The following is a 72089-nucleotide window of genomic DNA, read 5'->3' as shown; positions in this document are numbered from 1 at the left end:
GAGTACATTACACGCTAAAGATTCCAAAGTTATCTGCTTTTTTGCCTACACCAAGGACGTAAGACCAAGGTGCACTTCATAGATGATCCGGAACCTTTCTTCAACAGCTACTGTTTCCAAGAGACATCAACGTACAACACCGTCGTAGTCACGTGACCAACCCAGGAAGACAGCGTCGCAGAAGCGTGGAAGCCGGAGCCGGCAGGGCTAGGAGCGGTGCCATTCAGGGTAGAGAGGCGAGTCCCAGGTCGGCAAAGGGAGACACACGGCGCATTACTCTCACGAGCGGTGTGACCGTGGTGTCCCGGCCCCCGACCTCAGTGCACGCTGTGGCGTTGTATGTCAGAGGTGGCGTGACATATCGGGCACCCTCCGACATTGATGCCAAGTAGCTACACGCACTGTAGAGAACTAGCCTCTCCCCATCAAGGCCACACCATACTCCCTGACCCCAGGGACATCATTCCGGGCACCGTAATTCATCAACCATCACCATTTTTTCTTTATTAGCGGGACGCCGCAGATTGTTCTGTTTTGATTATGCAGTGACATTGGACAGGAACTATTTAACAATTAGATTTCCGATTTACCACTCATCCTACATGATTGAAAGATACAGAGACCATCTTATATTTGTGCACCAGTTTTAACTATCCTTGGTTTAGTGAATAAATATTTTTGTGATACTTTGATACATACGTGTACTGGTTACCATTTTGTTACATTGTACATTCCTACCTAATGGGATTTTCATACTAATGAGATATCATTATCTTATCTTTTCATTGACTATAACTTGGTACATGGTACTCAATTTACACCATCAGAATCTATTTGTTTCAATTTAATGATAATTAGTAATTCATTTGACAATTAGCCATTCATATATTATTGAACGGAACGAGAAGGTTGAGCGCTACAACACACTTTTTTATTCATGTTTAATATATATAGGTGGGGATACCTATAAGTTGTTAGCAGCTTACCTCCTTTAAAGAGCTCAGTGCGCAGGATCATTTTGTTTCTCTAGTTAAATAATTTAACACTAGTCTGTGTTGCACCAGCTTCTTCTTGTACGGTTGCAATTCCCTACCTGTATACCTGAAGGTGTCATCATACATCTCAGTGATATTATCTATCAAATTAGCAAGATCTTGGATATATCTAAAATTTAGTGTACCCCGAGCGATCCTGGTGGGATCCAATGCTACTAAAACTTGAAAGCCAGTTGTCTCACTAATTAACTGAGTGGTTTTATGTATATCACCAGGTATCATATTTCTTTTGCCTCTGTGTTCATACTGCATGTGAAGATATGGTGATGGTGTGTTTTTATGGATGCTAAGCATTTCAACATGTGTGAGGGTTATAACTTCTGGGACTACTCTTCCCAGGTAACACAAACCTTCGGAACTCGGGGAGAGCCACTTATACGCTTTCCTTCCACAAATAAAATATACATCATCGGGGAGAACATAAGGAATAGTATGCATCATTATAATTAAACACATTTCCCTTGCAAAGAATCCTATCTCAGGTTCTTCCATCTGGTACATGCAAGTTTCTGGTTGTATTATCTTAGCACAATATCCGTCTGGTACCTTACCAATCATTTCTTTGGTGGAACTTAGTGTATACCGGTACCTAAAGTGTCTCCCATTAGATCTAATTGAGCATAGCAGATCATGATTCATAGGCTCATTATCAGCTCTCAGTGAGAAGGTCATCGTCTGATTATTCCCCGTCACTTCCCAACTCCCTGGTTTATTGGGGTTGGTTATGTTTAAACACAAAAGTGATCTATCTACTTGGAATTGATGGAGTTTGAAATGAGGTGGTTTGGATGAGAGGAATTTTCCATCCAACGTTTTCCCTTTTTGTAATTCTAAAATTTCCATAATATTCAGCGGAAATGGTACCAACCCTACATTATGCTGTCCCTGTGGCACGTGTGAGCACACCCAACAATCAGTCTGATTTAAAACCTTGCCTAACATGCTATGATAATCCTCTAAAGGATACCCACCCCAGTACGGGTTATATTTAGGCTGGCACCATTGGATACATTTCTCATCAACTAGGGACCCAAAAAGTTCACAAATACAGGAATCTTCAGACAATAAACCTCCACATTGTCCCCGAGTATCCGGAATAGCAGATCTCTTAACAGTTACAGTACTAAGATTGGTCAGACACTCCCCTGATTGGCAAAGCACTCCTCCTCTTGACCCCACTCCATCAGCACTGCCATCAGCTCCCATCTCCTCTATCGGTCTCCCATCACAGAAACCAGATATCCCCGAACAAACCAGGATGATGGAAACTCTGGAAGAGAATATGAAAATGAACACAGCAGACCAGTCCATCACCGCAGCAAGGACCTGCAAATTTCTTTAGCTCAGGTATCTCACTACAACCTTTTAATTCTCCTGAAACAAGCTTGCGATCGACAGGTCCACATTATCAGCCTTGTCCCCGCCTTGTTTCTCCACTAGTTGGTCGACCTTTTTGCAGTGAGTGGAATGGACCCAGGTATCTCTCTCGGCCACCTTCAAAGATGTGGTACTCGTCAGTAACACCTGATATGGACCCTCGCAATGATCAGTCAAACAACCTGAATGTAAGAAATTTTGGATCATAACATATTCTCCATGTTCAACATCATGACAGTTAGTTTCAGGCATTTCATGTGACAACAATTTAAATTTCTGCTGTTGCTGTTTTAACTGTTTACTCATTGATATAAGATACCTTACAGTTACCTCGTTGTTACCCTTCAAGTCTTCCTGTGGAATCAAATTAGGTTGTCTACCAAACAGTGTTTCAAAGGGGGACAGATTCAGAGGGGGTCTGGGAGTGGTCCTTATGCTATGTAGGACCAACGGTAATGCTTCTGGCCATCCTAGTCCAGTCTCTGTCATGATTTTACTTAGTTTATTCTTAATAGTCCCGTTCATCCTCTCTACCTTGGCACTGGCTTGTGGTCAGTAGGGGGTGTGAAGGTCCGTCAGTCGGTGGAATGTGGAATGGTTCGGTAGGGATCGTTTTCCCAATGTTTCTCCTCAAGCAGGTCAGACAGAACATTGCACTCTTTTCCGCTTGAGAAGAAAACCCCGGTGTGCACCAGTATGCTCTCACCAATTTGCACATACCTTGCTGTCCCAAATGAGTCAGACCGTGCGCTGCCTCAGCCAGACTGGGGTAATATGCCTTGGGAGCCACTGGCTTACCTTGTCCGTCCCTCCAGAGTCCAGAGGACTCTTGCCCACATCCTTTGGACTTCCAGACTGATTTTTCCTGGATAGAACACAAATTTTGCATCTCAATTAATTTCAGCATATCAACTGTTTGAAAAGACATAATTTGTTCCGTTGGTAAAAACATTTTTAACCCTGCAGCTTCATCTGCTCTGTTGTTGCCCAGTGACACCGGATCATCCTCACATGTATGGGCTTTACACTTAATTACTGCCACCGTTTTGGGCAGTTGAATTGATTTCAGTAATTGTTTTATATGTCTGGAATGTGCAACTGGTGTGCCTGCTGCTGTCATAAAATTTCTCAGACGCCATAGAGCTCCAAAATCGTGTACCACTCCGAACGCATACCTAGAGTCAGTGTAAATGTTAGCAGATTTGCCTGCTGCCAATTCACACGCTCTTTTTAGTGCTACTAACTCTGCCACATGGGCTGAGTGAGGAGGACCAAGGGGTTCAGCTTCTATGATGTCAGTGTCATTTCCAACAGCATAACCTGTACATAATTCACCTGTGTCTGTTTGTCTGTGACAACTCCCATCCATGTAAAATGTCACATCCACATTCTCTAAAGGTGTGTAACATATGTTAGGTCTTGCAGTAAAGGTCTGGTTCAGATATTCCATACAATCTTGTGCATCACTATGTCCGCTGAGCTCACTTCCCGCCAGCAACATCATGTTGTACATATGGTAAATATGTTGCTGGGTTCAGCGTATTGCATCGTTTAACAGTGATGTTTGCAGGTTCTATTAGAGCTAGTTCCCATTTGATAAACCTAGCCGAAGAGATGTGTCTGGTTTGGGCAGAGTTCAGCAGAGCAGATACAGCATGGGGAGTATGGACAATCATATGATGGCCCAATACTATGTCTTCACTTTTACTCACCAATAGAGCTGTTGCTGCTACACTTCTTAAACACGTTGGGAGTGATCTTTCCACAGTGTCCAATTGGGCACTGTAGTATGCTACAGGCCTACTGGCATCACCATGTTTTTGTGTGAGGACACCTGCAGCGCAACTATCAGCTTCCGTACAATACAAATCAAAAGGTTTTCATAATCAGGTATTCCCAATGCAGTTGCTTTTATCAGACTATCCTTAAGATTAAGGAAAGCCTGCTCTGATTCCTCTGTGTGTACGATACGGTCGGGCTTTGAGGAAGAGACTAAGGGCCTGATTCAGACCCACTCGCGAGCGGCTGTCCGCTCGCAAGTGGGTCGATGTTCTGCACTGAGCATGCGCACGATGGAGGGAGCTCCGTCGTGCACATGCGCCAGACGCGACGAGCGAAGGACTTTCCTTCGCTCGTTGTGTCTGATCAAAGGGGGCGTGCTGTCGATGTTGATTGACAGCACGCCCCCTTTGGTGGGCATGCCGTGGGCGTGCCTCCCTGATGGGGGCGTTCCCAAGGGAACACCTACTGTCAGAAGCCGGCCCACTGACATCACTAGTGATGTCAGTGGGAGTGATTTTGGCTCTGATAGAGCCAAAATCACTCCGGGCCTTGCGGTTGAAAACCTCAACCGCAGGCTCCGGCACGCAGTTTCGATGGTTGCGATGGTCAAGACCATCGCGGCCATCAAACTGCACGCTTGTATAGGCTGTGGGTGGTGACCCACAGCTATACGAGCGTCCAGGAGGATGCTCCATAGTTATGGAGGACGGCCCTCATTCAGAGCGTGCGCTCTGCTCAGAGCGTACGGCTCTGAATGAGGGCCTAAGTCCTGTAATGGCAAGGCCAAAATAGAAAAACCTGGGATCCACAATCTACAGTATCCACACATTCCCAAGAAGGTACGAATTTGCTGTTGGTTCTGCGGCAGTGTAATGTTCTGTATGCAAAGAAAAAAGGATCTCAGACTGCACATTCTGGACATATATATATATAATTGGAGGTGCTACCTGTGGAGACCATTAATATATACACAAAGAAGAAATACAGGTGCACAACTCCAAATTAACTGATTATATATAAATAAATACATTTTGCAGTAAATACAATAGAGGTATTTGGCATAATCTTGGCCAAGCTTATGGGCCTGCCCACCATACCCGGGTAACCTCTTGTCGGGCAGGTCCCTAACATACTAAGGCTCAAATCCAGAGCGCAGGACACCCCCAAACTAGCCCAGCCAATCCACCCCAAAGCACCGCTCTAATAAGAAAAGTGAAGTGTTAAGAGCAGCCGCTGGCCGCATATAAAGCATAAAATTAAAAAAGTGAAATACATATATATAAAGGAAACAGACAGTGAAGTATTAAAATGTGTTAAAGGAAAATGTGTTATACTGCGGTGCCCTGAAGCAGATCAGCAAAGCAATCTAGGGGGACCCACACCTCAAAAATGAACCAAAGCTGCACTACACAGTCTAAATATTAGCAGGACTTACCTATTATCTCAGACTGCACATTCTGGACATATATATATAATTGGAGGTGCTACCTGTGGAGACCATTAATATATACACAAAGAAGAAATACAGGTGCACAACTCCAAATTAACTGATTATATATAAATAAATACATTTTGCAGTAAATACAATAGAGGTATTTGGCATAATCTTGGCCAAGCTTATGTTAGGGACCTGCCCGACAAGAGGTTACCCGGATATGGTGGGCAGGCCCATAAGCTTGGCCAAGATTATGCCAAATGCCTCTATTGTATTTACTGCAAAATGTATTTATTTTTATATATATTATATATATATTATATATATATATATATATATATATTAATTTATATAATATTTAGACTGTGTAGTGCAGCTTTGGTTCATTTTTGAGGTGTGGGTCCCCCTAGATTGCTTTGCTGATCTGCTTCAGGGCACCGCAGTATAACACATTTTCCTTTAACACATTTTAATACTTCACTGTCTGTTTCCTTTATGTATATGTATTTCACTTTTTTATTTTTATGCTTTATATGCGGCCAGCGGCTGCTCTTAACACTTCACTTTTCTTATTAGAGCGGTGCTTTGGGGTGGATTGGCTGGGCTAGTTTGGGGGTGTCCTGCGCTCTGGATTTGAGCCTTAGTATGTTAGGGACCTGCCCGACAAGAGGTTACCCGGATATGGTGGGCAGGCCCATAAGCTTGGCCAAGATTATGCCAAATACCTCTATTGTATTTACTGCAAAATTTATTTATTTATATATAATCAGTTAATTTGGAGTTGTGCACCTGTATTTCTTCTTTGTGTATATATTAATGGTCTCCACAGGTAGCACCTCCAATTATATATATATGTCCAGAATGTGCAGTCTGAGATCCTTTTTTCTTTGTAAACTAATTAGTGCATTGATTTGCACACCTGGGAAGCCTGAGCCACTTCCCACTCAGACTAGCACTTCTACTACATTGGTTACAGCATGGAGTCTGGCAATGTAATATGCACACCAGTCAGAGGCACAATAATAGGTAAGTCCTGCTAATATTTAGACTGTGTAGTGCAGCTTTGGTTCATTTTTGAGGTGTGGGTCCCCCTAGATTGCTTTGCTGATCTGCTTCAGGGCACCGCAGTATAACACATTTTCGTTTAACACATTTTAATACTTCACTGTCTGTTTCCTTTACATATATGTATTTCACTTTTTTATTTTTATGCTTTATATGCGGCCAGCGGCTGCTCTTAACACTTCACTTTTCTTATTAGAGCGGTGCTTTGGGGTGGATTGGCTGGGCTAGTTTGGGGGTGTCCTGCACTCTGGATTTGAGCCTTAGTATGTTAGGGACCTGCCCGACAAGAGGTTACCCGGATATGGTGGGCAGGCCCATAAGCTTGGCCAAGATTATGCCAAATACCTCTATTGTATTTACTGCAAAATGTATTTATTTATATATAATCAGTTAATTTGGAGTTGTGCACCTGTATTTCTTCTTAATGTTCTGTATGGCCTGGATTCGATCAGTAGTTAGATGTCATAACCCCTGGGTTAGGCAATGTCCCAAGTATTTTACTCTGGATTGGCATGGCTGTAGTTTGTCCTTAGCAACCTTGTGTCCTGTTTGTGAGAGATGAAGCAACAAAAGTTTAGTATCAGTTAAACATGACATAAATGAATCAGAACATAGCAATAAATCGTCTACATATTGTATTAAAACAGACCCATTGGCAGGTTGGAAAGATTGTAAACAGTCGTGCAAGGCCTGGGAAAAGATACTGGGGCTGTCTATGAAACCTTGGGGCAATCGTATCCATGTGTACTGTACACCCCTGTATGTGAAAGCGAATAGGTGCTGACAGTCAGGATGGAGAGGCACAGAGAAGAAAGCAGAACAGAGGTCAATGACAGTGAAATGGGTTGAATTTGGTGGGATCTGCATGAGACTGACAGCTGGATTTGGCACTATGGGAAATTGGCTCTCTACCACCTTATTAACACCTCTAAGGTCTTGTACCAGCCTATAACCCCTCCCACCACTCTTCTTTACCGGAAAGATGGGACTGTTGGCTACACTAGCTGTACAAACTAAAATTCCCTGTTGTAACAATACCTCAATTATGGGATATACCCCTAATTCTACCTCCTGTTTTAATGGGTACTGGGGAATTTTTGGAGCTTGCTTACCGCCTTTTAAATTTACCATTACGGGGCTTACGTTTGCCATTAATCCAGTGTCCTGTCCATCCTTGGTCCAAAGTGAATCTGGAATTTGGGATAACCTTTGATCTACCTGAGATGGATTTACACTTAAACTGGTAGAGTGATACATTATCCTTTGGGGAGTGTCCAACATATTCCTCACCTCATGCGCAACTCTCTCTGGGATATCTAAAAATACACCATCAGGGGTACAATATATGACACATCCCATCTTACATAACAAATCCCTTCCCAGTAGGTTAGTAGGATCTGCTGCTGCCAGGTGGAAAGAATGCCTGGTATGCGGCCCGATAGTAACCTCTGCGGATTTGGTTAAAGAATAATGTTGCACTTTACCCGTTATGCCCATTGCTGGTACTGTCTCGTTGGTTACCTGCAAATTAATGGGAGATTTTATCACCGACCTGGTCGCCCCTGTATCTACAAGAAAAGGATATTTAGTACCAGCTACATCAACCATCATTACCGGTTCTTCCCTAGTACTTCCCGTTAACCTGACTATCTGCAGACTACAGGTATGACCTGACCCCTAGCGTTGGCTCCCACTCTCCAATAAACGGACACAATTGGAGCTGGTGCCTGTTGGACATTTGCTGGTCTCTGTGTATATCCTTTATGAGGATATCTAGGTACTCCCTGGTTAGGGGGTCCTACCCTTTTTACCGTACAGTTCTTACTTAGATGTCCTGGCTGGTCGCAATTAAAACACTTTCGTGGGTTGGATGAATGAAAGGATTGTTGTGTGGGTTGAGCAGGAGAGAAAGGTGGTGGGTATGGGTAAGGATATTGAGGGAGAGGATACTGTGGGAGATATGGGGTTTGTGGATAGTATGGGAATTGTGGCTGTATGTGATAAGTGCGGTAGGGCTGCATTTGCGGTGGTGTGGGGTTAGTGAGGATGTGTAACTGTTCAGATGTGGGTGCAGGTGTGGGTGTAGGTGCAGGTGTGGGTGCAGGTGTGTCTGCTGGCTGTGATGTTACCGTCATTCCTTCTAGAGCTTGAATACTGACAGCCATTAGTTTCTCACTCTGGGTTTCTCTCTTTTTAGAGATGTTCTTGTCATGTTCAATTGCGGATTCTATGAGGGTGTCTATTTTGACTCCCCTCCAGCCAGGCTGTGAGGTCTGAACCCGGGTCTTTAGGTTCTCTTTGAGACCATCCATGACAATCATTCCCCTGTGGGGAGTGCTATCTTTAATATCTTCTAACCCAGTGTACTGGGTGATAGCCTGCAGAACCCGGTCACAATAATCTTCTGCAGATTCACTCTCTGTTTGTTTTATGGTGAAGATTTTGTTCCAGTTAACTACTACTGGAAAATATACACCCAATTGGGTTACAATGCGAGAAATGTTACCTTGATTAATTTAGTCTGTTAAGGGAACATCTCCATCCAATACACAATCCGTGATAAATTTTGTCACGTCGATATTGCGTGGTAGACAGGCCCTTAACACCACTCGCCAATCTTTGTTGGTAGGCTCATGAGAACTACCCAAATTTCTCAAAAATCTTTGAAATTTGGCTAATTCCTTTTTGGGATCGGGGAAATCATTCATTATGGAATTTAGCTCCGCTCTTGTCCAAGGACAATGCATTACTACTTCCCTTGTGGGCACTACTCCGTTCGCATCCGCATTCCCATTCGGAACAGTTATTGTCTGGATGGGATGCAGACCGGCCGCACTGCTACTTTTGACCTTATTACCTGGCTGGTCTGTTACTGCAACGTATAGGGTTAACAACTTCCTCTACGGGTGCAGTGGATGTTAACACTTCCCGTACTATCACTGATGGAGATGGCTGCCCCACTTGTGATTGTCGTGGTGGAGCATCTAACATATGTACAGCATGGGAAATGGCAGACATAACAATAGGCTCATCATCCACATCATAAACATTTTCGTTATGGTTACTTAAGAGAGGGTACAAATTACTTGTTAAATTTTTATGGGTTTTTTCAATAACTGTACCTGCACCACCATCAACATAGGGCAGCGGTGGTGCGAGTGAACCACTGGCAATACCTTCCACAATGCTACATTGCTGCACGTGCGTGCCATTTCGCGGCTCGCACGCATTGCAGTTTAGCGCTGCGGGTGTACTTTCTGGTAATGCGTTCGCAACGCTAGTTGGCGTCGCTTGCACACTTTTAAGCCACACATCCCCTTCATGCTGCCACAAGTTTAAACATTCGTTATATTTTACCTTTTTCCCTCGAGAACGCACCAGGCTGATGTGATCTCGGACATTGTTCAAAACATCCTTATCAAAACTACCAATTCTGGGAAACGGCCTTACACTCTTCATCGTCATCTTAAACCATGTATTACAGTACCTAATTGCATAAGCACTATACTTAGTATGCATAATACGACGGGCCGATCTAAGCGGCGCTTCCATTAGCAGCACATCATTGTCTAACATCTCTACTGTTTGCGTGGCTCCCATCCTGGGACATATCCTACGTTTTTCAATAAAGATTTAAATTGGTGAAAGATAGTCAAGATACTTTCACTTACCTGCGGATGCCTTGGAAAAAGGGTGTATCCACGAACCCTATGGAAGACCTCTAGACGCCTCCACTCACCTATGGAAGAAAAGCTGCTCCCACGCAGAAATCCCTTTTTGACTACGTTTCAACTGCTAGGGGGCAATAAATACTCTTTGTTTTCCAGTTGATTTCGTCCACCCTCTCACCAGTTCACAATCACAGTTTAGCCGAAAACTATGTGGTTCAATTATAGTGCTCAAATAAGCCTAACCGATTACTGAATACTATAATCACACTGGGAGCCGAACCCTAACAAAAATAACAACCCATACACCTGCCTTGTGTAAAGTAAACGGTAAGCTGCTACCGTGTCACTAGGCCGCTCCTTACGCCTGGCACTTATGATACCCTTAACATTTAGGTCCCGTGTTACACCCTAAACAAATACTCACAGTTACACACTTTTTTCCTGTGCAGAAAAATACCCGTTAACCCAGTTATTGGCAACAATTGATAATGTAATCTCAACGGCTTTGTTTAAAATATGTGGCAGTAAGACCGGAAATACGTATACGCTATTGTGCGACTAGTCGCATACACAATAATGCGACTACTACACAACCGTATAATGACTTAAGTTATATTACAACTTAGCTGTGTACGCAAAAATGCGACTTCGCTACGTATGCAATAATACAACTCAGCTGCGTACGCAAGAATGCGACTTCCCCCTTTTTAACACACAACGTAAAACAAACAACCTATCGACGAAGGAAAACAAACTTTTTCCTTCCTCGTCCCTGGATTCTTAATCAGTGCTCCTAAAGTCACAGTAACCGGTAGCGCACTCTCAGCAACAACGGTGGTAACAGATTCCGAACGCACAATGCGTTCTCCTGTCAGGCGCGCCTCCACCCTTTTGCTGGGAGTTCGATACCGATTGTTACGGTCCAGTTGCGAGATTAACCTGCGAGCCCCCAACTAACGATAGTGGATTTAAACCTCTATACGCTCCTGCCTATACCTTCTAAAACCTGCCTATACCTTCTAGATCCTGCCTATACCTTCTAGAATTGTCGCTATTTGCGTACGCAGTCATACAGTAAGTAAATGCCTTCAGACTTTGAGAAATGTGTTTCCAACGCACAAAGGTTATTATTCAAGAAAAGGACAGTTAGTTACATGCTGTGATCTAAATACAATTTAGCGCAAAGAAATTATACAGACCCAAGGTACAGTTATAGATACGCACGCACACTGGAACCAGTTATCGGCATCAACAAGAGACCTCCGTCAACAGCATCAGCAAGAAGACTCCAGATTGGAGTCGGTACGCACATTTATACCCTTACAGGGATAAGCAACACAATAGAAAAGTTTGGCATGGTTCCATTGGTTCCCAGTACGCGTGCATCTGTTACAGGACATTTAGCAGGTTGATTCAAATGGACACAGATCAGCCTCCGACAGCCTTTTGTCTCCGTTTTCCGCCTCATGCAAATCTAAGCTGCTAATATTACAAAGTACATTTTAGTATTTTAACTACAGTCCATAAGTTGAGAATGCATGTTGCGATCTTCTCAGAGATGATACCGGGAAGCTGTTGAGACAGAGTAGATCAGCACAACACTAAACACGGTTTGCTTATCATGTACTAAACCTTAGATATCAAAATAGACTTTATTTCACAACATTAGTAATAAATGAAGTGATTTTTTGCCACTGTGCATGTGTCACAGCCAAACGGCGCACGCGCAGTTATGGAATAGCGATGGTGTTCGCAGAGAGGATTTATCTGCAAAGTGAGGTAGTCAGCGGTTGGAGAAGGTAATGGGCAGTGGTTAGAAAAATGCAGGCATATCGGGGCCATTTCCATGGCGTGTTCTAGTGAACCTCTATGAATCCGTTTGCAGCTGCGGAAGCCCCGGTGCCTTAGGAGAGCCGCTCAGCCTGAGACAGCATAGGCTTACTCAGAAGTTCCATATGCGACTGATGTTTCCAATGTTCCCGCATTTGTATTTAAGCGGCGGATATCAGGTGTTGGTTACTGCTCTAAACCTGCAGAACGCATTTGGATGCAGGAGTTGGAGATTTCAGTGGCATTCCTAGGATGTAACAGGGCGATGGCTAGCCAGACCCGGGCATGTTACAGTCAGAGATTGCTTCTAAAGATGCAGTTGCACTGGCACAGGCGGCCATGTTCAGATGGATAATCTGCGCCTCCTTAGGGCTGTTATCATCTTCGATGTTGATGTAAAAATAAACATTTTTTAAAAATGTGTGTTGTTTTTATTAAAAGGTCAAATATTCTAGAAGTAACATCTTAATAAAGTTGAACTATCTGATTCAATGTTTGCGTAGATATAGAATTTTTAATGTGTACATATATATATATATATATGTTTTTTAATATATAAATATATATATATATATATTTTAAAACAAAATATATGTATATATATTTATATAAATATTTTGAAAACAATATATATATATATATATATATATATATATATATATATATGTGCGGATATTAGATAGCTCCACATCTAGATATATGTATATACATATATGTATATATCAAAATTGATATAGATTTGTCTGGATATCTCTCTCTCTTTCATATATATATATATATATATATATATATATATATATTGAGAGCAAAAATATATAATTTGACAAACAAAGTTGGAGGAAGTCCAATTTGCTAACTCCAGCCTATTTACGCTGAATGCAGTTGCAACAGAAGCAATTAAAGGGTCCATTAAAAGCGCAGATGAGAAAACATGACTCTGCCAAGTAATCATGATGGTCGCGTAGGGTGACGACTTTGTCCGTCAGACTACTACAAGTGTAGTCGTCGCTCGTTCTGTTACGTGGTCCGGTAGGTGTGTTTTCATTGTGGTGGGTGTTTACCCGCTTGCGTTGTGTGTTGCAAGCAATTGCTCGCTTTGCATTTTCTTGCTGCGAGCGATCACGCCTTAGCGAGTGGGTCTTAATCAGGTCCATAGACCGTACTTCCAAAGTTTTGAGATGTCTTACACGGTTTTCTTTTTGACAATGCTTTCAATAGGTGTTATATCCTTTAGGGCAACTGTAGGAGAACGGTTCTTGAGATAAACTGTTGTGGACACAGCTTCCTCACAAAATTGTTTTTCTTGGCCTGCATCCCTTTATCATGCATCTTACTAGCTTATGGTTGCTCATACACTGACACCATTTTGCTCAGGAGTATAGACAATGGTCAACTGATGCGCTATACCATATTCTCTTAAGAATTCCACCTCTATGTTGAGATATTCTCCACTATTATCAGATTTTCATTTTTACATTTTCACCTGCTTTTGTAGAAATTAAGTTTTGGGGTCATTCATCATAAAGGTAATGTCAGTACTTGGGACTCAGTACTGCTCAGTTGAGGCTCATGTACTTGCTCACTGATGGTACTGGAGGTTTGCAGTAGTCCTCCTCATAGATTGAATAAGCAACAGGATAATATACATGGGTGTTATCAGATAGCAAGGCTAAGAGCAGCACTTATGGTAGGCATTGGGCTAGACTGTGACCGCAGTGAATCTGGACTTGGAGAATACACTGGTAATTGAATGAGACCAGACTTAGAGATTACACTAGTGATGTAGTGAGACCAGACTTGGAGAATACACTGGAGTTGGAGTGGAACCAGACTTGGAGAATACACTGGAGTTGGAGTGGAACCAGACTTGGAGAATACACTGGAGCTGGAGTTGTCAGAGTGACTAGCGCAACTAGCATGGGAGCTAGAAACAAAGCATGTGTCAGCGATGAAGTTCAGGCACTGAGGACCTCATTCAGAGTCGGTCGAAGGGGCCGCTCGGTCGTACGGGAAAAGGGGCCGGATATGCAAATGATTCCCTCGCAAGTTGCGTCCCTAAGTTCGGATCGGTAGCTGGCCGACCAAGGGGAGGAAGCGGCCAGAAGACAAAAAAATATGCCCCCTTCTCGTACGCATTACACGTCACGGGAACCATCAGAACTGGTCATAGAGCTTAAGATTGACCATACCCTCTCTTAAGCTCTACGATCATGTCAGTGTAAAAACCTCCCATGTCACATGTGCCATGACGCTACTCTGTTAATTATGAACTCCCATAAACCATATGCACTCCCATAATTAGGCACGCCTGCGTTCGGATCTTCACTCCCCCGTTTTCAAGCACCTTCCCCTGTTACCACCCACAAACGCCTCAATATGTCACTCAAACTACCGACCTGGCTGTGTTCAAGGAGAGAGAAATTTCTGATCGTAGTGGCTAGTTTGCGCACGCGCATTGCGAACTTTATGCATGCGCAGTATAGTGAACATCGGTGGTGTACGACCATGCGGCCGCTTCGACCGACTCTGAATGAGGTCCTGAATGCTGTGAGGAGCGAGGCTTTATACCTGTGCCTCACTGGGACTGGCTGATGCTGTCAGGTGACTGTTGACCTGGATACCTATTGGAGACTTAGCGGTCAGCTGCCAAGAGTCAACATGATGGCGCCTAGTGTCCGGGTCCAGCGGAAATGCCGGCAGAACCCAGAGCCCCCTGAGACCACCAACACACTGAGGACCCTCCAGACACACACCTAGCTGGACAGGAGCTCCGGGCCCCTGAGACCACTGCCACGATGGGGACCTGCCGGTAGCACTCTCCACGAGACCCCAGGCCAGGACCCTCACCAAGACAGTGCAGCACGACCCTGAAGTTTCTGACAGAGATATCACAGATATCTCCTGCTTACCTTTCTCTACCGACGTGGCCCACTGTCCCCATGCACTAATCAGGGTCCCCATGTTAATTGTCGGGGTCTGCTAAGACCCCAATAATTCACATAATAAATAGACCCCTAAGTCCAGACTGAGTAATCCATCGCAAAGTGAGTGACAGGTTGTCAGCGTTTGGGGTTGGTAACGGAGGTGGTCAAAAAACCCAGGCGTGTTTGTCTTTTTGAATGTTGTTTCATGGGTGTGCAAGACCTGCCATTAGGGTGAGATGGCTGCTCGATGTGCGTCGATGTTACTGATATTTATGCAGGTAAGTAACATTATATACAGATAAGACAGCAGTGGGCGTCTCTATGCTCTGGTGATTTTTGGGACCATTGGCATATTTTTGCTGCTGCGTTCCGTACAAAATCCCAGATACTATCGCTTTACCATCCATCTCTGAATCAGGCCCTCAGTTCCTTAGCGGATTTGACTTTGCTCACTGACAAAAGATGACCCAGTCTATTCACCTCTGTAGCAGACTAAGGGGCTTATGTAATAGGTTGCGAGCTGCAGCTGCTGCAAGAACTCCTGCGAGTCTTCTCGTATTTTTAAAGCTTAAATCACTTTAAAGGTAAAACCAGCTTGGTTTTGCCTTTTAAAATTGCCGATTTAAAAATATGGGAAGACTCGCAGGAGTTCCTGCAGTGAGAATGAAGGGTTATGGAGAATGGGAGTAAGGTGAAAGACAGCACCAGAAATACCTCCACGGGATACCAAACACCTCCAGAAATCAAGAGTGGGGACTATCGTAGGGTGGGGAACATGCGTGATCTTTTGACACCAAGAAAGTTAGCGCAAAGGAGCCGCAGAGTACAGGTCATATCAAAACCCACTGCCACTCTCCCTCTTCCCTGGTCCAGGCTAACATCCTGTTATCCTGTTATAGGCTACTGCTTGATAGTATGTAGAGAGCTTTTGGAGTTATTTTCCACCCTGCCTAAACAGAACCATGTGTTTTAACGTGAGCGTCCTTCCACACCATACATATTGTCATACAACAGTGTGTCATTCAGACAGGAAGCTAGAGGGGATCTTGACCAGTAGAGTCTGAAGTAGATACAGGACTTGAGGGAAAATATTAACTTTAATTATAATTATTCTTCCAGGCCAAGAGAAATTCTTGGAAGACCAATCTTTCAGCCATAGGCGTAGCTATTTTGTGGGCCCCATACCAACATTTTGAAGGGGCCCCCACCCTAATGCTTCTAGAAAGGCACCTCTCCGTGCAGCATTTGTTTACGCCCCATAGTAGTGTCCTAGTTCATTTTGTGCCCCATAGTAGTGCCATAGTTCACATTATACCACACAGTGTTCCCATTTCATCTTATGCCACATTGTAGTGCCTCCAGTTCACAATATGCCTTATTGTAGTGCTGCCAGTAGACATTATGCCACACAGTTCCCCAGTTCACATAATGCCACAGTGTCAAATGTACATATTTGCCATATTGTAGTGCCCAGTTCATATTACGCCACATTGTAGTTTCCCCCAGTTCATATTAAACCACATTGTAGTGTCCCCCAGTTCATATTACACCACATTGTAGTGCTCCCAGTTCATATTATGCCATGTTACAGTGCCCCCAATTCAGATTATGCCACATAGTGGCCCTGTACATTATAACATCTACTACACACACCACTCACTGGAAATGGAATGTCTATAGCTAATGTCTTATCTAGTGCTCCATCCGTATTGGCATCTTTTGAATCTTACAGTGAGTGTAAAGATGGGGTAGGGGGTACCAACCAGCTCCTACCTGAGGGGAATACTTCCTAATGAAGAAGATTCCATTTTGAGTGGAAATTATTTTATTTTCAGTACACTGTCCCTTTCTGGGACTGTCCTAATCATGAAGATTAACCCCACCCCCTGCCCCCAAAGGCTGTTCTCCCACAGTGAGCTCAAAATGGGGGGGTGAGAGATGGATCATATCAGTGGGGAGCGTATATGACCTGGATGCGGGGCCCCTGATCCTCTAGGGCCCATTGCGTCAGCATCCCCTCCATAAAGTTCCAATCAACACGGTACAAGGCCTACTCCGCATCAGTGGATAGAAGGACCGTAGGTATAGAGGAACAAGAGACATGCTGATGAGATCTAGTAGCTGTGTGGTATTGTCTTTCACCTCCCTCCCAGGAATGAACCCCATCTAGTCAGTGTGGCTCAGTGCTGGAAAAAAAGGGCTTCAGATGGTTCACGAGCATTCTAGCGAACAATTTAATACCCAAATTAAAAATGACAGTTATATGAGCCATCAAGAATGGACTGAAAAAGTGTCCTCCGATGAGACCATATTAAATGTAAGAAAAAGAAGGGGAGAAGCTGGCCTACAAAAGCTTTATATGGGTTGGGTATGGGATGCTGGCGCTCAGGATTCCAGCGGTCAGAATCCAGTTGCCAACAGGGTCACAATCCCAATAGAAGGAGGTAAGTATACTCTCCTTCCCATACCCCTAACCCTCCCTCCCCCAGTGTCTAATCCTCCCACTAGTGCTTAACCACACTACTTACTGTTGGATGTCAGTGGTCGGGATGTCAGCGCCGGGTTTGACAAAGCCACTGGGTGCAGTGAAACGCGTTAAGGGTATGATGCCTGACCCCTGTAATAGCTGTTTGGATTACTTTCATTTGGTTGAGTCACCATTGCACCTCCTGGATCCCCTGTAGCAAAGGGTGAGCATCTCATGCTATATTACTGCCGCCACTCCTATGCTACAGCTTGCGGCTGATCCTATCAAGTGTACTCATCTACCCACAGGGCTGTTTACATCTGAGCCTGTGGAAGAGATATTGGTGAGTCCTATGTGCTCAGCCCCCCACTCACTGCCAGAAGCAGCAGTCCTACTGCACTGTCAGTGTCCACCCCCGATGAGCTGCAGTGCCAGTCATCATTAACCATATAATCATTTGAGGCTCCAAGTTTGGAATTAATTTGTGTTATGACCCTCATTCATGGATTAAGCATGTTTTTATGAAACAGAGGTTATGGAACTGGTTAATTAGGGAGGCCAGCACAGAGTTATTCTGTTCTCATTGTGTAACATTGTGACCACATCAAGCTGTTATTGCTTCATACCCATTGCTGTGTGCTGCCCACACGTAGGACCACACAAGTCAATCCTATCTAATTGGAGCAAACTGAACAGGTTACTAGTATAGGGAAAATCAATAAAGTTTGCACTGATTTATTGTATCCAACAGTCCCATTTCTTCATTTAAGGGGACTTTGGGCCTGATTCAGAGCCACTCGTAAGCGGCAGCTCGTTCGCTCCGAGCGATGTTTGGCCAACTGCGCATGCGTACGGATCGTTATACGCATGCGTGAACCAGTCAGTGCGGCCAAAATTCATGTGCTCGCAAAATAGCGGATGCCTGCTAATTTGAGTGACAGGATGAGGCGTATATGGGTGGTAACAGGGGAAGGTGTTTGAAAACGGGGAGTGGAGATCCGATCGCAGGCGTGCTTAAAGGTCAAAACGGGCGTTTTATGGGTGTGCATACTTAAAACAGCAGCGTCATTGACCACGTCACTGGGGTTTTTTTTAGCCAGAACTGCTCGCAAAATTGTGGTAGCAAAAACCAACCACAAGAATAGCGAGCAGCTCATACCCTGTTCGATGTACTCAATTAATCTAATAAATAGCGGACATGACGTAGGATGCGAGCGGCCAGGGGGCGTAGTTTCCCAAAAAACGACCGCAAGTTTTGTTCGCTCGTTCAGACCTAGAGGCGTGAACAGACCGCAAACAGCGAACGGTTCATTTGAATAGCCACCCCTATTTTCAGGACGAGCGAGCGCTAATTGCGTCCGGCTCTGAATCAGGCCCTTTGTCTTTATTTGCATTATCAGCTTTTGGATTTATATGCATATAGCGTTATGGTGAATACAATTATTACTGCTTTTTGAATATATGGATGTACTATATTTTTATTTTTTTAAGGATGGATCCAATCTGGATACATTCCCCCATAGGAACATTTGTCTGCCTCCCAAAAAGTGAGTTTGGAAGTAGCACCAGTGTCATTGAAGAAAACAATGTCAACTATGGCTCCCTCCGACTTGGATTTGAAATAAAAGTCTAATAATAATTGATTACTAAATTTCCAGTTACAATGCCGGGGGGCCCAGACAGGCAAAGAGAGATGTGCGTGGTCCAAGTCAGTAATCTAGCCAATAGTAAACTCAAGTAATAAATCAAGGGATTTATAGCTGAGGAAGAAATAGTCTATCTTTGAATAGGAGTTGCGAGAATACGAATAGTCCCTCTCTGCTGGGTGTAAGTGTCTCCAGGTATCTACTAAATGAAAATCATCGAAAAGCCATCTAATTTTCCTGGCTTCCTTAAAGGGATGAACCAGATGCCCCTGAGGAAGTGGCTGTCTGGGGCAAGGTCGTAGAGAGCGGTGCCAGGGTAATGTATGGACGTGGCCACCCCCTCTACAAAAACAAAAGTATGAAAAAGTGGGGGGGACACGATCAGTGCGAACCCCCCCCCCTCTCCCTGCACATCAGCAGCAGGCAGATGAGACTGCTGCAGAGCTCAGTGGGAGCAGTTGCCCTGCACCCGCCGACAGGGCCGTAGTGAGGTTAGCCGGGCCCTGGAAAAATGAGGTGCGCCTCCTTTAACAAGTAAATAACAAATAATAGTATTTGCTGTGGCGCACTGCACAAGGAGTTCCACCGGGCCCTCCATCAAGCCTGGGTCCAGGTAATTAGTACCCGCCCCCCTTATTGGTGCCCCTGCCCGCTGCAGCCCAGCACACAGAAGCATCTGCTGGGCTTGGGAGAGAGGCTCTGCCGCTGACAGGTACGGGGAGCCATGGCAGACCCGGACCCCTCCAACAAGCCCTGTACCCACCCCCTTTCGGCCCAGTTAAGATCCCATCCCAATACTAGGGTGCCCTTCAACTAGCCCTTCACTGAAAAAGAATTGGCCCTGATAAGGTGCATAAAGGTTAGCAAAGGAAAATGGTGGCTTTACCAAACAGGCTCTGCTCATCATCTAAAAGAAAGTCCGAAACTTTGTAAATCTGTAAGTGTTTAGAGAATAGGATAGCCACCCCTTATGTCTTAGCAACAGTGAAACTATTAAAGAACGACTGAGGGTAGTGTCTACTTTGCAAAGAAGGACCGGCAGTGCGTCTCCAGAATAAAAGCTACATCAACCCTATCTACATGTAATGTGTGTAGCAAATGTATACCTCTTCTCTGAGACATTTAAGCTCAAAACATTCTTTAATATAATATGAACCTTAGCCATTGCCGGGGTGGGAAAGGACAATGTTCCCAAATCCAAAGTGACGGCAACAGCAGTGAGTAGAGTCCCGGGATCCGGTCCGGTGGCCTAGGCAGAGGGAGGCAGGAGGGACAGAGAATAAGTAAGGAATAGAAAGGGAACAGAGAAGAAACAGATGAGGGGAGAAAACAGAAGAACATACATAATAAAACATACATAAAAAAACATACATTTAACAAATAAGATGGGAAAATTCTGCATGAGAAGCCTAAAGATGGTTGCCATGGACAAACTTGTGAGTAGCTGAAAGCGGGGAACTAAGAGGTAATAGTGAACCAAAGGCTCATTCGGAAGTCAAAGTTAAGGTCCACTCAGAGGCCAACAAATGGAAGTCAGGGCAATCGATTACATTAAAGACCATGTAAACGTTTTATAAAACATGAAAACAAACTACTGTAGGTTAGGCCAAAAATTTAACTAGGGGAACTAAAGTATATAAGTGTGTAAGACAAGTCTGCAATCATTAAACATAGTAAATTAGGGGTCATTAAAGCAGAGCCAGCAAGCTCTAGGTGGAAGACCACTTTCAATGGTACATCAGAGGTAGCAATATACCCTGTCTGCAGTCTGATCACCAGGGCACACATTGGGGCAGAGGCATCTTGGGGTTGGTAAAGGGGCAAAGCCAATTGGCAATGGAAGACACTTGTAGATCAAGTCTCACAGAATTATGACAAATCCTATCTTCCTTTATAGTATAATAATGCAGCCTATAGATAATATCTCTTGGCTATTCAGATTGAAGGCCTTGAGGTTGCTGAGCCCTGTGTGCTTGATCAAACACAGTCCAGGTGCCAGGATCATTGTCTAACAGTTTGTGAAAAAATAGTGAGTGCATCAACGACCCCTGGATGTCACGCGAGATGCTTCGCACATACAGATTATTATTTATATCCTTCCTAATCAAAAGCAATTTGAGGTAAAATAGGATTTCCACCATCTGATCACTCGAGGATGAAAGTGAGTGAGATGTAAAGACAAACAATGGAAGTTGATCATCCTGGTCTTTGGCAGACACCGAAGAAAGGAAGGAGACCTGGTGGAAGTCGGAGAACCAAAGTCTGAAAGACGGTTTGCGAGGATCCTGGCTTGGTTTTCACGTTGAGCTACTTGGAAGAACCCCTGCGGCCATTCACCATTTGGCTAAATTACAGCATGGTCATCATCAGAGGTAGAATCACATACTGTATGTGCCTGGAAAATGAGGAGTCTCCTCAATTCACCATCCCTCACATGGCAGCAGCAGTACATCATCATAAACTGAGCTGAGGGGAGGACAGATATCTAAAGTTTTCTCACTGATCAATGAGTACAGCAGGAGGGGTAGTATTGTAGCTGTAGATTAGAGGGCGCGGCCCCTGCCCTCAGCTGGCGGTGGTGTGGGTGTTATCGTCAGGAGACAACTGGAGAGAGAGGGAGACCAGAAAGCTCAGTAAGGGGTTGATGTATCGAACAGTGAAAAGAGTGGAGAAGTGGACCAGTGAAGAAGTTGCTCATAGCAACCATTTAGCTTCTACTCATTTTATAGAATGTACTTGATAAATGCTACCTTAAAGCTGATTGGTTGCTATGGGCATCTTCTCCACTCTATTCACTGCTTGATACATCAACCCCTATATCCCACAGGGCCGGAGGGGGGCAGATGGATAGAGTCTAAGGCTGACCCAGCCGGGGAGGTTCAGGAGAGAGATAAATATTCACATGAGCGAGCTGCAGTATGGGAACTCTCTCAGGTAGTTAGGCGGCAGCAGACAGGATCCTTGGGCAATGGGCTTGATTCCGATCCGCACGCAATGCCTCTATATTTACACGGTTTGAGCGATTGTTAGCCATTGCTCATGCACAGAGGATTCACTCGCAAAGTGAGTGACATGTAGTCAGCGATTAGGGGAGGTAACGGGAGGTGGGGGTTAGAAAAAGACTGGCGTGTCTCACCGTTTAAACACTATTTTCAGGGCGTACATAAATTAGCCATTACATCCTTGCTGGCAGCAGGAGAGCCCACTGCGTGTCTGGAGACCCCCTGTGTATGCGGCACACACTCAAACATGAGATTGCACAAAATGATTCCAGTGTAGTGTAAGGGGTGGAGATAGTGCATATTGGGAAATGTCCCCAGCTTATTTTTTTTTTTTGTTGGACTCACAAAATTACCTGACTTTTATACATCGCTGGGCTTACAGAGATAATTACCATTGGCTATTACTGTTAGAGTGATCTTTTTGTGCCATGGAAAACTCATTTAAGTGCAATTATATGTGCACTTAAACCACTGCAATTAATACAACTAAGGGGTCTATCTATCATTGGAGTCAGAAAGCCCCTGAATAAATATAATTACTTATCGCCACATATGGCGGGGGTATGTAACAAAATCTCCTGCCTGAACAACGGTTTTGATAATAGCCTGTCCAGGTAAAGAGGTCTGCTGTAAAATGATAGAGATCTGCAACAAGCAGCTGACCCCTAACAAATATTCTTCATCAATAAACATGAGATGTTAGCTCTGAAGTAGCCACCATAGTGTTTAAGTAGGTGTGTGTGTGCCCTCACTGAGTTTCCACTACCGCTGTTACATTTCTGCATACTGCCTATATACCCTATCTATAGCCTTAAAATGTGTGCAAGCAATGGGACAAGAACAGCGGGCATCACACTTAAGTATGCTCACCCTGAAACAGATCAGTATGATGCAGGTCTAAATGAACTGTCCATGAAATACTTTCCTGTACCATCTGATGTACAAAATAACCATATGCTGCAAGTTTGATTTATTTAAGAGAAAAATTCACTTATACAGATTTTTTTTTCCTATAGAACAAACTGATTTTCTGTTTTGTACACAAATTGGCGGATTTCTCCTTAAAGTGCTGTTATAACATCATCCAAAATACAAAAGATGGTGAAATCAAACAAATATAGAAAATAATTCAAAGAACTTAAAAAAATACTGCTTTAATAAGAATCACAGTACATAGATATCCATTGCACGTGGCCAGTCTACCACCAATAACCCCGAGTGTCACACTTCTGGTGCCAGAAGAACACCCTCTTGGGTACTGCTGAGGTTTAGTGGAAACATACAGAATAGGACTTAAATCGTAAAACATTTAATACATTGGACTTTTTTGCAAGAGTTTGTTTATATATATATATTTATATATATTTATATTATATATATGTGTCATTTATTCACAAAGCCTTATAATACACGGTAGATCTGTGGATCACTCCTGGCTCAGATTCCTCAGTGCACTGACGTCCTGTTTCTTACTGTACAATATTTACAAGTTCGCCCATGGTCTCGGGGGGGGAAACTCCCCGGCGCCTCATACACGTGTTCTCTTTCCCATAGAGACAGGGAATGGCTTGTTTTGTGCTGGGATTCTTCCCTAAATTTCTCACGGCGCTGGAGGGTACATCAATTTCCGTGGGGCCCAGATGTAGCTGAGTGGGGCAGGATTGGTGGTCTGAAGGAATAGTTCTCTGTGGAGGGTCTTCGTGTCAGCATCTGAGAAGGTGGAGAATGTTACCAGGTTTCAGAAGAACAAGAGAAACCAGCCATGTAATATAATGATTATTGCCGCCTAAATCACAAATAAACACAGATATTTGGGCTGATTTAGAGTCGGAAGTAAAGCAAAAAAAAAAGGAATAACATTGCATCTGGGCATAACCATGCTGCACTGTAGGCGGGGCAGGTTTACATTGTGCAGAGCAGTTCAGATTTGGGAGGGGTGTGTCCTTGCTCAGATCAAAATTGTTGTGTAAAAAAAAAAAAGCTGTCCAGCATTTGTGGGCTACATGCAAAAGCAGCCAAAATGTACCCAGCATGCAAATAGAATAAATGCATTTGCACCACGGTTTGTTCCAGGTTCAAAGGTAGGTGTGTGTGTGTGTGTGTGTGTGTATCATTCCCAGAGCCAGGTTACCAAATAGGCAGAGTAGGCACCAACCTATGGGCCCCACGCCATTTAGGGGCCCTGCGACAATTTCTTAAATTGTTTCAAAAAGAGAAAAAATTAATCAACTCAAAGAAACGAAAACTTTACATTAAAGATTTTATAGAGAAAATACTGTATTCATTTAACAACTTAGGGGCGGATTCAGTGAAATCAATAAAATCGTCGCCGATTATCGCAAAAAACAGGCGAAAACGGGAGGTGCGAAAAAAAATTGCTTCTGTACCCCAAAAAATGTCTGACTTACATGGGGAAATAATTTAGAAGTGTACTTTTGCCCGTAATAAAAGTATTTAAGGTACTTAAATTGCTTGGGTTGGCGGTAATTTGCGTATATGAAAAAAACAAAAAAATTATAGAAGGCATTTTTCAAGGAAACTACTGTTTCATGTAAATTTGGGGTACGTTAAAATGGGTGCACATATATATTTTCGTGTCATAAAAGTGCAATTTTAAAAACCGTTAAAAAAAAAGTGCTTGCTGCAACCACGTGCGATGTTTGAAACACTTGACGCATCCATATCGCCCTCCGAAATACCAGACCCAATAAGTTAAACCCATTTTCAATGATTTTTTTTTTCTCCAAAAATGTGACCGGTCATTTTTCGCCAAATTACGCAACTTTCAAAAAAAATGTAGGGTCATTTATTATTAGGCGGGTGTCCAAAGGGTTCTGAAAGAAATCCCCACATTTTTAGTCAAAAATATACATTTTTTTCTCCTGGTCTGAGATGGAGAAAACTTTTCACCTGTTTTTTGGGAGAAAATCGGCCGTTTTCGCCATAGTCATAAACCATACACATCAGATTCACATTACAGTTTGTCTCTTAAAAGTTCAACTTCTGTCAGCTGTCAGTTTGTAAAAAATGTTTGGTGCAACCTACATACGGTTTATTCAAATTTTTGGTTGGTAAAATGAAAAACATATTAGGAGATCATTTGCGAGGGGGGCACCGAGACTTCCTAGCGGCCTCTACAGGGTTTACAGCGGGACTGATCATACCCACAAAAGAAATCAGCAGAGGTCAGGAGACAACATTTATTAAGCTGGGCAAAGTGGTTGTGAATCTGCTTATTGAATAATAAACCTCTGCTAGTATAATATGAAAAGTCATATAGTCTGAAGAATTTTATATTAAAGGAACACAAAAAAAAATACAAGGGACAAGAGTTTTGCTGTCCATCATGGAGAACCATTTTTTATAATGACTGATGTCATGTGAGTGGTCAGGGTCTTAATGGATTGCAGACGTTTATTTTAGCCAACAACCAAAATCAATGCACAAGACTTGGTCCACAGGCCTCACCAACATTTCACATTTGCTGAAACATCAAGATCAATTAGTAGCTGAAACCATTAGATAAATGTGCTTGTGCTTAATATTCCACACTGATCAATTCTCTGAAAACCTGATCACAGGACTGGCCCAGGGGGCACTGAGACAACGGACCTGAGTTTGTTGTTTTTTTATTTGATAAACAAAAAAAGGTCAAACCAGTCCAGGCAGGGATTGCTGTCACTTGAACCAGTCTGGTGGGTACGGTTTGCTGCACACTATCTCACTATTTTTGCTGCAACCGCTTACTTTTGGCTTTAGAGGAAATATTTCTATAATTCCAGATGGAGGCTAAAGCTGTTATCATACAGCATTTAATTATTTGTCTTCTCTAGTTTGTTGCTTTGCACTTTATTTTTACATTTTATTCTTATAACATTGTCTTCCAGTTATAAAGGAGGTTATGTGGCTCTGTGTCTTTGCACTCTCAAAAGACCCTGTGTTTTTGGGAAACTAAAGATGTCTGTTCTCAGGGCCTGATTCAGACCCGGTCGCAAGTGCTGAGCGCTCGCAACCGGGTCGATGGTGGCCCACAGCGCATGCACACGACGAAGCCGGCTCAGTCGTGCGCATGCGCGACTCCCGGCTAGCGACGGGCAATCCGTCGCTCCGGGTCTCGCACCAAAGGGGGCGAGCTGTCGATGTTGAGTGACAGCTCGCCCCCTTTGGTGGGCGGGCCGGGGGGGTGGCTGCCCAAACGGAGACGTTCCCATGAGAACGCCTGCCGTTTGGGGGCGGCCCCACTGACATCACGACTGATAGAGCCGAAAGCTCTCTGTTAGAGCCGAAAGCTCTCTGGGGCTTGCGGCCACGAGACCCTACCACAAGGGTCTCGTCGCAAGCACGATGGTCTTGACCATCGCGACCATCATTATGGCCACTCGCAATAGCTGTGGGTGGTCACCCACAGCTATGCGAGCAACCAAGAGGCCGATCCAAAAAAAAAAAGCCCGGCCCTGATTCAGAGCGAGCGCTCTGTCGGAGCGAGTGACTCTGAATCAGGGCCACAGTGTGAAAGGACCCGTGCTAAGTTGGCTTCTATGTGTTTTTTTGTTTGTTTTTCTTCATTGAAGAGAACTTAGGATCTCATTCAGACCCGCTCGCAAGCGGGTCGATGGTGGGGCACTGCGCACGCGACGCACGCGTGCGCAAGCCCCGTAGCAAGTGAGAAATTCACTCGCTCCGGGGCTCACTACAAACAGGGCGGCTGTCGATGTTGATCGACAGCTCGCCCGTTTTGTAGGCGGGGAGGGGGGATGGCTGGCCAAACTGAGGCGTTCCCGATAAACTTGTGATGTCAGTAGTGAGCTTCCTGCTATATTAGAGCAGGAAGCTCACTGGGACTGGCAGCAGACGAGACCCTACCACAAGGGTCTCGTCGCAAGCTCAATGGTCGCGATGATCGCTCGCAAAAGCTGTGGGTGGTCACCCACAGCTTAGCGAGTGGCCAGGAGGATGCTTTAAAAGAAAGAAGCGGCCGCCCTCATTCTGTGCGTGCGGCTCTGAATGAGGTCCTTAGTGTGTAAAAATGATTAGGATTGGAATTTTCATCCAGGGCTCAGTAATATTAATTGACACTACTGGCATACAGTCTTTGTTTTATTACAGCATTGCTCCCAGTGTGCTCTCTTTCATATTTGCTCTCAGAGTACAGTTTTTGTGCTCTCACATTATTGCTCTCAGGACCTGATTCAGCAAGGATCGCAGTTGTAAATACGCACACAATCGGCAGATTGTTGCTTTCTGCGCATGCATCGCAGTGCACATGTGTGAACCGGCCACTGCGATCGGGACTGCGCAGATTCATTGCAGAGTGATTGATGGGAAGTGCCGTTTGTAGTTGATGACTGGGGGGGGGAAGCTCGGCGGGGAAACGCAGGCATGCCAGTGCGTTTAAACTCCGTTGCAGGGATGTACATTAGTTATCCACTGCAGTGTCCTACACAGCCTGAGGCCTGATAGCGTGCGCTGAAGTTAGCAAATCCTGAGTAAGGTCAGAGCTTGTGTAAAAGTGCGTCAGGCTGCGATGGTACTCTATTGTATTGATGGTTTTGCAGTCTTGCTAAACATTACAGATGTGTGTAAGTGGGCGTCCTTATGCTGTGCTGCGGCGGCATAGCGATCGCAATGGATTAGCATAATATCGCAGTTGAACTGAGTGCGTAATCACTATTGCATTCGCAGTTGTGATCCGTAGTGAAACAGGCCCTCAGTGTAATATTTGTGCTTTCACCTTATTGCTCTCAATGTAGTCTCTGTGCTCACCTTATTGCTCTCAAAGTACAGTTTGTGCTCTTAACTTATTGCTCTCAGTGTAGTCTCTGTGTTCTCACCTTCCCGATCCCTCGCACTGGTACGCGCACTACAATGCATACGCAGATTGTGAAAATCAGCCAGCTACAAGTGAACGCATCCTAGCGAGCGGGTCTGAATCAGCTCCTCAGTGTAGTGATGTTGTTATTGGTTGAATTTTAGGAGTGTCTTTCTTTTCATCATGAGGTAGTATGTAACAAGAGCAAGTATGGAAAATAACTGAATTGTTTGTAGACTGTAGATGTATGCTATACCGAAACTCTCTGTAAGTCACATCACTGACACGGGTGGGAGGAGTCACCAACTATCAACAAATTACAACGTGACTACATAAGTTTTTATCACTACCCTGTTTACATATGTGTGTGTGTGTGTGTGTGTGTGTGTGTGTGTGTATCCACATACACACACTATATAAATTGCTCTGTCTATACAGTGTATCAGAATGCCTCTGAAATCTCACTGTATATAGTTTGTGCAGCATCGCTTGCTCTATATGCACAGTTTTATACAGGTTAAATTGCTCTGTGACACACTTTTCTCTTATCTCCTTTGCTAATACCTTTTAATTTCTGCTGGATGGCATAGCGTGCTTTCCTCTCTTGATCCAGTTCATTACACAAGGTGTCTGGGGAAAGAATGGAGACTTTAGATTCTCATACTCAATGACAGGCTCTTCTCTAACTGCTGAACCCATTGTTTGCCAGTGGGATACTCTCTTCACATCTATACCAGTGTGTTTCATCACTGTGCAGAAATCTATTAGTTCCATCTGACAGGAATGGGATTCTGTTAAATACTAGACCAAAAGCCACAGTATGTAATATAATACACATATTTACAGTTATGTGTACATATATATATATATATATAATTACAGCTTTTCAAATAGAATGAGATGCTCTGCCAGGGTGTAATTATTGCACTATATCTATCTAATGCCCACATACTGCCATGTGCACAGGAAGACAATACTGGGTTAACAGCCGTCTTCTCCAGCAGATAATGCAGAGCAGTTTGTTAGAAGTGAGTTACAGTAAGGATGCTGCCTGTGACTTTGCGCTGGGAGGCAGATGGATATGGGTAGAATTAAACACAATCGCAGGCATTAACACGCAGGTAATTTTACGCCTCGATTTTTAATTTAGAAACCCATGCAAATTAGTGTGCAGAGGAGTTCAATCACTGTTTGGTAATGGTGCCTGCAAGGCCTGAGCCAGGCTTGTTTGCGATGTTCAGGCTAATCAGAGGATATTAAATAAGTAAAAATAATTGTTAAATTACCTTGTATTCAAACGCAGGCAACTGAGCTGATTGTAAACAGCGTCAGGGCAGGACTGCAGAGTAGCTTACCTCTGACAATCTGCAGCTGCTGCACCATCTCTTCCCTGTACGCCAGCTCTCTCTTCATCTGGTCCTGGAAATTGTCTGACAGAAGAGAGGAAAGGTTAGGAGCACACACATGTTCCTGTAATATAAGCATGGAATGTTAGTGAGAAGAACACAATATTCCCAGGTCACTGTGGTACCACCTGACACTCCGGAGCCATTCCAGCCTGTGGAGCCAGAGGACTCTATAGGGTCTTATATCACACAGTCAGGGGTGCACCAACCGGAGGCAGCTATCTCAGGCAGCAAAATGATGGAAATTTATATAAAAAATGCAATTTCCTTCATATTAAAATCATACTTTTGATTCAAAGGTTCTGCAATTTATTTCAAATCAATTACTTCCCCAAGCTTATATACAATATTAAAAAAAAATGCAACATTTTACTATCCATGAAGACTGAGAAGCAGGCAGTGACCAGGCAGGTGATGATAGTTTCCATAGCAAGGTCTCTGTAGCATATGGGGGCGTCACAGCCAGACACCCTATTTGAGAGCCTGCTCATATATAGTACATACATTGTATTGCTATGGGGGACTTGCTGTGAGCGCCTTTTCCAGTAGCTATATATCGGGGGAAGAATTGGGTTGACTAAAAATGAACCTCCCCTAAAATGTATTTTACCCTACTCCACCCACCCCTTCACTCAGTATTATGTAGTCTTATTATATGCTAGCCCTATTCACCTAATCACTGCGGTGTAGTGCTTTAGATCCCTGTTCCCAGCTGTAAGCCATTATGCGGTTTGACAGTGTTCCTGGATTTCAGCTTTCCCCCACTCTCCTCACTACTACACTGATTTCATGCTATATTAGGATAGCACATTATATAATAACTGAAATTTAAATCTGTCCTGTATGTGTGGGATCATGGGGAACCTGCAACCCAGGAACTCCATTAATGACTTTTGGTATAAAAACTGGACGTGATTAATGTGTTGTAGGGTTGGATCTTTTTAGAAGATGAAACTAACATTGGTGAGTAGATGTAGCCATGGAGTAGGACTGGGCCCTTGTCATGTTACGTTCCTGAGCAGAAGGTTTATTTATCTGGTGCTATCTATCACAGCGCGTAATGTGCCCCATATACAGGCTCACACTGTCACGTTAATGAGTAGGTTTGCATGAGACTGAGTTATAACAATAGATTAAAATCATTCCTAAGCTTAAGCAGCATTACTCTTGGTTAGGTTGCTCCCTATCCATAATTATATCCAAAATGTACCTGGGCAGACAAATAATACTAAATGGAAATATGTAAAACTAGATGGTGGATATAGGAGTCATGTTTGTGGATGGAACATTAATAGTGATCATGGATGATTGGTCTGTGTTACTGCTTGGTACAATACCTTTCAGGCTTTGAAATTCCCGTTCCAGTTTTTTCCTCAAATCCATCTGCTCCATTAACAGTTTCTGCAGCTCATCTGTAGGAAAATGATCCGTCAGAGAGGGGACAGCCTTCCATGTAACACACACACCCCACAGATCACCTATCTGCAGCATTGTCTGGCTGTTATAGATACATCTCTGTATTGTGTGCCTGCAGCACTTCATCAAACATACAGTATCAACTATGTGCACTGTCATTGTCTGACAGGGTATTGTTACCATAGATAGCCAGCAGAGGATACACTCTTCTGTGATAGGGTAACTTTCCTTTCTTATAGAGATCCTATATCAGGGATGAGGAACCTCAGGCCCGGGGGCCGTTTAAGGCCCCTGGAATCATTTGGTCTGGCCCTCTGAGCTTTTTTCTGCTAGCCTCATCTGGCTAGCAAGGTGCCTAGAATGGCACCCTGCAGCCAGAATCTATGCAGCAGTGTTGTCTTGAGCATCCTTATGACACTTCAGGCGGTCACACTGCTGCCCTTACAGCTCCCCGGAGCATCCTCAGGGGCCCCAGCATTGCATGAGGGGCCTGACAGGGGCCCGGGGAGCTTTGAAGTAAGCAGGACTTATCCCCCTCTGTGGCGCATAGTACTTTCCTGTTCTTTTTTTCTAATGGGGCATGGCCACTCCTCCTGGATTTTGCCATGCCCCCTGCATCTCTCGGGCCCACGGTGTATCTCTAACATCCCTGACTCCATATATCATTACACATAAACACCTCTCCTTTCACACCCAGCGGCAGATTTTACCTAGGGGCCCCCAGTAAAATCCACCACCTCCAGTGTTCACTGGCAGTGGCTTCCTATCTGCTAATCACAGCCAGACAGGCAGTCCCAGGTATTCTCTCCCCCTGGGACTGCCAGTCCGGACCGCACTATAATTATGACCTATTAACTAGTTGGTTGGCACAAAGATAATTTGTGCATGTGTTGACTAAAGCACCTGCCAAATTCTGTTTACTGAAGACACACAGCTCATCTCCCGAGGACATCCAGGGATTGTTTAGGGATATGTGGTACAAAACCACACTAACCTTTTGCCATGTTTTCAATGTCTTTTTCTACAAACTGGGTCCCGGTGACATCGATAGGACTGTCTCCCTCCCCTGCGAGAGAAAGGCATGTAAATCAATTACTACAGAGAAAGCACTAAAGGTTCCTTTATTCCTGTACGGTGCACATGACATTAATAAAATAATAATATTACTAGATCTTAAGCAGTGATGCATGGTGACTGATCTTAGGACCTGATTCAGGTTGGGAATAGAGAGAGAGAGATAGCACTTAACTGTGTACCTGGGCAAACCATGTTGCAATGCAAGGGGTGTAAATACATACATTTTTTTGCATGTAGGGTAAATACTGGCTGCTTTTGCATGTAGCCCACAAATACTGCACAGCTTTATTATTACACTGCACTTTAGATATCAGTTTGGACACCTCCCTCCCAAATCTAAATCTCTCTGCACATTTTAAATCTGCCCCACCTGCAATGCAACATGGTTTCACCAAGATGATCAGTTGAGAGAGAGATCTCTCTATATTCCCAACTCTGGATCAGGCCCTTAGTCCCAATTATGGAATAGAAAGACACAAGCAATACTTAAAAATAGCAAATAATCTTTTTATTCAATACAGTGACATCATGAGGCAACATTTGGGCCCTCTGGCTCATAACGTCATTGTGGTGAACTGTAATCATTGGATATTGCTGGTTTCTTACCATGTCAATTGATAGTCAGATGATCTGTAAACCATTGTTAATAAACTGTCCGATGTATTCTGATGTATCTGTGACATTTTGATATGTAACATTCATACTACTGCCTGAGTACAAGCCTACCTGTAATCTACAATTATTACCACATATAATACTATATATCATGGATCCCTGTCTATCTTGTACTTTCTATCTAGATTCCTTTAGTTAAAATAGATATTGGCAGTCGGTGTGGCCTGAAGATCCCATGACACTTAACTCGTGCTCACTGCATAACAGGCCGATGGAATTTACAAGGTAAATAGCTTAAAAGCAGCTGTAATATATGGTTTACGCTGACTGGAAGGCTGCAGAAATATTAATGATGGTGATTTACAAATTGTCTCATTGTCAATAAGATGGATATGAATTAAAACATATTATATATGCAGTTCTCTTTAAGGATTATGATCATTTATAGTGAGGAGGCAAAGGATGTACTTACAGAGACTGTAACATTACATTGTGCTCACTACAACCAGAGGAGTGGAGGGAAGGAGAGACAGGGGAACTGAACTGAGCAATAGATTTACTTTACCAACTGGCTATAGTAATTCTTTGCTTTTCACCAGGAAGTTATGGAAGGCTGGATATTTACTAGTCACTTAGTAGAAGGACTAGATATTAGGTTAGGAGAAGCGGGCAGCACTTCTGTCTCTTACTATTACCACTAGATGCTATACATAGCTGCTGGATGACCAGGATCAGGGGATTTCTGGGGATGATGAGAATCATAGGATTTCTAGGTCAGCAAATGCTGTATAGCTGGAGATTGTCTGTCACTTATCCATGTAGTAATATAGGACTATACGGCAAATCTATATAAGCTGTGTGTTAACTTATTACTTAAATGAGATGTCCACTTAATGATTTTTGTAATTACATTTTTCACTTCATAATTCAATAAACTACAAAAATTGTGGTAAACAAAACAACATCTAAACAATCAGCTAAACTACCTATTCGTTGGCCTGAACAGCAGCGTCATATTAGTACTGATATTTATAACATGTAACACCCTGTGTTGCCCTTTGCGGCACATTTGTAAGATCGGACAATAGTTTTTTCCCCATTAATTAATTTTTCGCTCTGATTTACTGTGCATGTGTTTTTATAAATCCCCCTCAAAGTCCCCATGTAAGAAGTCTACTGCTATTGGAAATAATGTGGTGTAACGTCACAACTAAACCGTTTACAAAGTCTTATCATGCATAAAACCAGGTGTATACAAACTGCAGCATTTGCTGTTTTTCATACTAAGAAAGACAATAAAGAAAAAGTCAAATGCGTTCCAATGAAATGGCACTCTTTAAACAATTGAGTCAGTTATTTAAATATTTATTTGGTGAAAGCTGGAGGGGACAAGCTGTTTTACTGCTGATTTAAATCTCCTTCTATCGATTGTGAATAAAAAGTGCCAAAGATGTATTATTAATGTGGACATTAAACAGGAAGATGGGGTAATGAGTGCATTTTATAGGATTGGGAGGTAAAACACAAACTGCTCATTTATTAGACAAGTGGGAAAGGAGCAATCGCAATCTGTAAAGATGGAACATTAGCAAGATATAGGACTGGGACAGCACCTACCTCTATCAGGGTGTAAGGGGCTTGTGTGAGATAAATGGCTCCTTTGGTCTTGAAATGGCTTCCTGCTTTCCATATCTTCGCCAGCTGAGTGACTGTCTTCTGAATCTTGCTCTTAAAAAGCAATAAACCAGTTTTCAACTCTAAGCCAGCAGAAACTCTGCACTTGACACACATATAATTACACTGCGAGCTGGGAGTCTCCCATCACTGCAGTACTGCTCTCTGGGACATATAGTGATAAGCAAACCACATATTGATTGCCAGCAAACACAAATTTTATAACGTGCCCAAGATTTCATCATTTGTAACTTAGGACAAAACTTTTTCAGCACTCATTTCTCAGGGAGGGCTGAACAAGTCAGCCCTGCAGGCAAGCACGGCTTCCCATTAAAAAAAAAGACAGCAAATAATGTTTTGTATTATATAAACATTTAAATCTTCCTCCTGTGAACCATAATTCAGATTGACTTGTCATTTAATATACAGTACCTCATAAGCATGTCCTGTGTATCTGAAGCTGCTTGTTTAACAATATCCCAGATTAACTAAACATTGATTAATCATCAGTAACCTCTACACCATTGTGAAAATGAACAAGTCAGAGACACAAGAGCAGGCTGCTGTCTCTTCAGCACTGGAGGAGGCAGCTGTCTAAAACCAATATAGTTATTTCTTATACTATCAGCCCATGCCTGAAACTTGCAAGTAGTTTTACCATTTTCTTTACAGATGTAAAAAAAGAACCGGGTACATAAAACATCCCACGTTGCTGGCTGACGGCAAATTACATGCATTTATTATTAAACCCCAATATTGACTTAACAGAAACTACTCCCAAAGTTTATGCACCAGCACTTATTCTTTAGGAACACTTGTCCTGTGGCTCCTGGGATTTGCCCAGCCCTGTGCGTAACTATTGGCTAAAAGCGATGAGCTTTGTAAGAATGCGCATATTTTTCCCACAGGCAGCTACACTAACAAGGCGTATGTACATTGCTTGTGTCAGCAGGTTGCACACATCCTGCACATATATGCTACCACCTCACATTTACATGAGCTAACAGTCGCTACTTAATAACTTGTGCACAGAGACAAATATGAGATAGGCTGATACAGACAGACACATGGATAGACAGGTACAGAGAGCGATACAAAGAGATAGAAGTAAGATAGCTATTTACATACATACATACATATATATATATATATATATATGTATGTGTATATATATATATATATATATATATATATACACATACACACAGACACACACACAAATATATAGATAGATATAAGCCAGCAGTAGTGGTCAGCACTGGAACGTAAGTAAAAATTTGCAAATACAAAGCTAATATACTGTACAATGGCATTGTCTGTTGACCTTTAAATAGCTCTGAAAATATAATAACCATGTAAACATATGACCCTCTGCTATGCATATGGGACACTTGCTGTTGGCAAAAGCCGATACAATTCAGCATTTTAGATACCATGCTGCATACGCAAGTGCGCAACATATTTCCTCCCACTCTATTGGCTAAAGAAGCTGGATGAAGTAATTTAGTAATTCAGCCTGTCGTTCTTACCATTTGGGTCCATGCTGCAGAGATAAGATGTGGGAAGGCTTTGGTGTGGGGTATTGCCCTTCATGCTCGGAGGAGCATCCGCCATCTGCTTTGTATAAACCTACAGGATACAAAATCAAAATATTTAGCGGTTACATCACTTTTTTTCATTTTTATTGGATTTTAGGATTTTGGATTTTAGGAATATGTTAGAATATATGAAGGGACTACAATGTGCTTACAAAAGCCTAGCCCAAGTTGACTTTTTATTCAAGACGGCTCAGTATCAAAAATATGCATAAACAAAATGCACTACAAGAAAATAATTCTAATATAGGAAACAGGGAGTCTATTCAGGTCTAGTGTAGCTTTCTATAGGAACTGCAGGTTTAGTCTGTGCATGTTTTACAACGGTAAACCAGTTGGCATATTCTAGAATTCAAATGTAAACAGTGATAGCCAAGAACCCTGAAAATCCCTGTGCTGATTGTAATATTATTAAAACAGTAATCTGTAATAATAGATGGGGGACATTTATGAAAATTCTGCAACTAATACATTGGGGCAAACATGTTGCATTCCAAGTGCAAATATTTATAACAAACTGACGTATTTTTCCCTATTGCAATTCCTGATTTACAGTTCCCGGCAATGATAGTGGGAGTGGCTTCCAGGGCGCAATTATTATTATTATTTTTAATTGATTAGCACATGTGCAAGAACACAAGAAATTACAGCATGGAAGAAGTAGTGCTAGATGAACTTAGGAAGGGTCTAAAAAACTATAAAATGCAATAAATATAAGACAGCAGTTCAACAGGTTTGGACCACTTTAGCTCCCCAAAATACTCTATCTGTTCCAGTTTGCACAAATACCACCCCTCCCCCTCGCTGATAAAAGCCTTTCACTGGACCCTTCAAGCCCACTGAGAAATGTACCATTGTCAAATGATCAGGCAGATGTGGTTTTTAAGAACTGTAAATAATACAGGATCTTAGAGGACAAGCATTTTATTTGATATAATTATCAGTGCTTCAGAGAAAATTGCCCACATTAGAAAAAGGCCAATATACGCAGTCTCTTCAAAGGGCCGCCCTAGCATGCTGCAGCCTCAGAGCATGAAAGAACTTTCTCTAATCAAGATAATTAACTCTATGTTAATATGCTTACATGGAACCTTACAGGTGTTCTCAATCTAAGGGGGAAATGGACAACACAAAGAAAGATTAAACTCCTGGGGTACAGTTGCGTATTTCTAAGGTAAATGTTATGGTCTATAATTATCTGCTCTTCAGAAAAGAGCCGGCTTACTTTATACAATTAAACACAAAGCATGATGGAATAAAAGCAAGCGATATAAAATTAGAATATTATTAAAACGGCATACTTGGAAATAAGCCGGTATAAGGAACATGTATGTAATGTTTCTGCAGTGGCAATCACATGCTGGATACAATGTTGTAGTCGACAACAGCAAGATTTGTATATAAATGAGACTTGTTAAAATCTGAAGACACAAAAAGCAGTGTGTCCCGTCCACAGCCTACATTCTCTATATATCCATTACTAGGTATCATTTGGATACAGTGTTATTGTTTTGTAATACTACTTTGACACTGCACCTGGGCTATTAGCTGACACAATAACACAATCTACCTGATGTCTATCACAGAGGGTCTGGGCCTTATAGAACAGCAGGATTCATTAGACTGGCGGTCTGTTATTTGCTATTCGCCTCCCTACACTTGTCTGCTCATACAACCTGCATCAGTAATGTGATAGAGAACACTATACACCCTGGTGATAGGTTAAATACTAAGGGGCATATGTATCAAAGCTTGATGTGAGATAAAATTGTGAGATATATATCACCAACCAATCAGCTTTCTAACTTACATTTTGCAGGCTGTGTTTAAAGTTGCATACAAACACAACGATTTTGTTAAGAACGATTTTCGGAACGATTTTATGAACCATTTTCTGTCAGATCTTTTAAAGTGTAATGAACGATTTTTTTGAACTACAAACGATTTTTGCATATCCCCTTAATGAAAATCATTCAGTTGGTCAGTCTGACTGAACTATAAACTACAAACTACAAACGTGACCACGCATGAACGATAATCGTTCATCGTTTTAACTCAGAGAGTGAACGATTTTTTTCTTCGATTGAACGATAAACGATATCGTTATCGATAATCGTTCAAAAAATCATTGTGTGTGTATGCACCTTAAGAAATGATAGTTAGGAGCTGATTGGTTGGTGATATATATTTCATAATTTTATCTCACATCAAGCTTTGATACATATGCCCCTAATTGTGATGCAGTTTGCACACAAATAAAAAAAAACAGTAAACCCATCAAAAATATCACTGACATGGGGAGAGAGAGAGAGAGAGAACACGCTGAATTGGAATTATGTCTATGGAGCACAGGCTGAATATTCATATGGGCGCACTTGGGAAAACATGGCTGCTTTCTGACCTTGTCTGTTCCTAGAAAACAGACTGACAGATCTGACACATTTCTTCTGAACTATGGGGTGTATGTATCAAAGCTTGATGTGAGATAAAATTGTGAAATATATATCACCAACCAATCAGCTCCAAACTATCATTTCTTAAACACAGCCTGCAAAATGTAAGTTAGAAGCTGATTGGTTGGTGATATATATCTCACATCAAGCTTTGCTACATATGCCAATGTGATACAAACACATAAAATGGAGGTATTTTTGATGTGCTTATTTGCAACTTAGATCAATATATCGATCTATGGTAAATTGATATGAGAGTGATAATTACTTTAAAAAGATGAAGAGATGTTATTGCAACAGATCTGCCAGTAAAAAGTCAAAATTCAAATATTATGATTACACTGCAGACAATCTCCACAACCAGCAAATACAACTGCAATCTCCCTGCAGCATAAATAAAGTTATATGTATAAACAGCTGAGTGCGGCTAATCTCTGAGTTCAGATGTGCAGTATGGTATACTCTAACTAACTACTCATATTCTAGTATTACACAAAAAATCCTCCCCATGGATGCTGCATATATGTATAGTGTATAGTATAATAACTCTTCCCACATATATTGTATATATGCATTGTGTATAGTATAACTATCCCCATGTATACTGTACATATGAATGGAGGATTGGTGTATCGTATAACTCTCCCCATGTCAACTGCACATATGTATGGTATACCGTATAACTAACTAACTCTCTCTCGATATATTTATATAATGCACAATACTAACCCCCTCCAAGTATACGATATATATATATCTCAAATAAAAATATACCAGAGAGCGCTCATATATATATATAGCATGCACAATAATAACCATCCCCATGTATACTATTATATATATATATATATATATATATATATATATATATAGCGCAATCTGGCATATTTTTATTTGGTGTATTATATATATATATATATATATAAAAACAAATAAAAATATATCAGAAGGCGATATATATATATATATATGGCATGTAGTATAAGTACCCCATATATATATACATATATATGGTGTGTGTGTATATATATATATATATATATATATATATATAGTGTAGTATAATAACCTTCCCCATATATATGGCGTGTAATATAATAACTCTCCCTAAGTGTACTATACCTATATATAGCATGTAGAATAATAACCCTCTCCATGTGTACTGTATATATGGCATGTAGTGTATATATATATATATATATATATATATATATACATACACACACACACACACATACATGGGAAAGACATATACTAGCATATATGGGAAGGGTTATAATTATACACACCATGTGTATATAAAGTATACATAGTGAGGGTTACTGTATTACAATAACCCTCTATATATACTGTATATATACATGGTGTGTAGAATTGTAACCTTTCCCATGTATGCTACTGTATCACTGTATATATTTAGCATGTAGTATAACAATTTCCCCATGTGTAATGTCTGTGTATAGTGTGGTATAATGACCCTCCCCATGCTGTGTATGGGGCAGTACAGTGAGTGACCCTCCCATCCGTCCCTGGGGCCGCCCCCGGCTCTCTCACCTCATAGCCGCCTGTACTCCTCGGACTGTCGTCCGGGCTCTGCCCCCTCCTGTCCTCTGTCTCTCGGGTTGATGCGGTGGATGAGGCGCTGGAGCAGGGCCCCTGGCCCGCTGCTGCTGGTTCCTCCTCCGGGAAGCGGCCTGACTCCACGTCGACGTCAGGCTCGTCAGCGGTGTCAGGCCCGGGAGACGCGGAGCGGTAGCTGGAAGTGTCACTTAGTAGGTCCGGGGAGCTGTAGCCCGCAGGCCGGCCCGGCCCGTACACCTCCCGGCTCCCGTACAGCTTCGCCAGGCTCTCCGCGGCCTTCACCACTGGCCGGAAGGCGGAGATGTAGCGGAGTTTCCTGGGCGTCAGCTGCTCCCCCGGCCGCCCCTCGTCCCCGGATCTTTCTTCCTCTGGGGCCCGGTTCGGGGCCTTCTCCTCCGGCGTCTCCACGCTGGTCTCCGCTTCCTCCGCCTCCCCCGCGGCCTTGCCGGCGGCTTGCTGCTGGGTCAGGCCGGGGTAGGAGGGGACTGGGAGCGCCCCCGCTGCCGGCCAGAACACCGGGAAGGGCGGGTAGACAGAGTCCTTGGAGGCCGGGGCCGCCGGCCAGAACACACCGGGCAGCCCCGCAGCCTTGCCCGCCTCCCCCAGGCCGTCGTCCTTCTTAGCGCACAAGCCGAAGGCTGGGAATCCGTACGGGGGCGGGGGGAAGAGCGGCGGTGTCATCTTGTGCAGCACCCCGGAGAAGCCCTTGCTGGGCACCGGGATGAGGGGGAAGCTCCGGGCCACCTGCTCTTCCTCCGCTCCCGTCACCCGCAGGCTCTTGGCCGGGGGAGGAGGAGGGGGAGGCGGCGGGGCCAGGTGCTGGCGGGAGGAGGACGGGGAGGGGAAGGCCCTCTTGCGGGTCCCCCCGTTGAACATGGCCTTGACGTCCTCCCAGGAGTGGGCCAGCTCGTCCGAGGCCCCGGGGTCGCTGAGCCGCAGGTGCCGCCTCCAGCTGTTGAAGTTGGCGGCGTCGGGCTGGGTGTACTTGGAGTCCGGGGCGCGGTGGGAGTGGAAGATGAACTTGTTGGGGGAAAAGTAGAGGCCGCAGTAGCCGCACTTGATGCACTTGGCCCGGGAGCTGTTGTAGCGGGCGGGGATGAAGCTGCCCCGGCAGCCCCAGGCGCACTCGTGCACCACGTCGAAGGCGAAGTTCTCCGGCAGCTTGGGCGGCCGGTGCTCCCCCAGGAAGGACTTGCACAGCCGCTCGGCCTCCCGCATGGTGATCATGCCGCAGCGGCGGGAGGAGATGGGCATCGCCCCGGCTCGGCGCAGGATCTCCAGCTGCACCGGGGTGCACTGCACGCAGGTGATGCCCAGGGCCACCCTCCGGTTGTGGATCTCGTTGTAGCTGTAGCTCTTCAGGAGGGTGTTGGAGATCTGGGCCAGGCACAGGCGCTCCTGCCCGTCTATCACCAGGGAAACGATGGGCACCCCGTACAGCGAGGTCTCTCCCACCTGGTTGGGCTTCAGGGATCCAGAGAAGGGCGGGTTGCTGTCCTGGGGCTGTTTGGAGCTAGGCGGGGAGCTGGGCTCTCTGTGGGCACTTATCCCCTCCATGCTGGGTCCTCTGAAAAGTTGAACAAAAAGACTGGAGATTAGGAAATGCCATATACACACTGATATTACATGAGTACAGTGTACTTGTCTGTGGTATCATCTGTCTATAAACACTGGTATTACACGAGTAACCATCTATATACACTGATATGACATAAGTACAGTGTCCATATCTGTGGTATTCTCAGTACTCATGTAATATCAGTTTGTATATAGGCTGATGATACCACAGACAAGAACACAGTACTCATGTAATATCAGTGTGTACAGTGTTCTTGTCTGTGGTATCATCAGTCTATACACACTGATATTACACGAGTAATCATCTATATACACACTGATATTACATGAGTAAAATGCCCTTATCTGTAGTATACTTTATATACACTAATATTACATGACTACACTGCCCTTGTCTGTAGTATCATCTATATAAAGTAAACTAATGTTACATGACTACACTGCCCTTGTGTGTAGTATCAACTATACACAATATCCACACTGATATTACATGAGTAACGTGCCCTGGTCTGTAGTATCCTCTATATGCACTAATATTACACTGCCCTTGTCTAGTATAATTAATATACACTAATATTGCATGAATACACTGCTCTTGTCTATAGTATCATCTATACATACTGATATTACATTAGTAATCCTCTATACACATTTAAATTACGTAAGTACGGAGCCCTTGTCTGTAATATCATCTATACACACTAATATTACATGTATATAGTGTACTTGTCTGTAGTATCTATACACATTGATATTACACGAGTACAGTGCCCTTGTCTGTAGTATCATATACACACTGATATTACATGGGAATGGTTCCCTTCTCCGTAGTATCCTCTATACACACTATTACATGTACATAATGCCCTTGTCTGTAATATAATTTATAATATTACGTGAGTACGGTGCCCTTGTCTGTAGAATCATCTATACACACTAGTATGAATATAGTTGAGCGTCTCTAACCAAGTGTGATCTTTTAGTTAGTGTGGAAATCGGATTACAATATGTTATGAGACACTAGATCAAACAAGTAATAGGGTTTTTTTTTAAAGGATAAAATAGGTAGTAATTGACTAATTATAATGGAAGAGATTGTTTTAACAAATTATATATAATAAATTTTTTAATAAATGTGCTCTATAAATGTATTTCAATCCCGGTATAGTTAGTGAATCGTTCTTTAGTGAAAGTCAAAGTTTCAGATGAGTGAGAGGTACGGCTTCCTTTTAGGGTTACTACAATCTGGGTAAGGGTAACTAATACAGTACTGTAGCTGCATCAGGAAGGAGTAATGTGGTTGAACTGGAAGACAATGGTCCGTTTAATAGTGTAACGTAGAAAAAAAATAGTCGTGTTAATTCATCATCATTTTACCATTGTAGCAATATGCGGCTACATTTTATAGTTATTCCTTCTCTCGTGTATTAATGTAAATTGTAGTTATCAATATACATTCTCAGTTAATGTTATTTCCATCCATTATTTAAAAGCTTTGACCAGTTTAGTCCGTTTCAGACTACTTCATTACTGTTTGTTTAGTTTATTATTTAAAAATGTTTTATAATAAAAAAAAATGGTACTTTCTCTGTACATCAATTTTCCTGTCCCAATATCTCATAGATTTCACTGTCGCTCTTCATCAGAGACTCCCAAGCGCTGTTCCCTGTCCCTAGCCTTCTAGAAAAAAAAAACCTCCATATCTCCTAGCTGCTAAACAACCTTACATACACAGCCTAGGCTATTTGGCGTGTCTGATCAATCAGTGGGGACAGGGGTATTATTGGCCCATTCTGTCACTTCTGTTCCTAGAGTGCAAGCTCTTAGGGTGCGGGCCCAGAGCACCAGGTCGGTGGGACTGAAGTCACACACATCAGGATAGAGCAGTTTTCTCTCTGTTGCTCAGAATTGCTGGGATCGCTTATAAATAAATGATTAGAGAAGTTCGTAAAGAAATGTTTAAAAAATGATGACGATATTTATGGTGCACATGAGACCGCTGGTAACAACAAAGAAAACACAGTAGTAAATCAAAGTGGAAGGGACCGTAAAAGGAGTGTAAAACAGGCAGACATACACTGCAGAAAGCCATGTGATGATAAAAGACGCAGAATAAACAATTCACACCTTAACGTACTGTTACTATATATATATATATATATATATATATATATATATATATACACACACACACACACTGGTGGAATATATAAGTTTTATGTGTCGGATTAATGCTGCCTGCAGCTGAATGCGAACATTTATTACCGGTACATACTAATAAAAATTAGAAGACCTACTAATCTGTTTGTTATTTTAGGTATAGCGGGGATATAATCCGTTGTGTATACTTTAGTCTAATATAGTAATAATAATTTTGTTTATCGACTTGACTTTGTAGTATTTTGTTGATTTATATCCAGCTTTGGAAATATGTTAAATCCAGTGGAATTTACATATATAATATATTATACCCTACTCTGATCATTGTATAAAGCAGAAAAAAAATAGACGTGATCCTTAACACAAATTGGATTGAATGTAAAATATTACAATTAATAATAAACATGCCCTCTCGGATATTTTAGGATATTCCCCTAGGCAGGAACAGACCTTTCTGAAATGCCAACATGGTGTATTCCAGTAACCTGTCCAAATGCAGCATGTTCTACACTCTTCAATTGCTCAGTAAGAAATCCTGGTCCTCCTTATTCCAGTCACAATATAGCGACCTCCTATACCATTGTTCCCTAATTGAGACTCCTAACCTCGCTCCATGCCTCTTGGCCACAGCCCTCGCCTTGCCCTCCTGCCACTTGTCAGACTGTCATCGCCACACCACTTACCTGCAGAAAGGTGCCCATCATCATTCCTGAGAGGTCTGCTACATGTGAGCCAGTGTCCTGGGTGCACCGGTAGCAGCTCTCCCATATCAGCTTTACGTACTGCATGATAGATAGCCCTTTCCTTTCTACTGTAGCTATCCTGTTACCTTTACCTACTGTGGACCAGGTACAGACAGGCAGCTGTCTGCTCCCATCTCTATGATCATCTCTCTCTCTTGTTCAGAGGTGTCTCACTTATTTAAAACCTTTGGAGTTTCAGTGCCCATATCAATGATATGAACAAACATTAACCTCAAGCTTGATGTTATTTTTTCTTCCCTGGACAATACATTTAAACATACAAATTCTGATATAAACACCAATATGGGCAGAATATAATGCCCAGTCGGTGCTCTCCAGCCCAGCGTCTCCTCAGCACACATCACCACATATTTCCCCTTAGGCTGTTTGCAAAGACCGAGCCTAAACAAACCTTAATTGCTCTGATCTGTCTTGTCAGACAAATCCGCTATTTCCTATGGACAAGGCAGAAAAACGCTCTCAACTCCTGTTTATTCTAATTCGTTTAATTCTATATTTTATCCTTCCATATCTGCGTGTTCACTATTGCTGCAATTGTCTCGTTCTGTATTACCTTTGCTTTATATTGTATAAGTGGGGGTAAATGTTATGGGGGAATTCTATACCATCTGCATTATTAATTGTGAGCACACACGGGCAGAGGAGGTATCGGACATTGTGGGATGGAAGTTAGCAGTAACAGACTCTCTTCACTCTTTGTAATCCGTTTTGTGCTTTTTCCAAATCCAGATATGCGTCCTTTTTAAAGTCTCCACAAGGGATTATCCCGGAGAAGATTAGTTTATTTAACTGTACCAATAGCAAAAGTCCAACACAAGGAACCGGGGGAGACTCAGCCCAATAAAGCGGCTTATCTTAAAGAGATCACATAATGAAGGAGATTTCATTGTAATTACACAGAATAAGATGAGCATGGATTTTATTTTGCTACTGAAAATATGGGCGTCCTTCTTCCACCTTGTGTTGTTTTTAGGAACACTTGTTTACATAACAATATTAAAAACAAAAATAAATAAATATAAAAAGGAATCGAAAAGCTCAAGATTCGATCTAACAGACAAGAATAAACAGACGTTTGGAAACGGTTAAATTAAGAATATATATATATATCGCATTGAATTGGGTGAGATTCCTTACCCTTGTGTGCTGTGGATGGGTCCTGTGTCCCCCAGAGTAAGTGCTGTCTTCCACCGTTCCCTAATATTGCGCTCTTATGGGCGCAGTATGTGGCTGGACATGAAGGCTGAGGCTGGTTACTTGAGCTGGGCACTGGCTGAGGAAGGTCCAGGGTCCACTCGAAGTGTGCTGAGGATGCGGCTGATCTGAGGGCTCCCAATGATCCAGTGACAGCTAGAATAATAGGGAGGCGACTCCACTTAGCGCTGACATCTTTACATTAACCCCTTGTGTGCACTCATTGTCCAGCCAGCCTCTCTCCGGGAGAGTCAGGCGAGCAGGAACTGCTAGAGGTAAGTGGGGGGATTACTCACCTGTGAGTGCTTATTAGATACCACCCTCACCCTCCTCCCCCTCCCAGCACAAGGGGGGGGGCCGCGTCCTCCGCCGAGTGCACTGCACAGAGTGTGCGGGACCCTTTAAATCGGATGTGTGAGAAAAGTGTAATCATGAAGATGATAATTATTACTAATTAATTGCTGGATAAACATAAGAGGATTCGATCCATTTCCCAGGATCTCACTCTCAGATACTCTAACGTGGGAGGAAATGAGTTTCATATTTAAGAGTGGCAGGTATAGAGTGAGGCAGACTAGGGGCAGATCATTTAAGAATGACAAATGGCAAGAAGTACACACTCACTCCTTGCACTTTGTAAGGGGATACAGAACTCAGGCGATGATGTGCTGTGACTTTCCTCGTGTATCAGGAATAAGTGATTAGGAGGAGAGGAAAGAGCTCACTTATTTGTAACAAAGAAAGTGTCTGGCTGAAAACCATGTGGGAAAAATATAAACACATCTCACCTCGTTTACTATCCCATAAAATCCCCTCAGTCATACTATACACAACAGCAACGCAACTTCTCTTGTCCCATATAAACCTACATTTGTAAAAAAAAAAAAAGTAACACAAACCCGATCCCGATTTCACAAACACAGTTTCCTCTTATTACCCTGTAGAGAATTAGCTGATGGAACTTTGCAATTGTCTGAAACATGCTGCAATAACCTATTGTGTGTCTTCCTATTGCAAGAGCCCTGTATAATCTCAGAGAGTACTACCCTCACTATTCTACACAGGGTACCCCAATAGCGGGATAGAGCATCTATCTATCTATCTATCTATCTATCTATCTATCTATCTATCTATCTATCTATCTATCTATCTATCTATCTATCTATCTTTCTATCATTTGTATATCAGTTTTAATCTATTTATCTATCCTAAAATATCTAATTTGTACCTTTCCTAGCCTGCCATTCGCATTTATTACATCTTCCAGATATTTACTCTTCCCTCAGTACAAAGCAGACAGAGTATGTTACATTGTATTAGGTCTCCTGCAGTAATTTCAGGTCCATCTTGAGGTTTTCACAGACCTGCACCCCAGGCGTTTTATAAAGCATTGTGGCATTAACAGCTCTTAATGGACACGTTAATTAAACTGTAATTAATCATACTGTCCGGAGTAAATTTGAACAATTACACTAATCAAACAGAAGTTAATATCGGTCAGAGAATAGCCGGGGGCAACACTTCTGTTTTCTCAGTACCCCCAATAACAGCCCGTCCTGGGAGCTGTATAGCAGCCACGGAAATAATAACACATAAAAATGCACATTTTCTTATTGGGATTCAATATTCACTGTATATTTCACTCATGGCAGCAACCTCAACCTCCATCTTATTTCTAGTGGCATTTACTCAGTGTTGGTAAATATTTTCTCTGTATTAAGAGGCAGGGGCGAGGGAGGAGGGGGAGGGGTATCCCCCATGTCCCCCAATCTGCTGGTAGGAAAGTTTCCCCTGAAAACATAGATAATTATTCTTACAAATTGGATCATTCTCTCTGTAACTGGTAGAATAATACATCTTCTGTGATTTTGTTTAACGAAGGAATGGTAATAATTGTGTGTGGCTTCATTTTCATATAATTCACCTGAAACAAATAATCCAAGATATGCAAATAAAATTAATAACAAATAGCAGGACAATGTAATGATCTATTTGTATATTAAAGTGTATTTATTAACATAAACAACTGAACTTACACACACACACATATACTCAACGTGTGTGTATAAATATATATATATATATATATATATGTATATACATATGCTCAGTGTATATATATATATATATATATATATACATATGTATTTATATACATACACACACTTACATTGAGTATATATATATATACATACATATGCTCAGTCTGTATATATATATGTATTTATATATACACACACTCACATTGAGTATATATATATATATATATATATATATACGCTCAGTGTGTGTGTATCTATGTATATGTATATATATATATATATATATATATATATATATACTCACCGACATTGTGCATTATCAATAGCTTGCCACAGCTGAGTTATGGGGTTTGATGATGATGGTTCAGCCCCCTCCTTTTTGGGTTACAGGGGCCCCTCCCCTGTAACCCATATTCAGGTCATATTCAGGGCCATGTCCTCTCCAGACTGTCACACACACCCAGCGCTGGATGCAACATTTATAGAGCCGTATAATGGTGAACTTGATACAGATCTTGCACTCAGGTTACGGAGCAGCCGCCCGGCGTCCTCCATCCCCATAATTACAATGTTATTCTGTAATTATGCCTCTGCTGTGAATTATTTAGGGGCTCTGTGAGGGGTTGTGTCAGGGTGGTGACAGGAGGCTGGGTGCCCCAGGTAGGGTCCTCACACCTCACATGTCTGTAATTAGACTTAAATCTTCCTCTCTCTCCACTTTCTCCTGGATACAGGATCCAGCCTCACCTGTCTACGAACCGCAGCCACCTCCTTACATCACCACCAGGCCCCGTCTCCCCGGGTCTCTATTACACACTTTTATTTTCAGTCAATCATTTGTTTTCTACTTAAACCTGCACACACACAATAAGGGGTTTTATTAATCCAGCTGCTAACAGGTTATCCCTAATCATGATTCATGTATGTATAAAATATAACTTTTAAGTGTTGTTTGTGATGTTTCTACATATTTGTTTTCCTCATTTATAGTTATATGTATGTATATATATATATATATATATATATATATATATATACACATAAAAATACATTATTAATTAATTATTAAAGACATTATTAATATCAGGGCTTCTAGTGTAATGGTAATAGATGGAGAATAAATATTGTGCGCACATTGTATATGGTGTACTTACTAGTTTGCTTGCAGCATACGATGTCTAATGAAATGATTTGTGTGTACATCTCATTGCTTCCATTGTGAGCTAGAGGAGTGTATGATGGCCATAGGGATGCATGTGTTTATCTACAGCATCCTTCAATAGAGAGGCCAGGACTCCCCTCTGCAGGACCTGGCCTCCCTGACTTGTGTGACTGCACACAGGGGACTTATCCCAGCATTCTCCCCATCTCCCGTCCCTATGTTATTAGGACCTCAGCAAGCCTACCCAACACCTGGTACATACTTTATAGCTTATAATGAAGAGGTGTGTAAGAAACGCATACATGTCGCAGAGTCAGAGCAGTCAATTGCTGGACAAATCGCAGTCGCAGCTGCAGGTACATACAGTATAAAGGATGCAATGTAAACCCTGGCTATGGCGCTGTTCCATGAATTTAGCTTAAATATAAATTATTTTAAGGGTATTAACAAAATAATTTCTTAAATTTAAAACTACTGATCCTTCTGAACTGACCACTGATATGGATTATCTTCACAATATGCATCACTATTCTTAACTCCTATATATAATATAGTGTTTAGATTTGCTGTAAATCGCGGTTAAACTCTATACTACTTCTCATAACAATCCACTATCCCGGCAATACTTCAGCTAGCAGCCAGCATCACCCGCAGCATCTGTGCCGGCAACTAACAGGTCACCAACAATTCTATTAGTAACATACATTGGATTGTGCGGACTGTTCTATGTATATTTGATCCAACTTGTTTATCAGTGTTGTAGTCATCATTAAAATCATTGTCACACCCCAATCTTAATCGTCACTGTGCTTTAGATATAATTACAGTACAGTATTATGTACACATTATTTTGCGCAAAGACAACCTAGGTATAAGAAACACACAAGTCACTACATTAGTTCTATAGCTATGATTCCTTTATATAAAATATGCATCTGTGTACTGTATATATATTTATACTCACACAAATAAAAAATAATAATATATATATATATATATATATATATATATACACATAGATCGATCGATCTGCCGTGGAGATTACTGACTGTGCCCCCGGAGAGGGGGGTCCCCTGCCCATAAGGCTCTCCTGATTCCAGCATGTGACATCACTGTACATTACCAGCCCCTCTCGCTAAATGATGTACATGTGTCTTGTCAGGCTGTTTCCTCACCGTCTCACATCTTCTAACAGTTGAATTAACTGGAGTGTGTTTTCGTCTGATAATTAGCTTTAATTTACATAATTAGTACAGTATAAAGAGTAGTGGGGATAATCAAAAGGTAAAGACGTATTTTGCTTACTGTGTAAACACGAAGTCTGAATTAAAAAGCAGATGTAATTACAACATTACGTTGTGTTAAGGCAGGGCCCTAATTGTAATGAATTTCTAATTAACATTCAATGATTAGTAAAGGCAAAAGGCTGTAAAATGTATGTGTGTGTGTATGTGTTTGTGTTGGAGCAGAGATGAGGGAATCTGCCTAGGAGGGAAGACATGGGACCTGGAGATATAGGAAGGGGATGGGGCAGCGCTGTCTGGCTGATCACTCTGTAATTGAGAGGGAATTTAAGGACCACTTTAAGCATTATTAATAATAATAAATAATATCCGGCAGCATGTCTAAATCATTCCATAAATGCAGCAACTTCAGCAGACGTGAAATGAGACTGGATATTAATGACTGCTATACTGAACTTGCTGTGTATGACTTATGTCAGTGTGTGTACATCAATGAGAGTCTGTGATGGGTGGGAGGGGGGAGCGTAGGAAGGTAAGCGCATGTCTGTCTGTCTGTCTGTCTGTCTGTCTCTCTCTCTCTCTCTCTCTCTCTCTCTCTATATATATACATATATGTATATATGCACACATACATATGTGTGCGTGATATATATATATATATATATATATATATATAATATGGAGAGAGAGATGTGTAAAATGTTGCACCACCTATGTGTGCAAACGCATCCTATATAGCAGTACTGTACAAGGAACACACACACACACACACATACACACCTGTGTGTACCCCGTTATCAGAAAGTAAATGGTTTGTAGAGAATAGCTATTAAAAACCCTCTGTAATTGTGGCTGTACATTTAGGCTGTTACCTATATGGGGTAAAGGGTATGTACTCTGTATGTAATTATGGTGTCACAAGGGTCGGTCTTTCTGCTAAAGTGTAAACAGTCTGTCCTGTGTCCTGCCATACTCTACTAGGGGAGTAGCTGTGTCCATCCTGCATCCCTCTCATCTTATTGGTAAATGCAACTTTTTTTTTGTCACCATCACTATCAGAACAAGCGCTAAGTGAAGTCTAATATAATAGTTATTTATCTATCTATCTATCTATCTATCTATCTATCTATCTATCTATCTATCTATCTATCTATCTATCTATCACCCTGTCTAGTAACTATAGAAGAGACACATTAGGTGCAGAGATGTACAGTAGTATTAGGCCTATGCAGAGGAGATAGTCGCAGTCTGCACCGCTCTGCAGGCGTCAGAGGGTTAATCAGACCATTTACCGTCATATTGTTCCTGTACTGCAGAACATTCATCTCTGCCAGAACCTTTCCTGGGGACATGCTGGGAGATACTGGGGCATACTGGGAGCTGTGGTACCCGCCTCTGACCTTCCCTTTGTCTCAGAATGGGAGATTAGCAGCAGAAATCGGCATTTAATAATTCAGGAGAGGGAATAATTTATCTGTCAGGTCTCAGAGGTCAAGCACATGGGCTTACTCTCTCCTTCCTAAAGTGCCACTTTTAGTAGCGGAGTCTGATTTACTGAGCTCAATATTCCGGCAACTTATTAATGAAGAAGAAGGGCCCTGTATGCAGGAACGGCTCCCCAGACTGGTTCAGCCACAGCGCAGCCACGGCCTCCCTCATCCTCCTCACAGATATTCACTCTGCTGGGCAGGCCAGGGGGTCCTAGCCTGTGCTCAGGATGCTCTGTGTTATTACTAACTAATTATAATTCATATATCAATATTATGTTACACCTCATTTCTTAATAGGATGGATGGATGGATAGATAGATAGATAGATAGATAGATAGATAGATAGATAGATAGATAAATAGATAGATAAAAGTGTGTGTATATTTTATCATTAAAAATAATGCTGTTTGTAAATAATACAGATAAAGGTTATGTACATTAATGATAGCAATGGAGACCATACAGCCTCTCTGCAATCTTATCACCTTAGAACAGAGAATTGTATTAAACTTTAACAACACTATAACCCAGTAGACCACTTTATTTTAAAGAAAGGACGTGGGGGACGGGGGAAATAAATATATATCTACATGTACTCCAAACCCCATTACAGGTAGGGTAATTGGCTGTTGACAAATAAATGATCCCTTGTGTGTGTCCATGTGTTAGGAAAATAGATTGTAAGCTTCCCCGGTGCAGGGACTGATGTGGATGACTGAAGTATTCTCTGTAGGGTCCTGCAGAATATGTGTCTGCACTATACAAAATAACTGTTAATAAATAAAATAGATTTGTAATATAAATAATATACTTATCTTGTGATCCACAGAAAATTGATTAAAATACATTGTTAATCCAAACTTGGATCATGGATCTCGAAGCTGACTCCAATGTCTTTTGAGTCCTATATTGAAAGATTTTGTGACCCACTGGATGACCAGGCCTTATAGAGCCAATATATTTCAAAGGGCTTACATGAAAGGTATATTAGCAGCCCTATTTATCAAATCTTATTTTGTAAGTCATGAATCACCTTTACCTTCTGTTTTCTGTCATTGCAGGTAATGTTTTGTATCATGAGCCCCCTTTATATACAGCGCTGTGTAATATGCTGGCACTTTATAAATTAATTAATTATTATTATTATTATTAATAATAATAATAATAATAATAATGTGTATATATACAATACAGTAATTGTGTGCTGTATAGACATATTTACTGTGAATTTAGGCAATTGGCCATTTATAGCAGATATTAGTACTCACCATTTTCAAGCTCTATAATTGAAATTGATTGGATCTTTTATCATTTAACCACAGTAAGGGCCCCAGTGACATTGGAAGTGATCCAATTGCTTCAGCTACAGTACGTGTGGAATGGGTTGGGTTCTGGATGCCAGCGCTAGAGATCCCGGCAGTCAAAATTCTGACACTGGCATCCGACAGGGTTTAGGATACGACACCTGTCAGTAGGTATCCTAACCCTTTTCCTACACCTAACCCTCCCTCCCCGATGCCTAAACCTAATCTCTCCCCCTAGTGCCTAAACCTAACATCCCCCTCCCCACACCCTAAACCTAACCCTCCTCCCCTAGAGCCTAGCCATAACCCTCCTCCTAGTGCCTAACTCTAGCCTTCCACCTAACCCTGCTACTTACCTTCGGGATGCCAGCGTCGGGATTCCGATGCCAGTATTCCAAGCACCGACACCCCATGTGCCGGGATATTGACCGGATACCGTGTGAAACTGCTGGATTACACACAATTTGCTCAGCACATATGTCCTATGTGCTGGGCTCTCTTGAGCCAGCTCATGCAGCTTTGGCATAAGATCGTGCTAGGCATGCCGAATTTTCCTTGATCTGGCTTAGGTGAGAACATGGATGAGTGGTCCATGATTGTCACCATAGGGTTCAAAAGGGAGGTCCAGGCCCAATGTACCCAGCTCACTACCAGCACCCATATACCTACATGGACCATTTGGTCTGCACATGTATATATTAGAAATAACATGGTGAAAAGGTTGACACACAAATGGTTGACTCAGAAAAGGTTGGCACCTGGCAGAGGGTTAGGCTGTGGAAGGGGACCGTTATGGTTAGAAACTAGGGGGAGGGTTAGTGTTAGTCACTAGTGGGAGGGTTAGGATTAGTCACCAGGGAGAGGGTTAAAGATAGGCACTAGGGGGAAGGTTAGGGTTAGTCACCAGGAGGAGGGTTAGGGTTAGTCACCAGGAGGAGGGTTAGGCACTAGGGGAGGGTTAGGGTTAGTCACCAGGGGGAGGGCTAGGATTAGGCAGTAGGGGGGAAGGTTAGTGTTAGTCATCAGGGGGAGGGTTAGGGTTAGGCAGTAGGGGGAGGATAAGGGTTAAAATAACAAAAAAAACATGTTGACCATTTAATAGTCAATTATTTGACCCTGTTAACCATTTGACCTTGTCTACTTATTGCCTGTCAACCATCTGGTTTCAAACTATTGCCACTGTAGATCATTTAATCCACACCCATACTTCATGTAGCTAAAACTTCACTACTTCCCAATGAACAGTATGTGTATCACTGTTCTCCGTGTGGACAGATTAGCACTGTCTTTCTATAATTTTTATTTTAGTATAATACACACAACTGTCACATAACTATAGTGCAACATCTAAGTGAAAAGTTATTCTTGACTTTTTTTTATATAAAGCAAAAGACATTTTGCAGAGATCACTATAATGTACATGTGTTACAGTCACATGGTGAATACAGTTTAGATACACTTAAAATAGGAATCATTGACCCCAATTAGTAGCAACCATACCATATCCACAAGCATTTATAATGAATGTAGGACAGACAATGAATAATGAATGCACAATATTATTAGCATCCTCAAATTGTTTTGTACCCATTATGAACAATGCTTGGCCCACTTTAAGGGATACATTTTATTCAGGAAACAATCCCTATTTTTCTGTTGTCTTATCTGAGCTTATATGAGCTAATACTTGGTTGGTCATTCGCCTGTATGTTCTGTGTAAAATATGCAAATTGGTACATCACATGCCTTTTCGAAAGACATATGCCTACGTCCATATGTAGATTTGGTCACAAATGCATTCCAGGAACAGTTAGGCAGATCCACGCTGAGATGCAGATAGAGTAACCGTATCACCTGCTGGTGCAAGTACATGGTGATGACTATGGCCACTACTGATTGTGGATTTTGTGGGTGCAGTTTAGAATTATTTTTTTGCAGCATAATATATTAACATCTAGCATGAGTCTCACAGAGTCTAATTTGGTAGTAAGTACAATATTGAACATTGGCAAAGTATTGGTGAGTTTACCTCGGCTGGATCCCCTGGGATCCGTACCCTTTGTATTGGCCCTATTGCAGGGCTGTCTTAAGAGCATTGTAAGCCCCAGGCAAAGCAATGCACTGGAGCCCCTACCCTCCCATTCACGGGTATAAAAATGTAAGTGGTCAATAAAATTAAACCTTTAGATTTATTGGTACTTTCAACAAAATCAATGTTTAAACATAAAAAAACATGATGTAAAGCAAGGATTAATCAACAGAAACTTTTGAACTTTCTATTTATTATGGGCATAGAGAGCCCTATTATGAAGGGTAATTTCAGAGCAATTAAGTGAGAATAACAAGCTTTATTAAGGGGCAAATTTACAATATGCCCCATAATAAAGCCATTTATTCTTCCTTATTTACACTGAAATTAGCCCTCATGATAGTGTTCAATATACTATAATCTGTGATTTCATGTCCCATAGCAGAATCACAGGGCCTGATGGTTAGCGCACATCTCCGATGTTTTGTGGCCTGTGCGGGTCCTGCGATCTTGTTTGCAGATCACCAAACCACAACATGATTGATATGGGGGTGGAGCAGGGGCGTGGCTGGCCAGTGTTGCTCGAAACAGGGGTTCGACGCCCCCTGTTTTCCGGGAGGGACGAGGCCAGAGTCTGCATCTGTGGGCGCAGATTTCCTGGCTTAGCAGGCTGCCAGGAATCCCCCAGTAGTTATGCAGTCTGGACAAACAAGCAACTATGGTCATGATGGTGATCTGAGGCAGCATCTATGGATACAGCACTGGGATCGCAGATGCAGCAAGGAGGTGCCTATTTTCTATAGACACCTCCTGCTGAACTTGCATTTGAGTTGGACGGCCGATTCCTTGCCTCGTCCATCTCTGAATTAGGCCCATGGTCTGCTGCTATAGAGATCATATGGGGGAGGGCTTTGCCGGCCCAGCAACCGGAACAAGTTGGAGCAGCCACGTTTGGTAGTGCGGACCATTAAAAAAAAATACTGTACTGACCAAAACGGGCACCTAGATTAGTGGGGCCCAGTGTGCCCATACATCAAGATGTCCATGCTCTATAGATCAGAGTTACATATAGCCAGGACATCTGCTGCATTACATGCTCCACCAGTGACTGCCCAGGCTTCATTTTCAAGCCCTGCACTGGATCACCCTAATTATAATGTTAGATGCCTGCCTATAAATAAGTACTGGCATCCAGCTCTATAGGACAAATGGTAGGAGTTCATGGTGAGGGACCTTCTCAAAATAAAATAATGGGGAAGAGTAAGGGGAAGAGGGGGGACCAACAAAACAAAACTACAATCTCATTTTACATTTATAGCACCCAAATGATCAACAAATGACTTGCTAATAACTATTATTAAAGATGCTTCCTCCTTGTGGGACCCTCAATAGTTTCTATATTTAGCAGGGTCACGGTACTTACATATAGTGAGATCTCTGGAGAGAGTACTGAGCGGCTCTCTGTAGCACGGGGAATCTGATACAGCAGTTGTAATGGAAGGTGTTAGATCTCCCCTATGGAGAAAGAGCCTAGTGATCGACAGGTCTTGCTATATGTAAGTGTCAGGATCCTGCTATTTACAGCAAATGTGGGGTCCCAAAGTACATTCACTGGGAAGGAAGAGGGTTTAGTAAAATGGATATTTCAACTGATGACTCCTTTAATTTTTATCTTGTCTGCTGTATTTTAGTCACAAAACAGGTACATACTGTATTTATATTATTTTTTAGAATATCTTAGATACATGTATCAACTGAGGATTTGATTCAGTAGTGGACGGAATTGCAGGTGCACGCAAGCAGCTTTGCAATTCCATCCTTGCAAATATGCAAATGCAGTAAGAGGTGTCTGACACCCCCAGCTGCATTTGCAATCCCAGCACTGCAACCGATAATCGGGAATCTGCGTTTAGCATTGCACTAGGGTGCAATGCTGAATCAGCCCCTAAGTTTGAATAGATTGGAGTCTGAGCTCTCATATCCGTCTTCCTGTGCACTACAGGCCAATAGTGAATTCATTGTAACAATGTTGTGGCATGCTGAAAAACAGTTATTCCCTCCTATGGAGAAGATCATACCGTTTCACCATTATGTAGACAAATCAATACCAGTGTGTGCTATATCCATCTTATTATCATTATGAGATATCCATTAAATATTTGTGAATATCTAAAGTTAATGGGAAAAATATGTAAAGTTAATTCGTTAGTGAAGGCCTAATAAGAAAACATTGTCCTGTTTTGAGGTGACTTTCATACACACCATGTGCAGAGGAAACAGACAAAAAAGTGTGATGAGTGTGCAAACATCTGATGCAAAGGTGCATCTGAGTATCCTCACGTGGGATGTAGTCAAAAGGTCGACAATCACAATGTCGACACAACAATATCGACAGGTACTGTATGCTGACATTGTTTAAATGTCAATAGGCAACATGTGAAATGTCGACATTATCAGAATGTTGACATCAGGGTTAGGATGCGGGGGGTTAGTATGCTAGAGGATGTTAGGGTTAGGCTGTGGGGGAGAAGGAGGTTAGGGTTAGTCTGTGGGGGATAGGTGGGTTAGGGTTAGTATGCTGGAGGAGGTTAGGGTTAGGCTAAGGGGGAGTTTAGGGTTAGGGGAGAAATACTCACCCGGAGCATCAGAGAATCACAGCTCTGAATCGGACGTCACAGTCACATGATCGCTGGGACCCAGAAGCTGCATTGAACTTGCTGCAGCCGTCAGGAGCAGGTAAATAACCACTGGGCCACCAGGGACGATAAGTTGACATTCTAACATGGATATTTCATCACTGTCTGCATGATGAATGTTGACATGGGCAACGTCGACATATCATACCACACCCTCCCCTTGTATCCCCTCACCTCGTAATTAACTGCAAGCCACAAATTACTTTGTTGTAACAATATTGTGACTGTCTCTCAGGACACCCTGTGTGATTGTATACTGTGCCTGTGATTCAGGATTTCCATGTGTGACTGTGTCTCACGACTTCCCAGTGTTATTGTATATCTGGGTGTACCTGTGTGACTGTCTCTCAGGATGGGATCCGGTCAAGATGCTGGCGGATGGAATGCCAGACGTCAGGATACCGATGTCGAAATCCAGGCGCCCGTCAAAATGCTGATGCCATCATCTCAAAGGGATCAAGATACCGACGTTGGCATCCCGACCATTGGCATCCCGGAGGTAAGTATGCGGGTTAGGCCGGGGATGGATGAGTTTGGGACCTCCCAGATGGCATTAGAGTTAGGGGGGGTTAGGGTTAGGCACCACCATGGGGGTTAGGCACCTCCCAGGGAGGATTAAGTTTAGGGTGTGGAAGGGGGATTAGGTTTAGGCATCACCGGGGGGAGGTTAGGGTTAGGCACTACCGGCGGAGGGTTAGGGAGAGGGGGAGGGTTAGGTTACTTACCTGCTCCTGTCGGGCTCTTCACCATCAGGATGCCACTGTCGGTCTGACCGCCGGCATTCCATCCGCTGGTATTTCAACTGATTCTCTCAGGACACCCCTGTGTTTTTGTATATCTGGGTGTGAAGGTGTGTCTGTCTCTCAGGATACCCCTGTGTGATTGTATATCTGTGTCTGCCTGTGTGTCTGTCTCTCAGAGCACCTCTGTGTGATTGTATATCTGGGTGTGCATTTGTGACTGTGTCTCAGGACTCCCTTGTGTGATTGTATATCTGGGTGTGCCTGTGTGACTATCTCTCAGAGCACTCTGATGTGATTTTATAGCTGGATGTGCCTGTGTGACTATCTCTCAAGGAACCCTGGTGTGATTGTATAGCTGGGTGTGACTGTCTCTAGGACTGTGCCTGTGTGACTGTCTCTCAGGACTCCCTTGTCTGCCTGTATATCTGAGTGTACCTGTGTGACTGTCTCTCGGGCACCCGTGTTTCTGGTATGTCTGTGTGATGACTGTCTCTCAGGGCACCCGGGTGTGATTGTATATCTGGGTGTGTCTGTGTGACTGTCTATCAGGGAACGCTGGTGTGATTGTATAGCTGGGAGTGCCTTTGTGACTGTCTCTAGGAACACCCGTGTGATAATTGTATATCTGGGTGTGCCTGTGTGACTGTGTGCCTTGTCTGCCTGTATATCTGAGTGTACCTGTGTGACTGTCTCTCAGGGCACCCTGGTGTGATTGTATATCTTGGTGTGCCTGTCTCTCAGGGCACCCCTCTGTTTCTGTATATCTGGGTGTACCTGTGAGACTGTCTCTCAGGGCACCCCTGTGTGATTGTATATCTGGGTGTGCCTGTGTGACTGTCTCTCAGGGCACCCTGGTGTCATTGTATAGCTGGGTGTGCCTGTGTGACTGTCTCTCAGGGATCCCTGGTGTGATTGTATACCTGGGTGTGCCTGTGTGACTATCTCTAGGAAAACCCGTGTGATATTTGTATATCTGAGTGTGCCTGTGTGACTGTCTCTCAGGACTCCCTTGTCTGCATTTATATCTGAGTGTACCTGTGTGACGGTCTCTCAGGGCACCCTGGTGTGATTGTATAGCTGGGTGTGCCTGTGTGACTGTCTCTAGGAACACCCATGTGATAATCATATATCTGGGTGTGCCTGTATGACTGTCTCTCAAGGGCACCCCTGTATGATTGTATATCTGGGTGTGCCTGTGTGACTGTCTCTAGGAATACCCCTGTGTGATAATCGTATATCTGGGTGTGCCTGTGTGACTGCTTCTCAGGACTCCCTTGTCTGCCTGTATATCTGAGTGTACCTGTGTGACTGTCTCTCAGGGCACCCTGGTGTGATTGTATAGCTGGGTGTGTCTGTGTGACTGTCTCTCAGGGCACACCTCTGTTTCTGTATATCTGGGTGTGCCTGTGTGACTGTCTCTCACGGCACCCTGGTGTGATTGTATATCTGCGTGTGCCTGTGTGTCTGTCTCTCAGGGCACCCCTGTGTGACTGTATCTCAGTACACCCCTGTGTTTCTGTATATCTGGGTGTACCTGTGTGACTGTCTCTCAGGGCACCCCTGTGCGATTTTATATCTGGGCGTGCCTGTGTGACTGTCTCTCTTGGCTCCTTTGTGTGATTGTATATCTGGGTGTGCCTGTGTGACTGTCTCTCACGGTACCCTGGTGTGATTGTATAGCTGGGTGTGCCTGTGTGACTGTTTCTCAGGGAACCCTGGTGTGATTGTGTAGCTGGGTGTGCCTGTGTGATTTTCTCTAGGAACACCCCTGTGTGATAATCATATATTTTGTGTGCCTGTGTTACTGTCTCTCAGGGCATCCCTGTGTTTCTGTATATCTGGGTGTGCCTGTGTGACTTTCTCTCAGGGCACCTCTGTGTGACTGTCTCTCAGGGCACCCTGGTGTATATTCCTGTGTTTCTGTATATCTGGGTGTGCCTGTGTGTCTCTCAGGGAAAACCCCTGTGTTTCTGTATATCTGGGTGTGCCTGTGTGACTGTCTATCAGGGCACCCCTGTGTGATTGTACTTCTGGGTGTGCCTGTGTGACTGTCTCTAGGAACACCCCTGTATGATTGTATATCTGGGTGTGCCTGTGTGACTGTCTCTAGGAACACCCCTGTGTGATAATCATATATCTGGGTGTGCCCGTGTGACTGTCTCTCAGGTCATCCCTGTGTTTCTGTATATCTGGTTGTGCCTGTGTGACTTTCTCTCAGGGCACACCTGTGTGACTGTCTCTCAGGGCACCCTGGTGTGATTGTATATCTGGGTGTGCCTGTGTGACTGTCTCTAGGAACACCCCTGTGTGATAATCGTATATCTGTGCCTGTGTGTCTCTCAGGGCACCCCTGTGTTTCTGTATATCTGGATGTGCCTGTGTGACTGGCTCTCAGGGCACCCCTGTGGTTCTGCATATTTGGGTGTGCCTGTGTGACTGTCTCTCAGGGCACCCCTGTGTGAATCTATATCTCGTTGTACCTGTGTGACTGTCTCTAGGTATACCCCTGTGTGATAATCGTATATCTGGGTCAGGGCACCCCTGTGTTTCTGTATATCTGGGTGTGCCTGTGTGGCTGTCTCTCATGGCACCCCTGTGTGACTGTGTCTGAGTACACCCCTGTGTTTCTGTATATCTGGGTGTACCTGTGTGACTGTCTCTCAGGGCACCCCTGTGCGATTTTATATCTGGGCGTGCCTGTGTGACTGTCTCTCTTGGCTCCCTTGTGTGATTGTATATCTGGGTGTGCCTGTGTGACTGTCTCTCAGGGAACCCTGGTGTGATTGTATAGCTGGGTGTGCCTGTGTGATTGTCTCTAGGAACACCCCTGTGTGATAATCATATATTTTGTGTGCCTGTGTTACTGTCTCTCAGGGCATCCCTATGTTTCTGTATATCTGGGTGTGCCTGTGTGACTTTCTCTCAGGGCACGCCTGTGTGACTGTCTCTCAGGGCACCCTGGTGTATATTCCTGTGTTTATGTATATCTGGGTGTGCCTGTGTGTCTCTCAGGGAACCCCTGTGTTTCTGTATATCTGGGTGTGCCTGTGTGACTGTCTATCAGGGTACCCCTGTGTGATTGTACTTCTGGGTGTGCCTGTGTGACTGTCTCTAGGAACACCCCTGTATGATTGTATATCTGGGTGTGCCTGTGTGACTGTCTCTAGGAACACCCCTGTGTGATAATCATATATCTGGGTGTGCCCGTGTGACTGTCTCTCAGGTCATCCCTGTGTTTCTGTATATCTGGTTGTGCCTGTGTGACTTTCTCTCAGGGCACACCTGTGTGACTGTCTCTCAGGGCACCCTGGTGTGATTGTATATCTGGGTGTGCCTGTGTGACTGTCTCTAGGAACACCCCTGTGTGATAATCGTATATCTGTGCCTGTGTGTCTCTCAGGGTACCCCTGTGTTTCTGTATATCTGGATGTGCCTGTGTGACTGGCTCTCAGGGCACCCCTGTGGTTCTGCATATTTGGGTGTGCCTGTGTGACTGTCTTTCAGGGCACCCCTGTGTGATTGTATATCTCGGTGTACCTGTGTGACTGTCTCTAGGTATACCCCTGTGTGATAATCGTATATCTGGGTAAGGGCACCCCTGTGTTTCTGTATATCTGGGTGTGCCTGTGTGGCTGTATCTCAGGGAACCCTGGTGTGATTGTATAGCTGGGTGTGCCTGTGTGACTGTTTCTCAGGGAACCCTGGTGTGATTGTATTGCTGGGTGTGCCTGTGTGATTGTCTGTAGGAACACCCCTGTGTGATAATCATATATTTTGTGTGCCTGTGTTACTGTCTCTCAGGGCATCCCTGTGTTTCTGTATATTTGGGTGTGCCTGTGTGACTTTCTCTCAGGGCACCTCTGTGTGACTGTCTCTCAGGGCACCCTGGTGTATATTCCTGTGTTTCTGTATATCTGGGTGTGCCTGTGTGACTGTCTATCAGGGCACCCCTGTGTGATTGTACTTCTGGGTGTGCCTGTGTGACTGTCTCTAGGAACACCCCTGTATGATTTTATATCTGGGTGTGCCTGTGTGACTGTCTCTAGGAACACCCCTGTGTGATAATCATATATCTGGGTGTGCCCGTGTGACTGTCTCTCAGGTCATCCCTGTGTTTCTGTATATCTGGTTGTGCCTGTGTGACTTTCTCTCAGGGCACACCTGTGTGACTGTCTCTCAGGGCACTCTGGTGTGATTGTATATCTGGGTGTGCCTGTGTGACTGTCTCTAGGAACACCCCTGTGTGATAATCATATATCTGTGCCTGGGTGTCTCTCAGGGCACCCCTGTGTTTCTGTATATCTGGATGTGCCTGTGTGACTGTCTCTAGGTATACACCTGTGTGATAATCGTATATCTGGGTAAGGGCACCCCTGTGTTTCTGTATATCTGGGTGTGCCTGTGTGGCTGTATCTCAGGGAACCCTGGTGTGATTGTATAGCTGGGTGTGCCTGTGTGACTGTTTCTCAGGGAACCCTGGTGTGATTGTATAGCTGGGTGTGCCTGTGTGACTGTTTCTCAGGGCACTCTGGTGTGATTGTATATCTGGGTGTGCCTGTGTGACTGTCTCTAGGAACACCCCTGTGTGATAATCATATATCTGTGCCTGGGTGTCTCTCAGGGCACCCCTGTGTTTCTGTATATCTGGATGTGCCTGTGTGACTGTCTCTAGGTATACACCTGTGTGATAATCGTATATCTGGGTCAGGGCACCCCTGTGTATATCTGGGTGTGCCTGTGTGGCTGTATCTCAGGGCACAATGGTGTGATCGTATATCTGGGTGTGCCTGTGTGACTGTCTCTAGGAACACCCCTGTGCGATAATCGTATATCTGGGTGTGCCTGTGTGAGTGTCTCTCAGAACTCCCTGGTGTGATTGTATAGCTGGATGTGCCTGTGTGACTGTTTCTCAGGATTCCCTTGTGTGATTGTACTTCTGGGTGTGCCTGTGTGACTGTCTCTAGGAACACCCCTGTGTGATAATCATATATCTGGGTGTGCCTGTGTGACTGTCTCTAGGAACACCCCTGTGTGATAATCATATATCTGGGTGTGCCTGTGTGACTGTCTATCAGGGCACCCCTGTGTGATTGTACTTCTGGGTGTGCCTGTGTGACTGTCTCTAGGAACACCCCTGTATGATTGTATATCTGGGTGTGCCTGTGTGACTGTCTCTAGGAACACCCCTGTGTGATAATCGTATATCTGGGTGTGCCTGTGTGTCTCTCAGGGCACCCCTGTCTTTCTGTATATCTGGGTGTGCCTGTATGACTACTTCTCAGGACTCCCTTGTCTGCCTGTATATCTGAGTGTACATGTGTGACTGTCTCTCAGGGCACCCTGGTGTGATTGTATAGCTGGGTGTGTCTGTGTGACTGTCTCTCAGGGCACCCCTCTGTTTCTGAATATCTGGGTGTGCCTGTGTGACTGTCTCTCACGGCACCCTGGTGTGATTGTATATCTGGGTGTGCCTGTGTGTCTGTCTCTCAGGGCACCCCTGTGTGACTGTGTCTGAGTACACCCCTGTGTTTCTGTATATCTGGGTGTACCTGTGTGACTGTCTCTCAGGGCACCCCTGTGTGATTGTATATCTCGGTGTACCTGTGTGACTGTCTCCAGGTATACCCCTGTGTGATAATCGTATATCTGGGTCAAGGCACCCCTGTGTTTCTGTATATCTGGGTGTGCCTGTGTGGCTGTCTCTCAGGGCACCCCTGTGTGACTATGTCTGAGTACACCCCTGTGTTTCTGTATATCTGGGTGTACCTGTGTGACTGTCTCTCAGGGCACCCCTGTGCGATTTTATATCTGGGCGTGCCTGTGTGACTTTCTCTCTTGGCTCCCTTGTGTGATTGTATATCTGGGTGTGCCTGTGTGACTGTCTCTCAGGGAACCCTGGTGTGATTGTATAGCTGGGTATGCCTGTGTGATTGTCTCTAGGAACACCCCTGTGTGATAATCATATATCTGGGTGTGCCCGTGTGACTGTCTCTCAGGTCATCCCTGTGTTTCTGTATATCTGGTTGTGCCTGTGTGACTTTCTCTCAGGGCACACCTGTGTGACTGTCTCTCAGGGCACCCTGGTGTGATTGTATATCTGGGTGTGCCTGTGTGACTGTCTCTAGGAACACCCCTGTGTGATAATCGTATATCTGTGCCTGTGTGTCTCTCAGGGCACCCCTGTGTTTCTGTATATCTGGATGTGCCTGTGTGACTGGCTCTCAGGGCACCCCTGTGGTTCTGCATATTTGGGTGTGCCTGTGTGACTGTCTCTCAGGGCACCCCTGTGTGATTGTATATCTCGGTGTACCTGTGTGACTGTCTCTAGGTATACCCCTGTGTGATAATCATATATCTGGGTCAGGGCACCCCTGTGTTTCTGTATATCTGGGTATGCCTGTGTGGCTGTATCTCAGGGCACAATGGTGTGATCGTATATCTGGGTGTGCCTGTGTGACTATCTCTCAGGGCACCCCTGTATGATTGTATATCTGGGTGTGCCTGTGTGACTGTCTCTCAGGATTCCCTGGTGTGATCGTATATCTGGGTGTGCCTGTGTGACTGTCTCTAGGAACACCCCTGTGCGATAATCGTATATCTGGGTGTGCCTGTGTGAGTGTCTCTCAGAACTCCCTGGTGTGATTGTATATCTGGGTGTGCCTGTGTGACTGTCTCTAGGAACACCCCTGTGCGATAATCGTATATCTGGGTGTGCCTGTGTGAGTGTCTCTCAGGGAACCCCTGTGTGATTGTATAGATGGGTGTGCCTGTGTGACTGTTTCTAGGAACATCCCTGTGTAATAATTGTATACAGTATCTGGATGTGCCCATGTGACTGTCTCTCAGGGCTCCCTTGTGTGTTTGTATATCTGGGTGTGCCTATGTGACTGTCTCTAGGAACACCCCTGTGTGATAATCATATATCTGGGTGTACCTGTGTGACTGTCTCTCAGGGCACCCCTGTGTGATTTTATATCTGGGCGTGCCTGTGTGACTGTCTCTCTGGACTCCCTTGTCTGCCTGTATATCTGAGTGTACCTGTGTGACTGTCTCTCAGGGTATCCCTGTGTTTCTGTATATCTAGGTGTACCTGTGTGTCTGTCTCTCAGGGCACCCTGGTGTGATTGTATAGCTGGGTGTGCCTGTGTGACTGTCTCTCGTGGCACCCTGGTGTGATTGTATAGCTGGGTGTGCCTGTGTGACTGTCTCTCAGGGCACCCTGGTGTGATTGTATAGCTGGGTGTGCCTGTGCGAGTGTCTCGCAGGGCATCCTGGTGTGATTGTATATCTGGGTGTGCCTGTGTGACTGCCTCTCAGGGCACCCATTTGTTTCTGTATATCTGGGTGTGCCTGTGTGACTGTCTCTCAAGGCACCCCTGTGTTTCTGTATATCTGGGTGTGCCTGTGTGACTGTCTCTCAGGGCACCCCTGTGTTTCTGGATATCTGGGTGTGCCTGCATGTCTGTCTCTCAGGACTCCCTAGTCTGCCTGGATATCTGAGTGCCCCTGTGTGACTATGTCTTTGGAGCAGACTGATTTAACAGCTTCTCTCTGATCTCCACCTTTGCTGCTCTAGCGGAGACATAAAGTATGTGTAAGTGGGTTTATTTCTGTAGGGGACGGATAAAACCGCAGTGTGTGGAAAAAAGATTGAATTTCCAGCGTCTATTTTCCAAACATTTAGGGCCCCCAGAAAAAAATCAGCAGTTTCATTCTGAACCAGACTAGAGAGTCATTTTTCGGTTAAAACCTACAGATCCGTGTCCTATAAAATGAGAACCTTCTCCTCCCGGGGAGATTGCCCTATAAATCACCACAGACTAATTCAGTGCAAGTTTAATAAACGCTCCTATTGAAAATGAATGTTCTCCATTTAACAGTTGTATCAGCACCATATAAAACCATGACCCCAATAAATTCCTCTTTACAGGCGGATCAATCCCTCCTCCCTATTGATCTGCAGTCACAGTCTCTCCCTGTAACATTTTCTGGATAGAAATAGTATTTCGATTAGATCCTTTATTAGGAAAAGATTGTTCCAAGAGGATCAGTGTAGGGAGATAATTAAACGTTGACATTTTAATTACTGGACATTGATAAAATAATGCAAAGTGAGACCTGGAGGGTTTGATCTGGTGCAGCGGTAGGACAGGAGTGGACTCTATCTGACCTGATCTGCTAACCTAGCGATGGCTCAGTGCCTGTCACACACACAGAAGACTCAGCCTACAACACATGCAGTTATATACATGAGTGGCGGCATCTGTATAGGGCTAATACTGACTTATGGGCGCTGCAACGTTTAAGATTTGCTACCCATCACTTTGCATAAATGTACTGCAACCTTGGGTTTATGTACTGTCCCTCATTCTCTGCAGCATGTGCTTCGCATGTTTCACGTGAATATATATTACATGAGCTGTTCTAAAAATGCTAACATATGTCTCCTGTTATTACAATGGCTTCAGTATTAAAATGAAAAGTCCCCATTGCACGACTCACTATACACCTGCCATAGGAGGATCTGGATCTGTAATTTCTTCTAGTGAGTGCAGAAATAATTGCCTGCTCCATGGAACAATTATTAAATGTAAATCTTCAGTTCTGACAAGTCCCTGATACTTTTACCTGTTTGCACCAGCCACAACTTCTGATAAGAACTGCAACCCGAATCCTGTATTTGCCACACTCTGTAAAATCGCATCTGATGAAGTATCAGTGAACAATGTGACAACATGAACCTTGTGTAACAGATTCTCATTATAAATAGTCATTTAGTGTGTAGACTATTTAATATGTCAGTTATAGTACATAGCGCACATGACAGTGCAGACCTGAGGTGCAGCACCACAGACAGCTCCATCCCTGCTCGATTAATAAGAGATATCACAAATTCCAGAGTTTCTCAAACTCTGTCCTCTAGACACATTAATTAGCAGTCAATGTTTTAAGGATATCCATGCTTAAGCAGAGATGATTAAATCAAAATAATTGAGGTACTAGTTAAGTCACCTGTGCTCAAACATAGATATCCTTAAAACCTGGGCTGTTCGTGTATCTTGAGGACCGAGCTTGAGAAGCACTGACATATGCAATAAATGTTTAAACAGAACAATGTAATTCAAGTGGCACCAATAAGAACCTATCTGATGTTTCTGTCAGTGACCTGGTGCAATATATCCAGGAGTCTCTCGAATGCACCCAGCAACCCCACTGGTGTTCTATTTTAGCCAGCAGCTTATTAAATGAAACCTTTATCTCTTAGCTGTATTCTTATTTATCCACTAGATAAAATAGTAAATTGTGGCGTGCTACTGCATAAGTGGAGTGATTACAATCTGCTGGCATCCCTATGTGCTTTATAATACAACTTGTCATTCTGTATTAATGCGACCAAAGCAAACAGAACAACCCGCAACAGGAATTCACTCAGTAACCACCCAATACAAATGAGCCATTTACATCCAAGTATGACACCTCTTGGGGCCTTTTCTCCTGTTCCTTCTGTAATAAGATATCAGAGGTTTTGCAGAGAGCATCTCCTTCAGGCTTCTCCACCCCAGCAATAGTCCATTTACCACCAACTACTCACTTCTTCTAATTGGCAGACTCAGCCTAGAGACATACTATTATATATACAATATATAGGTATATAACTTCTAGATTTTTTTTCTGATAGGCATCTTATGCAGAAACCCTGAAAAGCAGGAGGCATATAGACAGCACAGACCCCACTGCTCACATTATAGCCTATAGACAGCAAAGACCACACTGCTCACATTATAGCCTATAGACAGCAAAGACCCCACTGCTCACATTATTGCCTATAGACAGCAAAGACCCCACTGCTCACATTATAGCCTATAGACAGCACAGACCCCACTGCTCACATTATAGCCTATAGACAGCAAAGACCACACTGCTCACATTATAGCCTATAGACAGCAAAGACCCCACTGCTCACATTATTGCCTATAGACAGCAAAGACCCCACAGCTCACATTATAGTCTATAGACAGCAAAGACCCCACTGCTCATATATAGCCTATAGACAGCAAAGACCCCACTGCTCGCATTATAGTCTATAGACAGCAAAGACCCCACTGCTCACAATACTCCCGTCCCAACTCAACTTACTGGAAATATATTGCTTAATGCAAAAAGACAGAATGACATGATCGCCCCTTTGTCTGAAGCCCCTCTTGAGTATCTGATAGTGGGTTTAGCCCTCAAAACGTTATTCTGTTGTCCATTTGCTACTATAACATTACCTTATTTAACCATTTCAAAACTGACTTGACCATTATAATATCCAACAGACGATGGGTAACACCTAAACCAACAACAAGTTTATAAGCAGAGACAGTATTTGACTTTGCAATCTATCTCTTATGTTGGCCAGACTTGTGCACCGTGTTTAGTCCTATATGGATCGTTCTAGATTATTGATATTCAAATTGGAACAATAAACAGAGCAAAAATGCCAGCAAATGCAATATAAGCACATTCTAGTTGTTGAAATACATAATTAAAAATATATAATTATGAAAACACCATTTATAATACCAAAACTACAGAAAAGAGGCAATGCCTATTTCACTTTGTTCTCAGACTTGCGGTTGAAGTAGTTAGTTGATCTGAGAATACCATACTATCAGCGGAGTTAGGGGTGTCCTTAACAAAGTACCATAGCAGTCAAATCAGCTAGAGTTAGTACATAGCCCTATAGCTAACACGCAGTATAAGATTACGTTTAGTTAAATAAAAAATAAGTTCCAGAAATTGCATCTTATGTTATGTTTTTGTTTCGTCACATTAATTACCTCTGTCTTAAAGTACATTAACTTAAGTATACTGGTGCAAAATTGTTTTATTACATTCCTTACAAGAAAGGCCAATTCACCATCAATACTTATTTCCGTGTTATTGTAGTGTTTGTCATGTATGTTCCTGTTTCCTAACATCAGGATTAGTTATAGCAATTAAGTATAGCAATTATATATGTTGGTGTGTATATATATATATATATATAATTAATTATAATAATTATAATATTATTGTTTACATCTGTATTTCAGTAATAGTCGTGTCTTCAATGTCATGAGGAGGAGAGGACTTCAGGGCTGTTTATGTGTTTATTATACTGGTATTTGTATGATCACCAGTAACCATATAACCTGCTCCTGAATGTTACATATAAAAGGTCAGCGATTGCCAGTACAGAGGAAGATGGGCTCTGGGGTCTCCAATAGTTATGGCTGTAAGAAGAAGTCAAGTTGTGTGGATGAGAATTTGCTAATCTTGGAATGATAATGCACAATCTCCACCAGTCCTTCACTTACATTAGATAACAAAACAACCCAATATTTGTGTGTTTACATTTACAATAAAGAGGTAAAGGACTTTGGGGGAGGAGAAGGGGACGAGTAACAGACTGGAGCCCAAGACGACCAAATCAGGCTGCACTTATCAGTATAGTTGTCCCCGCTTCCCAGAATATTGGTTAATTAAAAAACACTGGCCAGTTCAGAGCGCGTCCGAATCTGCCTAATGTCTGTCAATTGCGGCGCTGTTTGCTGATAAGTGATGCTGCAAAATGAAATGTACACGGTCGATAGACAAGACTTTATTGATTAGGTTAAAATAGCTCTTAGGGAGTCAGAGAAAATGAGTCAAGAAGAGCAATTAAGTTGCCCAGTTAGCTGGGACATTACAGGGACTACATCTGGATTAGATGGGGATGGATGAGTTAGGTGTCAATGTGGGTGGGTGGGGGTCTGAGAGATTTGGGAAGGGAGGGGGTGCTGATGGAGAGATGACTGAGAGGGCTGGGGAGGAGCGGATGGAGGGGAGCATCAGTATTTGGGTGGCTATGCTCAGTTACATTTCCTCACCCAAAACTGGGGGATAAGGAGACTTATGACATTCAGCAGGACCAAGATGTCACATCTGTCACACTGTTTCATCTTCCTCATGTCCCCAGACACTTATTCCCATTAGAAAACGTCCTGGGTCAGACAGTATTATAAACCTTGAACTTAGAGGGGACTCTGTGGCCGGTCTATGGCTGGGGAGAGGGATGCGCCATGTATCCAATAAAACGACCCTTATAAATCGCTACTTTACTGCTCTCTCAATCATCTCTCAGTGAATGGGCTCGCAGCTCACAGCTCAGGGACAGGCCGGCCTCGGGTCTGCAGGTTTATGGGCCATTTGACTCCGGCTCTGATATTTCATATAATTAACATTTATAAGACAAGCACCATTGTCTCCCAAAGTTGAATGCAAGTCTCAGGGCTGTGCTGTCTGCTGAATCATGAGCGGGATCCCAGGTACAGGGTGAGATATGTGCCCTGAAACTGTCCATTATTTCTGCGCTGCTCTGCCAGGAAATGGTTAATCCCGCACTGCTAGTCTAGGTTATTGCTAGTTATGTCTATGAATCCGAATGTTTTATGGATGACAGTGACATGCAGTCTATGGTGCTCAGTAATATAGAGCTATCCTGCTCACAGAACATCCATCTATTTATCTATGAGATGCCCATGTGTGGTTAGTTTATTAGTCACTAACTAGCTGATAGGGTTGGTCAGCTCCAGTTAGCCCAGATTTGATTATCCAATGAATAAAGCCATAGATATCACATTCCAGATCAATATAACAAAACCTGTCATTTGCTATTTTATTTACAGTGCCTAAGTGTGTATTTAAGGGCAAGGAAACACGTTCATTGTAGTTTTATTTTTAAGTGATGCTAATAAATAAATAAAACATGTTTTTTTTAAAATATATTTCTATGTATGACACATTCTTTCAATGCTTGGTTGTCCACATGCTTCGTTTTGAGTTTCTAATTAATACACATCATGGAGCATGGGCTCCTGCCCTCTTTCTCACTTTGATGAAGTGTTTTTCCCTCGGAGTTCCTCGCTGACATCACCATAGGCACTGCTGCTTGTGGACAACAATTATTACACATCAACGTCACCAGAACCAATGATAGGGTGTTTGACGCCCACCTGCAAACTTAAAATTTGCACCCTCCCTCCCATTTTTTACAAAGGGACAGCATCGCCACCGAAGGCATGTGTCACAAAAGGTGCATAGTCTCACAAGGAAGGGGCATGGCCACATAATAGTACCCTCAATTCAAATTACACCACACAGTAGCACAATCTTATTCACACTATACCACACCAGTGCCCCTGAGTCACATTATACCACATAGTAGTGTCCCTTATTCATGTTACTACACACAGTGCCCACAATAGTGACCCTTATACACATAATGTAGACAGTAGTAGTGCCCCTTCATATACATAATGCCGCCGGGCCCCTGTAAAGATGGGGGTATGGCCTAATCACGGGAGGGGTGGCCAGGCCCCCTTTGAAAAAAACCATACTTTTGCAGCACTGCTTCCACGCCAGGGAGGGGGCGTTGTGAGCCCCTCAGCCTGGCGCAAAGCAAGGGGGGGCGTGATCAGTATGATATATATATAACATAATGCCCACAGTACTTGTGCCCCATACACATAATGCCCACAGTACTTGTGCCCCATACACATAATGCCCACAGTAATAGTGGCCCTTACACACAATGCCCACAATAGTAGTGCCCCTTAAACATAATGCCCACATCAGGACTGAGCTCCAGCCTCCAGCTCCAGGGAAGGAGCCACCGGGCACCCGCTGGTAACGAAATCTCAGTGGGCACCCAGCAAATGCTGCATCACGCCGACCCTGCTCGTTACTAAAGTCTCCTCTTGCAGCCATATTTACCTTATATATAGCCAACCAGAACTT

General features: G+C 43.3%; 1 protein-coding gene across 1 annotated transcript; it reads right to left on the bottom strand.

The window, feature by feature from the left end:
- Nucleotides 1-23382: 23382 nt before the first annotated feature.
- On the bottom strand, nucleotides 23383-45739 carry SKOR1 (SKI family transcriptional corepressor 1). Its single transcript, XM_088452890.1, has 9 exons — nucleotides 45520-45739; nucleotides 39854-41447; nucleotides 35781-35880; nucleotides 34195-34305; nucleotides 31880-31951; nucleotides 30807-30881; nucleotides 29419-29493; nucleotides 28628-28693; nucleotides 23383-23964 (listed from the first exon to the last, which is right to left on the bottom strand). The coding sequence occupies exons 2-9, from the start codon at nucleotides 41435-41437 to the stop codon at nucleotides 23855-23857; spliced, it is 2193 nt and encodes a 730-aa protein (XP_088309016.1). The 5' UTR covers nucleotides 41438-41447; nucleotides 45520-45739; the 3' UTR covers nucleotides 23383-23854.
- Between the last annotated feature and the right edge of the window lie 26350 nt (nucleotides 45740-72089).

The sequence above is a fragment of the Taudactylus pleione genome, unplaced genomic scaffold (genome assembly GCF_031769625.1).
Source record: "Taudactylus pleione unplaced genomic scaffold, aTauple2 ptg000556l, whole genome shotgun sequence".
Lineage (NCBI taxonomy): Eukaryota > Metazoa > Chordata > Amphibia > Anura > Myobatrachidae > Taudactylus > Taudactylus pleione.
This window is presented reverse-complemented; position numbering and strand designations above follow the sequence as displayed.

Coding starts and splice junctions, on each gene's coding strand:
- SKOR1 (XM_088452890.1), bottom strand. CDS start 41,437: ATGGAGGGGATAAGTGCCCACAGAGAGCCCAGCTCCCCGCCTAGCTCC. Junction 29,494..30,806: donor GGAATTTCAAAGCCTGAAAG/GTATTGTACCAA, acceptor CTCTTCTGTCAG/ACAATTTCCAGGACCAGATG. Junction 28,694..29,418: donor GCAGCTGCAGATTGTCAGAG/GTAAGCTACTCT, acceptor TTCTTTCCCCAG/ACACCTTGTGTAATGAACTG.